General features: G+C 41.2%; 1 protein-coding gene and 1 pseudogene across 1 annotated transcript; both read left to right on the plus strand.

Moving 5' to 3' along the window:
- Positions 1 to 5,244: 5,244 nt before the first annotated feature.
- On the plus strand, positions 5,245 to 34,982 carry Ankrd26 (ankyrin repeat domain containing 26). The gene is made up of 9 exons (XM_076938830.1): positions 5,245 to 5,365; positions 14,441 to 14,600; positions 18,009 to 18,067; positions 18,493 to 18,592; positions 20,966 to 21,174; positions 26,332 to 26,542; positions 26,918 to 27,030; positions 31,336 to 31,465; positions 33,943 to 34,982. Exons 2-9 carry the CDS (start codon positions 14,466 to 14,468, stop codon positions 34,159 to 34,161), a joined length of 1,176 nt encoding a protein of 391 aa, XP_076794945.1. The 5' UTR covers positions 5,245 to 5,365; positions 14,441 to 14,465; the 3' UTR covers positions 34,162 to 34,982.
- A 32,541-nt stretch (positions 34,983 to 67,523) lies between these two features.
- LOC117714159 (putative RNA polymerase II subunit B1 CTD phosphatase Rpap2) lies at positions 67,524 to 70,167 on the plus strand (annotated as a pseudogene).
- Positions 70,168 to 72,089: the final 1,922 nt, after the last annotated feature.

Consider the following 72,089-nt stretch of genomic DNA (forward strand, 5'->3'; position numbering starts at 1 on the left):
TCAGAGCTAAAGAGTTTGTTTCTCTCCCGTAGCATTGTCCATGGTGGAGAGTTCAGGACAGCTGGACAGCCTTACTGTGGCTTCCCACAACTGGCTTCATCCTGGCCCATTCTGTCTTGCTGACTGCCTCCGTTCTGTTACTAACTAGTCAAGCGTAGAATACATAGAAAAGATTTTATGCTTTAGTGTCTTTTTCCCAGCTAGCCAGGTTCAAACTCCATAAACTCTGATGCCTGCTCATCCTGGAGCTTTCCAAGAAGCCAGGAACCAGCCCTTGTCTGACTGATAATGGTCTTATAGCCAGAGGGACAGGCAGCCATACTGATTGGCCTCCTCCTTCCCAAGGCCAGTTCTTTATGGTACTGTCATCGGCTGTGTGGCCTCTCTGGTTCCTGTTACCAGGCCTGGGACTGGCAATCTGTGATCAGATACTTTCTTAACAGATGCTCAGAGGTGACTACAGAGTGACTCCACGAGGGAGGTGGGAGGCTGTATCTGGCAGGGTCTGGCTCCTAGGAGCAGAGGTGGTGTGACGTCACCTGGAGTGACATCAGAGTGGGATGGAGATGGAGGGAGATGAGAACACAGGTCTCAGGAGTCCTGGGAGTGGGGATGTTGGGAGTTCTTCAGAGAATAAGGTCAGCAGAAAGGGGAGTAGGTGACTGGGAGGGAAGGAGGAGGAGATCTTGCCTGGAGCATTCTCGGGCTCCTATGCTGGTTCGAGGTCTCTCAAAGTAGTATTTTCACACAGTAAGGAGAATATCCAAACACACCTGAGTTGCAAGAAAATGACCTTAATCTAGTCTTATGGAGATGATAGAGACCTTTAAAGAGGAAATGAATAAATCTCTTGAAGAGATACAGGAAAACACAATCAAACAAAGAGAGGCCCTTAAAGAGATAATGAATAAATATAAAAGAATGCAGGAAAATAATATTATCCTAGATTGCTGAGTTCATGGGAAATGGTGTTTTTATTGTAAGCAAAAGTCTTATGAGATTCTTAAAAAAACATCAGATAAAGGAATAAATGTCATACACACTTGGGCCTTTGTGTGGTTTATTGCTATTTTAACATTATTAACTTAAACTATCTCTATATAAGAACAACATTGTTCCCATGAAGGACACTTTCGAAGACAATGTTGCTAATTGTGCTAGCGTTCAGCTGGTACGAGCTCTCTCCTTTCCCTGATATGGTACTTTAATTTCTCCCTGCTACTATTGTAGCCACAAGCGGGGGCTATTTACAGCAGAATTGTACATTTGAAATAACTTAAAACCACATTTTAATTTATTTCTTGTGCTTGTACTTGCTCCAGAGCACCTGTGTTGTCAGAGGACAACTTAATGGGTTCAGTTCTCTCCTACTGTGTAGAGGTCTGTGAGCTTGGTGGGAATACCTTATTCACAGAGCCACCTCACTGTGTCCTGGTGTTCTTTACTGAGGTACTTCCAGGAGGCAGTGTGCTGAGTGAAGCAGCAGGAGGCTGTGAGTGTTAGCGTTTTCTCTTTATTTCACAGTATGTTACTCAGGGGTGCCCTTTTGCTGCTTAGGCTGTTTCTATTTTTCTCACAGGCCGCTTTAACCCAACCCGTTAGTCTGTTTGCTCCTGAGGGTTACTCACAGAGTACTGGATCCATCAACTCTCTTCATCAGGATTTGCTGACAAGATCCTGAGCGGCCTTAAATTCTGTAACATCCAGTGGTAAAGAATTCATGTCTCTGATTCCATCCACCAAGCTCCCGCCACCTTGTCACCAATATCTCTCAAAGCTTCAGGAAACTGGTGATTGCAACTACGACTTGCTCTCCATTCCTGTGTTTTGGTTGAATTTTCCCAGGAGAGCCCAGAGGGTTCAAACCACCAGCAGGTGCTGCCCTCAGGCATTGGTTGTGGGGAGAGATGGAACCAAAGCTGAGCTTGGACTGTGGTACACTGACAATCTCTGTCTTCTCTTAACTTTCACTCTCGTTCTTCATTAAGGAGATTTGCTTTCTTAACTCAAGCCTTTTCTATGCTGACGGATTTTACAGTAGCCTTTTAGTTCTTTGATGAAATGTTAGGTTGAAAACACTTGATTGAGCACACACTTGCTTCTGATGGTTCTAGAATATGCCATTTGTATTCACAAGTTAATTGCTTCTTCATAGACAGACACATACATGGAACAGACTAGAAAATACAGAAGTACCCACATACATTTACAAATTTGTAACTCAAGGCAGAGGAAATTTTCAATTAAGTAGGGAAAAAAAGAATTTCGAGAAAAGTTACCTTTATATTTTTACAAAATAGTAAGTTCCATGTGAAATTTTTCATAATACAAAATGAGAAATGTGTCAGTAGAGAAAAATTAGTTTTTCTAAAAATGATTTATTTTTGAAGCACACATATGTCTCTCTGTATGTAACACATGTATTCAGTGCCTGTGGAGGCCAGATGTGGGTGTCAGGTCCCTAGAGCTGGACTTACATGTGGCTGTAAGCTTCCTGCTGTGGATTCTGAGAACTGAATTCACATTTTTTACAAGAGTGTCTATCATTGTGAACTACTGAGCCATCACCGTTCCAGACCCAGAGAGGTCCAATTCTTACCTGTTACACTTTTATTGTCAAATACTGTCTGAGAACAACCTCAAAAAAATCTAGATTTTTTTTTGGTTGCTATTATTGTTATTTAGATATGGGGATTGAACCCATGGCCTGGTGCTTGCTAACCACACATTCCCCCCTGAGCTCCACAACCAGCCTCAGTGAAGTCATTGTGAAGGTTAATTTATTGAAAACCAATCCTTCCTATGTAGCAGAAACCACATAGATAAGAGAAGGCCAACTCTCACAATATTCACAATATGTGTCAGATAAACAATAAGTCTTCCCTTTATAGGCAATTATTTATATCAATAAGGAAATGTGAGGCTCTGTTAATTCATCTGTGTCAGGAGTTAGCCTTGGGCTACAGTCCTCCTAAGGAGTAGTATGTGTCCCACAGGAGGAGTATGTGTCTATTTTTCCTGAAACAGTTCGGATCCAAACATGGTGGGCAGTCACCACATCACTGCAGCCCACTGAGCTGTGTATGTTGGAAACACCTCAGTGGTGGCATGGTCTGCTTACACTGTGCAAACACAAAGAGAAGAACAAGATACAGATGACATAAATTTACTTCCAAAACACCCAAAGAGTATTTGTATTAACAGTGACATAGTAGGGACGTTTAACCCCTTAGAAGCTCAAGCATTCTGAAAAAAAAAAATTTTTGAGGTAATTTGTCAAAGTTTCTCTGTATATCTTGATGGTTTAAAGAAGTGGAAGAAGATATAGCCCTCTCTTCTTCCATGCTCTCATAGAAAATATTTGAGAAAAACTCAAATTTGTTCAAAACAAAAATCATATTTTTCAAAATCTTTTTTTCAACAAGGATTTTTAACATGGTGAAGCAAAATGAAACCTGAAAACAGGCTCCATTGTAAAAAAAAAAAAAAGTATTTATATTTTATAATAAATGGAAATCTTGTTGCTGTTGAAAATTATCAAAGTGATTTATATTTAGAAGCAAGGCTATAGGAAAAGGAAGAAAAGGAAGGGGAGAAAATGAGGAGGAAAAGGAAAAAAGGAAGGTCAGAGACCCCATGTAAAGGCCAGTTTACAAAGAAAGCTACCTAAGGGCATTGCCCAGCTGCAATGTTAACTGAATGCTCAAATATTCTAGATTATGTGTATGAAAGGGAACTGAGTCTAACAATCATGACAACTAAGCCACAAACATGCCCAAGATGAGTCCATGGAGGCCCCAAAGAAGCAGCACAGGTGTGAGTGTGCGGAGGTGTGCGGGAGGTTGGAACATCCTGGTATATTGTTATTTTCTCTGGCAGAAGCAAGCCCTTAGGTAAGAGCTGAAACTCATTTCAACTCGAATCAACTTGCATTTGGTATTTTCTGGCTCCTGTTCTGCCCCTAGCTGGGGAAATTAGCATTCTTAGGAAGCAAATGTACCTCATTTCTACATCAGGCCACACCCTCAGATGACAAGGAAACTGAGCTGTGTGGGTGAGTAACAAGGCTGAAGGGGATGCTTGTTTGTTTTTCAACTAGGCTGTCTATTAAAATGACCTCGGAAGAGTTTTAAACAATTACAAATATAGGTTATCCCTAAGTGTCTGATTCAAAGGACTCATATGGCCTGGGTGTGGATATCTGAGTGTTTCCTAAAGATTCTGATAACTCTTAATAAGGAAGAGTGTACCGTGAGTCCCAGGATCTCAGAATCTTGGGCGAGTTCTATCAGCATCGGAGTATGATTATATACTATGCCTGCAATGCCTTCTATTTAATAATATTAGGTTCTTTCTTAGCTTCCATTAATTGGTAAGTTAAAAGAAACACTAATTGTTATATGTAATTGTTCACAGAATCCTGTCACATTTGCTACAACTGTCAATGAGTCATTTCACTCACAAGGTCTTTAGAAAATTGCTCTTTTAGTAAGTACAGGTTGTCTCTTAAAGACTCCCTGTCTCCCTTTTCTTACATACATCCTCAGGTCAACAAACACAAAGGGCAAGTGGTTAGTCAGAGTAACACACATACATACACAGTAACACAACTTATAGAATATATAGACATAGATATTCTATACATGTATATACATATATATCCTATATATATATGTATATTCATATACATATAGTGAGTGTAAGAGGAGAGAGAGAGAGAGAGAGAGAGAGAGAGAGAGAGAGAGAGAGAGAGAGAAAATGGGGATTTACTAGAATGATTTATCAGGTGATGCCAGGCTAATCCAACAATAGCTGGCTATGAACAAAGTCCAAGAATAAAATAGTTGTTCAGTCCATGAGACTGGATGTCTCAGACGGTCTTCAGTATACACTGGAATCCCAAGGAAGTAGGCTCTAAAAGGGCAAAGCTTCCTTCTCCCATGTCCTTATATAGGTTTCCGACAGGAGGTGTGGCTCTGCTTAGAGGTGGGTTTTCCCAACCCAAACAAACTGAATTAAAGGTCTGTCTTGCTTATATTCCTACTTCAAGTCCCAGGTTAAAGGTGTGTCTTCCCAGGTCAAGATCCTTACTTCAAGAGTCTGAATTAAAAGTGGATCTTCTTACTTTAAATTAACAAAAAAAATCTCTCACAGGTGTGTTCTCCATTTTTAGGTTTTAGTTAATTCCAGATACAGTCAAGTTGACAACCAAGAATAGCCATCACAGCAAGCCAACTTTTCTCTGAGAGGAGAGTAGTAGCAGATTCTAAACAGTTATTTTTTTTCCGTTGGAGTTGTGTCTGTTGCATCGGTAGAAGATGGTGTCATCGGCTGGCATCTGTAAACACTGGAAACAATACCTTTAGTAAGAATACAAGTAGAAGCCATTTTACTAGCTTCGTTTCAAAAATTAGTGTCAACTAATTCTTCAGTTACTTAGCAGGCTGGGAAAATTGGATGTAAATGAAGTAATAAGTTCTGGAGGGCAGATGCCGAAGGCTTTGTGATTCCTTCTGTTCCATGCTGGGACCCGAGTTTTGGTAAAGCATAATATTAAGGAAAAAAATAATTCCACATGCCAATAGTTGGTTTATACCTAATCATTTGAAAAGATGCACATAGCAAAGACCCAATGAGTGTGGGCTCAACCTGGCACACAGGTGGACTGAGTTTCCTCCATGATTTGATTTTTGGTATTTTAAAAGCATTTTCTTTTATGTTGTTCTCATTCTCATTAGAATGCCTGGAAACCTAATGAAGCTGCTTGTGGTTTTTTACTTGCGGAGTCATTCTTCTTGCAAACAAAATCATATACTTCTATTCAGCATTGTCCCTTAACAATGCAAGTGACTACTTAGTGGCTTTCATTATGTTTAAATTAATATATAAAGAGCTATGTTGGATTTTTGATGTTCCATTTTATTTCTAGTAAGTATTATATACCTTAACTAAAATAAAAGATAACCAATGGTGATGAGCATAGAAACAGAATAAATGTTAGTTTGAAATAGTGCATGTGTACTGGGGTCATGGGATATCATCTATGTGCAAATACAATTCTGTATTAAGCTTTTACACAGCTGAACTATAAGCCTTCCATCTTCTGTAGGAGAAAATGCATGGGCCATTTAGTGAGAGGCACCCACAGTGTTCTCCATTACATTTTCTTTAATTCAGGACTCATTTTCTTTTCTTATAAAGATTTTTGTAAATTTTATTTACAATCCACCCATTGGCCCCCATGCCAGGCTCCTCTCCCACAATTCCCCATCCCATTTCTCCTCCCCGCTGTTCCTGAGAGAATTCTCCCTGCCCCCACCAGGCCTCCTCCTCCCTGGGGCTTCAAGTCTCCTGAGGATTTGCTGCATCTTCTCCCACTGAGGCCAGACCAGGCAGCTCTGCTATATATGTGTGGAGTGCCTTGGACCAGCTCGTGTACGCTGCCTGGTTGGTGACTCTGTGTCTGGGAGCTCCCAGGGAACCACGTTAGTTGAGTTAGTCTTCCTATAAGGTTGCCCTCCTCTTCTGCTTCTTCCATCCTTTCCCTAATTCAACCATAGGGGTCCCTGACTTCAGTCCAGTGGTTGGGTGTCAGTATCTGCATCTGTCTCAGTCAGCTGCTGGTTGGGCCTCTGAGAGGACAGCCATGCTAGGTGCCTGTCTGTAAGCACATCTTAGCATTAGTAATAGTGACAGGCTTTGGTGCCTCCCCATGGGTCCCCAGTTGGGCATGTCACTGGGCCACCTTTCCCTCAGTCTCTTCTCCATTTTTGTCCCTGCAGTTCTTTAAGACAGGAACACTTCAGAGTCAGACATTTTGACTGTGGGATGATAACCCTGTCCCTCCTTTTGAGGCTGTGTCTATCTCCTGGAGTGGACTCTTTGAGTTTCCTCCCCCCACTGTTGGGTATGTTATCTAAGGTCACTCCCATTAAGTCCTAAGAGTCTCTAACCTCCCAGGTCTCTAGTACTTTCTAGAGGGTCTCCCTACCTCCCACTTTCTGAGGCTGCATATTTCCATTCATTCTGCTGGCCCTCTGAGCTTCTCTCCTGACCCATCCCTTACCAGATCCTGTTCCCCCTTTCCCCTTCCCCTCCTCCCCTCTGTAGCCCATATCACCCCCTGTCTGCCTCCCATGATTATTTTTTTTCTCTTCTAAGTGAGATTGAAACATCCTCACTTGGTCTTCCTGCTTGTCAAACTTCTCAAGTTCTGTGGGTTGTATCCTAGGTATGGTATTCAGTACTTTTTGGCTAATATCCACTTATTATTGAGTACGTACCATGTGTGTCCTTTGAGTCTGGGTTACCTTACTTAGGATGATATTTTCTAGTTCCATCCATTTGCCTGCAGGATTCATGATGTCTTTGTTTTTAATGGCTGAAGAGTACATTTTTTTTGTATCCATTCTGTGGGACATTCAGGTTGTTTCCAGCTTCAGGCTATCAAAAATAAGGCTGCTATGAACATCATGAAGCACTGTGCCCTCTGGTGTGTTGGAGTATTCTGGGTATACGCCCGAGAATAGTATAGCTGTGTCCTCAGGTAGTACTATGTCCAATTTGCTGAGGAACTGCTAGATTGATTTCCACAGTGGTTGCACGTTTGCAATCCCACCAGGAATGGAGGAGTGTTCCTTTCTCCACATCCTCGCCAGCATGTGCTCTCACCTGAGGTTTTGGTCTTCGCCATTCTGACTGGTGTATTATTCTTAGATTTGGTCTCTTTATTGTGTCCTGGATTTCTTGGATGTTTTGGGATGTTTGAGATGTTTTTGTTCTTTGTATTTTCTTTGACAGCTGTGTCAATATCTTCTATGGTATCTTCTGCACCTGAGATTCTCTCTTCTGTCTCTTATATTCTGTTAGTGATGCTTGCATCTATAGCTCCTGACCTCTTTCCTAGGTTTTCCATTTCCAGGGTTGCCTCTATCTGTGATTTATTTATTGTTTCGGTTTCCGTTTTTAGGTCTTGGACTCCTTTGTTCAATTGTTTCCCCTGTTTGATTGTGTTTTACTATATTTCTTTGGGGGAATTTTTTTGTTTTTTTCTTTAAGGGCTTTTATCTGTTTAACTGTGTTTTCCTGTATTTCCTTAAATGAGTTATTTATATCCTCCTTAAAGGTCTCTATTATTTTCATGAGATGGAACTTTAAGTCAGCATCATCCTTTTCATGTGTGTTTGGATATCCAGGGCTTGCTGTGGTGGGAGAGCTGGTCTCTGATGTTGTCAAAGTACAACTGGCTTTGTAGGTTATGATCTTGTACTTGCCTCTCACCATCTGGTTATCTCTGGGGTTAGCTGGACTGAGTGTCTCTGGTGCTTGCCTCCCTGGGTTGCAGCACATCTCCTGGAAGTTCCTTGGCCCTGGCTACAGCAGATATCCTGGGAGACCTGTAGTCTGTGGGCTGTTGAGAGGGGCAGACAGGAAGATCTGCCCAGGTGGAGGTACAGACAAGAAGGGAGGTAGGATTTGTGTGGAGGGGAGGGATACTATGTCCACTGGGCTGCTGGTGGGCAGCTGCTGCAGTTATTTGGGTGGGTGTCTTACCTGCTGTCCTGGCTGCAGCAGATCTCTTAGGAAACCTGTAGACTTGCAGTGTTGAGAGAGAAGGGCAGTCAAGCAGATATGTACTGGTGTAGGTGCAGACTAGAAGGCAATTCATGTCCTATTTTCTCTTACTGACCCAGTATGGACAGAAATGTCTGCCATTGTTTTCTGGGTACCTTCTAGCATCAGTAGAAGGGAATCTTTTTAGAACCTGGAGGAAGCACCCACATTTTTGGAAAGTATTCTGTGCCATATCCCCACAACTCTACTTCCTTAAATGTGAATGTTTGCCAATCCCTGCTCTGCTGAATAGGAACTGAATACACATTTAAAATCATTGTTTCACTGTAGGACTAGGAACACCAAGATTGGTTTTGTTTTTCAAATTCATCAAATAGACAATCATGGCCTCTTTCTGCTGGAGTCAGGTTCCTTTGTCAAAACTAGCCCTGGAGTAAAGATAGAGGAACCTGCTTAGGAGATGGGAAGATAGCAGGTCACTCACAGGATGAAAAGACTGAAATTCTTTAGCACTGTGGTTGACTTTGGGGGCAGTGAATGGCAACTATATCTCTTACCAGACACAGGAGAGAAGAAAAGGCTCGTGGGGCTAATGCACGTTTGAACAGAGTTTGAGGAAGTCTGGGGTTCCAGGTGGCCCCAGGCAGGAAATCTCACAAGGTGACAGCATGTGTAAAACCTGGTGTGGGGAGGAGGAAGAGACTGTAGATCCTTCCTCTATATTGCTATGTATGTCAAAGATTATTAGTTCAGTTCAGGAATATCGAATCCTTGGAGTTATAAACTGTCTTATTTTTTTCTATTGCTATAGTGAAACACCATGCCCAAGACAACTTATAGAAGGAAGGGTTTATTTGGGGTCATGGTCACAGAGGATTAGGACTCCATCACTGTCATAATAGGGAGAATGGAGACAGGCAGGCAGGTAGTGGAAGGGTAGCTGAGAGCTTACCTCTGATCCATAAGCATGAAGTAGAGAAAGCTAACTAGGAATGGTATGGGCTTTGAAATCACAAAGCCCACCCATAGTAACAGACTTCCTTCCACAAGGCCACGCCTCTTAATGCTTCCTAAATAACTCTACCAACTGGAGAGCAAATAGTCAAACAGGAGTCTCTGGAGGCCATTCTCATTTAAACACCATATAGACTGATTTTTTTTCACTAGAGAGCTTTACACTTTTACTTGAAACACAGGAACTTAGACAGATGATGGTAGATTTTCTTTACAAAATAAAGAAGCAAATACACATGAAGTTGATATGTAGGATAGGTACAGTAGTTAATTATTTTAGAAAAATTAAATATTATTCTAGAGTGATAGCAATCGCCCAATACAGAAATACTAAATTGATAGAAGAGAAGTGACTTTATGTAGTGAAAATCATTATGATACAGTACAAAATAGCAACAGAGATCACCAGCTAGGAAGAGAAGCAATTTTTTTGGTCTGAGCTAAGTAAGATTTGTGTAATACAAGTATACATAGTCTCTTGATCTGCTATCTAATGTATATTTATTTACAATCTGGCATCATCTAGTCATGTGATATTGGCTGCAGGGCTTTTATATGGGTATTGCATGTTTTATCAGCACAGACTTTCAACTTAATTTTCATTGATAGTGAAATATTTCACCATTTTTGTGCTGTTTTTCATCTGTTCTTGTCCATTTTACAATGCTATAGGAAGTATGCGTAGCTTTTAAACACATTTTTCTACTAAATTACTCTTTGCTTTATGTTGCCTTATTTGAAGAACACGGGGGTGATGTCTTAGTTAGGATTTTACTGCTGTAAACAGACACTATGACCAAGCCAACTCTTAGGACAACATTTAATTGGCGCTAGCATACAAGTTCAGAGGTTCAGTCCAGTATCATCAAGGCAGGAACATGGCAACATTCAGGCAGTCATGTTACAAGAGAAGCTGAGGATTCTACATCTTCACCTGAATGCTTCTAGGAGAAGGCTGACTTCCAGACAGCTAGGATGAGGGTCTTAAAGCCCACACCCACAATGACACACTTTCTCTGACAAGACCACACCTCCAAATAGTGCCAGTCCCTGGGCCAAGCATATACAGCATATACATATACATCACAGAAGAGTTCACCTCCAAATGACTTAATACTTCTCAGATGAGGGTTGAGAGACTCATTGATCTATGCATTTAATGATAAATCATCAAGAGAGAGTTTAACACTATGACAATTTAGCAGTGTAATAATAGTGATAGGTTCTCCCCAGAAGCTGTGACTTGTCTAGACTTCAGTTCTTGGCCTGATAATGGTGCTGAGGTATGGGTTTCATCTTGTGATGTGGTCTTTCAATTCAATCAAAAAGAGGTTGGCTACTCCCGTGATATTTTTATCACTGTAAGCACTCATACCTACTTACTTACTGAGCCATGGTTACCTAACATGGCCAGTGGATGGATTAAGCCAGGTTTGGATTGGATAAGCCACAGTAAGACTGAGACTGTGAGAGTTTTATTGATGGGAATCAGACCTTTTATATCCTTATCAGAAACAGAATATAGTGGTGATTGCCAGAATCAATACAATTGTAGTTGCCAGGATACAATGACATTTGTCAGCTATCTTGAAAGCTATATTATAGATTAATGTCTAAGACCAATTGTTCTGCCAAGCTTCCATGCTTCTTTGACTTCTAAGGGAACACACAGAAAAACACAGAGCAATCTGAACCCTTAACTGCCTGAGGGAGTGCCTTGGTTTCTCAGAAACTGAAAGGCACATAGCACTCAGAAGCCCTGACTCTAGCCTGAAAAACCTATGACATATACCTTTCACAGCAGCTAGGTCAGGTCAACTTCATGGTTCCCTACACACCTCTATTGCACCAGGGGCCACTTGTCAGGACAGTTGTTATTATGGCTTGTTTGGAGGACACTGTGAATGGTATATTTTTTCTGATTTTCTCCTTAATAAGTTTGTTTTTTGTGTGTATAAGTGTTACTAATTGTATATTCTGATACTTTCCTCAAGATATTTATTGGATCCAGTGTGTTTTAAAAATTAGGGCTAAGTATAGAATCATGTACTTTGGAAGCAGGGATAGTTTACTTTCTTCCTTTCTGAGTTCTAACCCTTTGTGGTTTTCTCTCATCGCATGGTCCCAGCTAGAGCTTGAGGACTGTATTTAATAAGAGTACAGAGAATGTGCATGCTTGTCTAGTCCCAGATTAAGAGAAAATGGGCTCAAATTTCTCATCAGCATAGTTCTTGATATAGATTTATATAGTTTTATTGTGTTGTGATATGAAGGAATATCATTTCTATAAGTTTCTAGATTTTTATTTACTTTGAATGAAGTCTTCATCAAAAAACTAAATATTTAAGGAACTTAAAGAAAGAATGTGTTTGATCTAGGTTAGTTGGCACCTGCTTTTATCCCAGCACTCATGAGGCAGAGAAGTAGGTGGATCTCTGTAAGTTCAAGGCAAGCCTGGTTTACGTAGTGAGTTATAGGCCAATCAAGACTACAAAGTGAGATCCTGTCTCAAAAACATTAATATAAATAACTAAATAAATAAATTTCCATTTACTTACTCACTTTACACCCCCATCCCAGCCTGCCTACCCTCACAACCTCCCCCTCCATTCCACTTCCCCTTCTCCTCTGAGAATGGGAGGTTTTTCCTGGGTACCAACTCATCCTGGGACATCAAATCACTGCAAGACTAAGTGCACCTCCTACCATAGAGGCCAGACAATACAGCCAGCCCAGTTACAGGAACAGGATCTATAGGCGGAGAGCAGAGTTAGGGAACGCTCACCCCCTCCCCACCAGCCCTGCTTCAGTTATTGGGGGACTCATATGAAGATCAAGCTGAACATTTGCTACATTATGTATGGAACCCTTAGGCCCAGCCCATGGATACTCTTTGGTTGGTGATTCAGTCTTTGGGAGTTCCCAAGGCTCCTATCCCCTCCAAGACCCTCAATCCTTCACCCAACTCTTCCACAGACTTCTTGAGCTCTGTTAAATTCTTGGATGTGGGTTTCTGCATCTGTTTCCATCATCTGCTGGGTAGAGGCTCTCTGACAACAGTTAGGCTAGACTCTTGTCTGAAAGCATAACAGAGTCTTATTAATGGTTCCAGGGATTGGTTGTTCCCTTGGGATGGGTATCAAGTTGGGCTGGTCATTGGTTGGCCATCTCCTCAGTCTCTGTTCCATCTTTGTACCCGAACTTCTTGTAGAGAGGATAAATTTTGGGTCAAAGGTTTTGTGGGTGGGTTGTGTCCTTATTCCTCCACTTCTGGATCCCCATCCATCACTGCTGGGATGCTGGGCTACAGCCACTCTCAAAAACACCCTGGAGCCTCCCCCATCCCATGTCTCTGGCACATCTTAGGGATGTCTCTCCACTGTCAGCTGCCAATTTCAATTTACTCTCCCACCCCTCTCTCCCCAGCTCTCCCCACATCTGATCCCTCATGTTCCTTTCCCATCGGCTCTCCCATTCAGTTTTCTCCATCCACCTCTGATGACTATTTTATTTCCCCTTCTGAGTGAGATTTAAACATCTTTTCTTTGGCCTTCCTTGTTATTTAGTTTCTGTGGGTCTGTAGAGTGTAGCCTGCATATGCTGTACTTTATGGTTAATATCCACTTATAAGTGAGAACATACTATGCATGTCCTTTTGGGTCTGGGTTACCTCACTCAGGATAATATTTTCTAGTTCTACCCATTTCCTGTAAATTTCATGATGTCCTTGTTTTAAATAGCTGAGTAGTATTCCATTGTGTAAATGAATCACATTTTTTCATTCATTCTTTAGTTGAGGTTGTTTATAGTTCCTGGCTATTACAAATAAAGCTGCTATGGACATAATAGAGCAAGCATCTTTGTGGGATGGTAGAGCATCTTTTGGGTATATGTCCAGGAGTGTTATAGCTGGGCCTCAAGGTTTATAAAAATGTTTATAAAATATATAATAATCCACAAAGTAAGTTAAAAATATTATTTAAAAAGGAGTTTAAAATGTGATAGCATCCAGGCACGAACAACGCCACTGTAGTCTCAGCACTTGAAAAGCGGAGGCAGAATCATCATCACAAGTTACAGGGCAGTAAGAGCTAAAGATGGAAATCCTGTCTAAAACAATGTATAAAACTCTGTCTCAAAGGGGTGTAAAGTGAATGAATAAATAAATAAATAAATAAATAAATAAATAAATAGATGGAGAAAAATAAAAATAAATAGAAATGAAATTTTAAATCATAAAATATTGAGTGGTAAGAGATAGACTTGGCAGCCTACTTTTAGTGTTAGTAATATATAAATACACGGCATTTGAAAGATATCTCAGGGTGGTCAACGGGACCACCTTTTGTGAGGATAAAATTTCATTTCTAGAATTTATAAACTAGTTTATAGTTTTATACACTAGTCTGCAAACATATAAACAGTAACTTTTTTTGAGACAAGATTTCTTTACATATTCCTGGCTAGCCTAGAACTCACTATGTAGACCAGGCTGGCCTTGAACTCACAGAGATCTTCTTGCCTCTGCCTCCTGAGTGGGATTAAAGGCATGTGACACAATGACCAGCTAACAATAACTTTTTCAAAATAATTTAATTTTAAATTATCTGGTCAATTGAGGAAACATTTAGAAAAAAAACTTTCAAGTTGCCACTCTCCTGGGAAAACCATAATATTAAGTAGAATAAGAGAGAAGAGATACTCCGTTATTTCCAGAATGCTTACACTGTGACCTTTTGAGTATAAGTCCTTTGGAAAAGCTCAAAGTGAGAAATGAGGAACAACATTTTACTGAGTAGTAATTAACATATAAATAACCAGATAATTTCAATAAAAGCATCATTAACTGCAGATTTGCCTCACAAGAGGAGAAGACTATGATAAATGAGCAGTTGCCTCATGGGAACATGGAAAGCATGAGACCTAAGAGACAGAGATGCCTTCCGAAGCTTGACGTGACACACACTGGAATCTGGCCATGGATAGAAACGGAAGCAAAAACTTGGAATGAGGTAAATCAACCTTTGGTAAAATCTTATATTTCTAACTTTATTTGATCAAGATAACATCCCTTGATTTGACACATAGTTGTGTTTTGCATAAAGACAGGGATTTAGCTTGAGAATGTAGTGTTGGGCAATTTTACTTATGGAACATTGCAGTCCTGTGCTCACACAAACTCCACAGCGCTGTGTCTAGCAGGTTTGTGGTTCATGGTGGCCCAGAACATTGTTGATGTGTGACTTTTATTTAGACTTAAAACAAAATGTCATCTCATGCTAAAAGTAAACAATGACATGTATGAATAAGTTTTTGACTTTCCTTTGTTGTAAATCTTGGTGTATAGTGGCTGCTCAGCACGTATTTTGTGACAATGGCATGGAAGGTGAACCAAAGGCAACCTCTAGGATAAAAGTTGATTTCGGCACTTTTATGCTACAGTGTAGGCTTACTGAGCTCTGAAATCACAGTGATGTTAGTTAAATGTTTTATAATGAGATGTTAATTCCCAATACTATCTCTGCCTGCATTAAAGAACTTCTTTGTTGTTGATAAACCACACTGTCATTCAAGCAATCAGAATCTGAGTGATACATTAGAGATAGCACTCTAACAGGCTACGGACTTTCAACAAGGTTTTGTTCTTATAGGTTGTGCTCTTGGTTTCATATTTCCACCTCACAGACCCCTTATTAGTCCCTCAACTTGCTTTGTTCTTTGGAAGTCACCAATCTACACCCTGTGAGTTTAATTTCCATGCAAAGAGTTACACAATCTTCAACCCTTTAACCTGCTATACTTAGTTAACATAATACTTTGGAGATTCTTCATTTCTTTTATGTTGCTGTGCAACATCTCTCATGTGGTCAGGCATGGTGGCCCACATCTGTAATCCCAGCACAGAGTCAAAAGAAGAAAAATAGGCTTAAGTTCAAAGCCAGCCTGGTATACATTGTGAATTCCTGGCTACCTAATGACATCCTGTCTCAACACACAGACACACATGCAGAGACACACACAAACACACAGACACACACAGGCACACACAGACATACAGGCAGACACAGACACACACACACACACAGAGACAGACACATACCCACATAGACACACACACACACATAAACACACAGACACGTAGACACATCAGTACTGTGAGGCTGCACCACATACCTGTTCCTTGGCTGATCACTGTGCTGTGAGTGTTGCTCCACTTGCTGTGTGTACCCCTTCTTGTTTCCTTCCAACCAGGTTTCGCTCTCTTAGCCAACTGAGCTCATGGTGCTTTCTCTCTGCCTTTCCTTGTACTCTTCTTTCTGGCTTGTTCCTATTTTCCCATCTGGCTTCATTCACTCAGGAGCGTCCCACCATTTTCTCTTCCATGAAGCCTTCTCTAATTAAACTGAGTTTCCAAAGTCCATCTAGAACTTATCTGTTCAGAACGGCTTATCTTTCACCTTTGCATAAATATTACCTAAGGATAAATTTGGAGAAATATCAAATGATATATGTCACCCTTTCTTAAATAAATTTAAAACATATTTGCTTAAGTTATAGGATAAAAAAAAATCTATATCATACCAATACTTTTTCCTGAGGACAAAGATGTTCTGAAGTTTTTATTTTCATATTCTGAGAATTATTTTATATTCTGAGAAATTTAATATAAAATCAAATGCAGGAGACATTGTTTAATTGAGTGCTCCTATTGGCCTTAAAATGGAAAAATATATACCTGCCTTCCTTCCTTACTTATGTAACCCAAACTGGAGATTATAGATATAACTGGTAGGAAGGACCCTGTAGTAGTTTGTCTATACACTCATCCATATCACCTTGACCTGCTCCTGGGGTGTGGCAAAGCAGCTCCACGTGACCATTGCTGGGACAGACTAATTGAGGAACCTGATTCCACAGGAGTCCATCCATGGCTTTAGCCTGACTCGCAGACCATGTCACTTCCACATCTCTTCTTCTGGTAGGTGCCATTTGTCCTTCATGTACAATCACAGCCGGCAAGTACTCCGAAGAGCTCAGAAGAGGTGGGCCACTCTAAGTAGGCAGGAGTACTACTGTCTAGTTGCTGTGTGGATTTTTCTGTGGAGGTGTAACTAGATGCCTATTCACACCAGATACAGCAATGATGACATACAAAAGAAGAATGTTGTCCAAGATGGGCAGTCATAATCAACATTGGGGTTTGGGGATCACTAGAGGAGCAAAAGGGACTGAGGCATTGAAGATCCTATCCCAGAACAGTGACAGCTCATATGTTCCCTGCACAGCACAGGGGACTGAGGCATCACGGAAGATCCCACCCCTATCACAATGACAACTCAAATGTGCCCTGCACAATATGTAGGAAGCTCCATGGAAGAATCTCCTCTTCCTGGAGGGACCCCATGGGTCCTATAAATTTTAATGAGTATTCAGAGCATAGTAACTTCCATGAGCTTCTGGAGTCTTGTGATCCCCACTCTCTTCCAGGAAGTAATGTTTTCATCCAGAGAAAACAACTACACAGCATGGTATGGTTGGTCAAATTTCAAGAAGTATTAAGGATGCACTGGGGCCTTGTTCCTTCTATGATTCCACTTTGACTAACGTGAGAAAGGATTTATCAGAAGAGATATCCCCCACATATTAGAATATCAATGTAGTCTTGACACTATTGCTAGCAGCAGATGTTATATACAGCTTATAATATGCCACTCGTATATGCCCCAACAATATCCCTGATGATACGTTGTGGCATTGTCTATCAGTATCTCCACGTCACAGATGAAGAAACCAAGACAAAGGATTAACTTGCTCTGAATCCCACATCTCATCAGGGTCAAGTTGAGATGGAGACTCAGGCATTCTGGCATCTATGTAGACACTGTCCCTTAAAATGATCCCATGAGGCATTTGAATGATAATGGGCCCTATAAGTTCTTACATTTGAATGCTCAACTATTAAAGAACGTACTATTTGAGAAGGATTAGGGTGGGAGGTCTTGTTGAAGGAAGTGTGCCACTGGGAGTGGGCTTTGCAGTTCCAAAAGTTCATTCTAGGCCCAGTCTCCCATGTCTGCCACCATGTTACCTGCTGTACTGATAACGGACCCAGCCTCCGAAACTGTAAGAAAGTCCCCCAACTAAATGATTTCCTTTATAAGAGTTGCTTTGCCTCTTCACAGGAATAGAACATTGACTAAGATGACATCTAAGGCGTCATGTTAATTTTATCATCACTACCATGGCTTCTCAAATCATAGTGTCAGTGAGGTGGTGTTTGGAAGTCAAAAATACAAATATGCAGAGGAGGGGTCCATTTGTGCTTCTATAACATTTAAGAAGAGAACACAAGCAGGAGTCGGACAAACTCAAACTGGAGTCTAATTGTTCTAACTAACTTTCCCCTGTTCTTGTTCTAGCTGAGAGAATCACTAACGATACTAAAAGCTGCCAAGAAGATGCGCTGTAGGATTCAGAGGTATAACAACATGCAACTTGCCAAGACAGCTAGCGTGTTTATGAAGCAGACAGGCAGAGTAGTGAGCATTGCATCCCTGTGAGCGGGGATGCACATGTGTAAGGCCAGGGTGACATTTCTGTTTCCAGTCACTTCACGTGATTACACGGTTGCAGGGGCAGGGAACTAACTCGGTGGTAGAATGTATGTTTGCCTATGTAAGGCCCTCGTTTCATCCCCATGCACCACAAAAATAAAAGGAGAAAGTAGTTATTCATACAGTCCCTAAATGTCACAACTAATCACATAACACATCTAGAAAAATGATAAATCTATCAAGTAGCTTGTTTTTCAAAGAATTTGCTAAATTACTTTTAAGATGTTTATTTAGAAATTGTGGTATTTAAAAACTTCACCCGTGAGAATAATTCCTTTAAAATATTTAGGATTGAACTTGAAAATTCCAACTTAGTCGTCACAATTGAAAAACAAGCAAGAGAAATGGAAGCGCTTCGTGAAAAGCTGTTAAATGCAAGAATCAATGTGGTAAGTTTAATAGGTTTCTCATTAATGCCATTAATATGGAAGAGATGTTGTTCTTTCTCTAGTAGTATTCCATAGGAGTATATTATCCAGGATGAAAAGGCTCATTGATAAAAATGTTTGTTTTAATCATGTTGCTACTATTTATTGGTAGAGGTGAAGCTGGATTTACAGAAATTGACCAAATTAATAAAAGAAATGACTTTGGTAGAATTTTTAATGAGAAACAGTGATGATCCTATTTTACATAGCTGTCCATTGACGGAAACATGTGATGTGCACCACAGTTTGGTTGTTGTCAGCAGTGCTGCTTTGGATGTTGTGAATATGTCTGGGCCTCTGATAAAAGTTTTAAATAACTCTTACATTCAGTGGTGGTTAGATGAAGAATTCTGACTTTATCTTCTTGCCTGTCTCTTACAGTTAACTTCTGTAGCAAGGGCAGGGCGGGAACTGAAGTCAGGAGACTGAAGCAGGAGCTCGTCACTAGCTCCCTGTGGGTTGCTCAACCATGTTTTTTACTTTCTCAGTGAGTGACTAGGACTGAGGAAAGCGAAGGTGAAATAATGTTTTTCTCCCCAAGTTGGCAGCAACAGAAAGCAAAGCAAGCACAGAAGCTAACTATAAGAGACTGGCAAGAAGATAAAGTCAGAATTTTTCATAAAAAGCCCACATGCCTGGGAAAGCCGTACCCTCAGTTGTATGGGCCCACCTATGCCAGCCAGCAGTCAAGAAAATGTTCCACATATATGCCCCCAAGCAATCTGACTGTGAAATTCCTCATTTGAGATTTCCTCTTCCCAGATGTGTCAAGGTGGCAACTAAAGCTAACTGTGACAGCTTTGGGGGTAAATAACTTAAATTTCTACTTCTCATCAAGAATAAATACTAAGTGTTAAAGAAGTGTGTGTGTGTGTGTGTGTGTGTGTGTGTGTGTGTGTGTGTGTGTGTGCCCGCGCGCGCGCGAGCCAGAGAATTACCCTGAGCTAACCACCCCTTCAGGTTTTACAAAGAACAGTTGTGTCTGGAAAAAAAAAAAAAAAAAAAAAAAAAGACATGGCTTCTTGGTTGTCTTGGACCTTGCAGAATAGCCAAGGAGTCCTACCATTGGCTGTCATCAGTGTCTGAGCTTACCCACCATGTGACAGTCCATGCCCCTGAGAGTGGATGTCCACTAGGATGGCCATGCCATTGCTGCAGAATGAAAGCTGTGTGTCTGTACACCCACCGAGCAGCATCCGGGCATCCATGCTCTCCTTCCTAGAAGCTGACCCCTGTTGCATTGTTAGCCCCACGTTGGACCAATGAAGTAGTTGCTCTTTTTACTCAGTGAGGCCAGGCTGTTTAAGCCTCTTTCTTCAGCTCAGCTTGCACTTTGATTTGCTCTCAGCATTGTGCTGTAAAATCCCCTCTTCTGCAGGCTTCCCCAGCCTCCGAGCCCTAACTGCCAACCTCCTGAAGCATCAGCACGTGTCGATAACACCCCGTGAAGCCCCTACCTTCCAACTGTTTTATTCCCAAAGCATACTTTATTTAGCTTATTTTTTAACTTTAAAAAATGATCTTTATAGTTTCTCACCTGAGTATACTGCATGCTCGCCATTCTCACCGTCTCCTCTCTCCCACCGCTCTTCACTCCTCTCCCTCCTCATAAATCTCCTTCTCACACTTTTGTCTATTCATTTGTTTTGTGAGCCAGTGAACTAAACCAGGGTCATCTGTGTGGGTTCAAGACTAAACACAGCGATGCTCCCTCTCTAGAAACTTCTTACTTAGCTCCTTTTGAGTTACAGGGATTAAACTGTCTGAATTGATTTTATTTGGGGGCTTATGAAATTACACAAGGCCATTTATGGCTGAGGATTCGATTCGACTCGGTTTACCTAGATTGTGCCAAAGTCGGCTTTCAAAACACAGCACTCCACACCCACAGAAACCACACTCTCTCACACATACACGCACAGGTGTGTGCACACATGTGTACAGACACACACATACATGCTCACACACATGTACATGCACACAACATGCACACACATACATGTAAAGAATGAATCACAAATACTTATTAGCCATATTTAGTACAGTTGATCCTGAAGAACAATATTTACTAGCATGCAGAGAAACAGTGTGACATTTTTATGTACATGCATTTTTATCCATTGTTGCTAATTCTTCAAACCCCAGTGCCCTTGGGGGGGCTTACTTCCCTTTCCTAAGTCACCTTACTTCCCCAGAGTTTCCCTTTTCAAACGTGTATTCCATTTCTGTCACACTCCCAGTTGCTGAGGTGTGGGTGGAAACTGGAATTTTTCAGGTTCACATACGTTACTTAAATTCTGATTTGCAAAAGTCCACCTTTGTCATTTGTTTTAGGTGGAAGCAGCACCGGAGGGAGAACCGGGGGAGAAGAGGGAGGACGTTGCTGCCTCGTGGAGTCGGGCGGAACTGATGAAGCTCACATCTGAGCTCGCAAAAATGAGAATGCAAGAAGATTCTTATAAAATGGAAGGGCAAAAATACAAGGAACTCTATCTCAAAGAACTAAGAAGTAATAATGCTTTACTCTCACGTCTTCAAAATAGGTGAGAGAGACGTGAGAGAGCGAGAGGGGGAAGGGGGGGCTGAGGGAGGGGGAGGGGAGGGAGGGAGAAGGTGCTGAAACTAAATTAAACTCAATGCCAGGCACTAAAGATACTTCTCAGTGAACTGTGTTCCTGGATCTGTAGATTATGAGAGCTAAGTGCACATTCTAATTCTGGGAAGTTACACTAATGCACTTCCTTTGAAATGTTAATTCGGGGCACTTCTTACCCCTCTATTTTTCACTGTATGTCTATTTCCACCTCAGTATTCTCACCTAATTGATTCAATCTATTGATTTTTTAGGTGTTTATGAAACTCTTTAGTTAGCATAGTTGCTATTATAACTCAATTATTTGTGACTTCATAAAATAAATATAAATAAATATAAAGCTTAACTATTTTTGGAAGAGTATAACCTTAACCCAAGCAGCTGTCAAGTGCACCCGGGGCACATTCTACTCTGAACTTCCTGTGGTCTTCATTGTCACCACTAGAGGGTGCAGCAGAGTCACTGCCCTTCAGCATTTCTCTCTCCTTACATTTTTGAGCTGAAGAAAAGCACAAGTCTCAGCTGGTTTCAGCAATTCCTTGTTCAGTTGGGTAAGAGTGTGTGGAAAACAGAAAGGTCAGCTCCACCTCGCTGGCTTGGGAACAATGTTCTGAGCTAACTGCTCGGCCGCTTGCTTCAGTTTCTTTTTCTGTCTCCATCTTGGCCTCCCTGACTCAGAACTCCTCAGGGACAAAGGCTCTTTCTTTCACTTCGGTACAGTGAATGTACAGACGGCAGAAGCAAATGCTCATGGGTGTCTTTGAGGGATTTCTAGAAAAACATTTTCATTAAGCCGTTGAGAATTCCATTCATATATACAATGTATTTTGATCGTATTCAACTTCTACCCCTAACTGCCCACCTTCACCTGGCCTCCATAATTCTAGTCCTTTTTTCGTTTTTTAAATTTTACCCTACTGAGTACAATTTTTGATGCCCATAGACTCATAGGTTTGGGGCCATCCACTGTAGGATTGGTTCATCTTCCAGGGATGTTTAAGGGACAGCCTTAAAGAAAACTGGTCCCCCTCAGAGGCCATAACTGTCAATAGCTCATGTGGTGTGGGGGCTTGAGACCCTCTCCCCTATTCATGCTGGACTGACGACTGGCTTGGTCCTGTGCATGTCACTGTGAGTTCAGGATGACAGCAATCCTGTCGTGCCTAGAAGAAAGTTTTCCTTAGTCTCCTTTGACCTTTGGCTCTTGTGTCATGTGTTCTGTAATGTTTTCTGAGCCTTGTGGGGAGGGATTGATAAAAGGAGTCCCATTTGTGGCTTAGCACTCCATTGGCTTGTCTTTTCTACTACGTTGGCCAGTTGTGAATTCCTACATTAACCACTGTCTACCGAACATAGAAATTTCTCCAGTGAGGTCTCAGAGTTGCACCAATCTTTACTAATTTAGAGGGCAATTTGATACCATGTTCATTTAGCAAAATAATAGTAGGAGTTTTACTCCTTGGGGCACTATGAGCCCTCCAACCATTGGCTCTTGACCAGATTTGTAATACTTCATCTGCGTTTCCTCTTGTGAAGTATACCTATATCCAATCAGAAAGTGGTTGGTTACCCTCCACGCTGGTCATTACTGTAGCTTGCAGGATTCAGAGCTGGGTAAGGCAGTTGATGGATTTTCTTCCCCATCAACCTGTGTAGGTACTATAAAAGCTAGCCAGGGGGAGGAAGCTTCCTGGGCAGTACCTACTTGATTTCTCAGTGCTAGTGTGAGCCAAAGCTGCAGTGTGTGGGGCAACTGCTGATGTTAATTTTATAACATGCCACATTGCTGAAAGTGTTCATTAGCTTGAGAAGTTTCCTGGGGGATTCTTTAGGGTCTGTCATGTGTAGAATCATGTCATCTGCAAACAGCAATACCTTGACAGCTTCCTTTCCTGTGTTTGTGAACCTCCTATTTCCTTCTCATGTCCTGCTGCTCCAGCTAAGATTTCAAGTGCTACTGGACAGGAGAGACAAAAGCAGACACGCACAGCCTTGTCTCTTATTCTGATCTCGGTGGGAGTGCTTCATACTTTTCCCTACTCACTAGGATTGTGGCTCCTGGTTTGCCATGCTTAGCCTTTATTTATTTATTTATTTATTTATTTATTTATTTATTTATTTATTTGCATATGTTTTCTCCATTCATAGCCTCTCAAGGATTTTTATCATAAAGGGATGATAGATTTTGTGAAAGAACTTCAATAAGAAAATCATGTAGTTTCTGTCGGATATATTTATGTGGTAAATTGAATGTTATTGATTTACATACGCAAAATGTGCTCTCTGAGCCACCTTTGCAGCCCAAGACTGGTAATTTTGGGAAGAAATGAATCATCTTGGTTTTTCATGTTATTTGTGGTTTTGCCCTGGGATCTGCCCATTTGGGGTTAGAGCACTAGCAAAGATTTCTCTTTTTTTTTTTCTTCTCTTTTCTTTTCTCTTCTCTTCCTTCCTTTCTTCCTTTGTTCCTTTCTTTCTTTTTCGTTATTCTTTTAATTCAGGCTGCCTCTCCTCTTTCAGTGGATTTGTTTGCAGTGTTCAGTAGAACCTAGGTTGTGTTTGTTTACTAGATTGATGGTTGAGTATTCTCTGCAGCCACAGTCACTATCTGGTAGTTAGTCCCCTCTGCAGGAGACTACAGAAGAAGATACTTGTTATGTCTTGATTGGTTTAGGGAGTCAAGAAACATAGGTAGTCCAGTGTATGTTAATATGTTATAATTAATTAAAAGGAAGAAGAAAGAAAAGGTGGGCAATCACACTGACACTAGTGATTGGTCTCATGCTAAGTTAGCTGGGAAGTAGAGGAGAGAATGCACGTAGGAATGAGAGTAATCAAGGCAAAGGGGAAAGTGGGCTGAATATATAGTTAACTGTAGACTACACTGAGGGCAGTAAAGGGTAAATATGTGCACCCTCTCTATATAATATGATGCAGTAATAAAGTAAAAGTACAATAAGTTAAAATGGAAAATAGTATAATAATGACATTATAAACCAGGCCAGCCTCTAAGCTTTGGGAAATGTAATAGTAAGAAGAAAAGGTATGGAAAAAGAGAAAAGAAGGGAAAATGAAAAAGAATACACACACACACACACACACACACACACACACAAGCATATGCATGCTCAGAGATAGGGAGGCAGGAACAGGAGAGGACAATGTTTGCTTGCTACAGTCTACTGTACCATCCTGGTAAGAAGGGGAGGGAGGAGAGCTGGGTGGAGACATGAGAAAAAGGGAGCAGACGCTTGAATATAGTTTTCCTCTCCTTGGTGGACCTGCTGCTGCATCTGTCAGGTCCTAGACTGGGCTTTATCTGATGTTGACTTTTCCAGTCCTGTTTTCTTGTGGGATCCCAGTTCTTCTTGTATGTGGAATTTTCTTGATTGCCCTGTGGACTGTGGATAGCTGAGACAGACTCCACTCAGCCACCAGTGCTGCATGCCCACAGGCCTGGGGCGTATATGGTACTCAAAGCACTGTGGAGAGCTTATGTTAATCCTTCTGGGGTGCCGATGGTGGCCCTGACAGCAGCTGCTGGGAGTTCTCTTGTGGAATTCCTACTCACACATCTGTTTAGGTTTCCTGGTAGGAATCTGGACTCTTTGGCCACAGTTGTAGTAGCAAGTGTAGTCCAGTGGGAGGGAAACTTCAGGGCTTAGGGGTAGAAGGGTTTGTTGGGGGGCTGATCAAGTCAGTTGCCAAGCTGGAGAAGTAACTTATAGGGTGATAGGAAACGCCCTTTCACTGTGTTTTCCAAAATCATTATCAGACAATTGTTCCAGTGTAAGTTCTTGTCTTCCATCTTACCCAGAAAATTTCAGAATATTGTTTCTTTTAATCACTTAAGTGTTTTGATAAATACAAGCATAATACAAGCATAAGTCAGCATTCTCTAAAGGAACAAAACTGTGATATATATATATATATATATACATATATGTATATATATATATATATATATATATATATATACACAATCACATATTGCACGCAAAGGGTATGTACACACATACACACACACACACACACACACACACACACACACACACAAGAGATTTATTAGATTGGCCTACAAGCTGCAGTCTGCATAGTTTAATAATGGCGGTCTCATATTGGAGAGGCTAACAATCAGGTGTCTGCTCAGTCCATGAGACTGGATGTCTTAGCAGTCTGAGTTTGGCACTTGAGGATTTCTGGAGAGCTGCTGGTCTTTAGTCTGTGTTGGAAGCCTGAAGAAATTTGTTCTAATATTGGTGAAGAAGATTCTAATATTGCTGCAACATATTAGATGAATTTGTCTGCAAGAGTGAGGGGAAATAGGCAAAAAGAGAAGTTTTTGTCTTCCATGTCCTACAGTCTGGGCTGCACCAGAAGGTTCCACCTACATTTAGAATGGGCTTTCTGCTTTAAGTGCTTTGATCAAGAAAGACCCCACTGGCCTAGGACTCAGAGAGATCCTCCTGCCTCTGCCTTCCAAGTGTTGGGATTAAAGGCATGCACCACCACTTCTGGCTCAGGTATTCTTAACCTTTTACTGATAGTATGCATTTAGTAGTATGGCATGATATTTGAATATGTTCATATGCAATGGAATTATTATAATTATCAAGTATGCCTTTATCTTACAGAGTTACCCTTTATAAAGTGTAAATCTTTATAGGTGCATTAAAAAAAATCAAAGTAGGTTCCTTCCATAGGCCATAGCTTTACTTGTTAAGCCACATGTCATTAATCTGTCCTACACTGTTCGGTTGGCTTACTAGTTGGTTCAAAGTTTCCATTGTTGTCTTTTGAGACAAGGTCCACTCTGTAGATGAGACTAGGCTGGAACTCACAGTCTGGCCTTAATGCCATAATCCTCCTGCCTCAGCTTCCTAAGTGCTAGGATTATGAAAATATGCTTCCACATCTCACTGTGTGTCTCGACACTGATCCTAAGCCTATAATTGTGTGGAGTCTGTGTCCTGTCAGCTTCAGAGTTAATGCAACATTTTACTCTGATGCTGCCATTCTCTGAGATGCAGGTCATGTAGGAACCCTGCAGTCATTTGGGGGAGCATGAGACATACTCCACGGTAACATTTTTTTTCCATCTGTGCAGGACTTGCAAGTGTCCAGAGCAGTCATATTCAAATCATGAGGCAGAGATTCGGTGGAAGACCTCTTCAAGGGTGTCTCTTGTAGGGCCCCACCCTGAGTGCCCTCAAGTGCCAGATCTAACAAGTAGCACCACGGAGCCACAAGGAAATGTGCTCCAGCCCTCCCAATGCCCAGAAGCCAGCTGTGAATTCATGGAAAATCCTAGGAGCTGGGTGAGTTGTGTACTCTCATACTTCCTTTGGGATTTAATTTTCTGACATCACTCGGTGCTTCATTTCGGTGAACTCTTGAGTTATTTAGTTGACTTACGCTTTGGTAGGAGAAGGTCACAGTAACGCACATAAGGAAAAGAGAAAATTTATAATTAAAAAAAAACCATTACCCTTGAGCTCTCATTTTCAATAAGTACTGCCCGTCACTTGTGTTACTACTTACAATAGGTGGGGATTAGCCTTGCTAAACTCTGCACCCACAATGAGTGTTACAAAACGGGCACGAGTGGGGTACAGGAGTCCTGAAGCATTTTAAGAAAGATGTACAAATCTTTTTACTTAAAAAAGTAACCTTCTACTAACTTCTTTCTGAAGTCTCAAGATAAGGAGAAGGTGCGTCTTGAGATGATGAGCTCAGTGCATTCTCTGCTCTGCACGCTGCATCGGGAAACCAGGCGGACTAAAGAGCTACAGAAAGAGCTGGGCAAGTAAGACTTCATTCAACCATTATGTGACTTCAGTATAATTGCACGGAACCCTGAATGCAAACTCACTCTGAAAGTTCAGTATTGTAGTATGAACTTTAGACACTCAAATTGCATCCTGAACAATTTTGGTTGTCAAAATATTACGTTTACTCTTTAATCGTTTAAAAAAAACCAAAACAGTGAGAATAATACCAACGGCACTGTTCTCCACCTGCCTTGAATTTTTATTTCCACAGATTTGGCCATCCATTTTTTTGATCGTATCCTAGTAATAACTTGATTTAAAATAAAAGCGGGCCAGGTTTGTTTTCACATGAATTTTCATTATTGATAGCTAGTACAAAAAGAGAAACACATACTACAATTATATCACACAAAGTGATTGTTGTTATTTTATTAATTTTTCATGGTTTCAGAATTTCATATGTATAAATTATGTATTTTGATCAAATCCATCTCCCTACCTTCTCCTCCAGTTTCTCCTCTGTGCCTTCTATACCACTTTTCCTCCAAACATTATGTGCTTTTTATTAAAAAAAAAAAAAAAAAAAAAAAAAAAAAAAAAAAAAAAAAAAGATGCATCAAGTCTTTGTTTCTGCCTGTATGGGAATGTGGGAATGGTTATAGGACCATTTATTGGACTATGGCTAGTCCTCCAAGGACCACCTCCCTAAAGATTTTCCCTCCCCCAGCCAATTAATTGCCAATAGCTCCTCATCTCAGGGTAGAAGTTTCTGAGCTCCTATGCTGGATAGTTTTACGTCAACTTGACACAAGCTAAAGTCATCTAAGAGGAGGAGACCTCAATTAAGAAAGCACCTCCGTAAGATCGGGATGTAGGCAAGCTTGTAGGACATTTTCTTCATGGTTGATGGGGGAGGGCTACCTTGGGATGGTGGTCCTAGGCTCTATTAAAAAAAAAAAAGCAGGCTGAGCAAAGTCAGTAAGCAGCACCCTCCATGGCCTTTACATCAGCTCCTGCCTCCAGGTTCCTGCCCTGTTTGAGTACCTGTCCTGACTTCTTTCAGTGATGGTTTACTTCAGGGAAGTGTAAGCCCAAAAAACCCTTTCCACCCCAACTCGCTTTTGGTCATGGTGTTTCAGCACAGCAACTGAAGCACTAACTAGGCAGCTACTTCTCCCACTCTTGCTGGGATTCCTACTGGTTTGATCCTGTGCAGATCTTGTGCACATAGTAAGGCTGCTTTGAGTTCATGTGTGCAGCAGTCCTATTGTGTCCAGAAATAGTTTTGCTTCACACAGATGTCCACTACTTATTGCTCTTGCCATCTTCCTTCCCCCTCTTTGTCAATGGTCCCCAGGCCTTGGGAAAGGGATGGTGTGGTGATATAGGTCCCAGTTGTAGCTAAGCGCTCCCAGTCTTTATTCTCTGCATCTTGGCCAGTGTAAGTCACCGTGTGAATCACCATCTACTGCAAAAAGAAGCTTCTCTGATGAGGGCTGAGAGATGTGTTAGCCTGTGGGTGTGAAGCTAAGAACATGAATTGTAGAACTATGTCCAGTTATCATATTAATATTACTTAGTTTTCTCCTAGGGCCTGTGGCCTAGCCAGCCATAGATTTGGGCCCAGTTAACAGTACCAGGGATGAGTTTGGTTTTACAGTGTAGGACTTAAATCCAATCAGAAAGGGCCTGTTTCCTCCCACAACATTCATGGTGCTGCTTTACCAGTGGACATTCACCAGTCGTTACTGTAGCTCTCAGGAGTCACAGCCCTGTAAGACTGCTGATTGCTTCTGGTAGCAAGCATACTTTCCGCACCATGAACGATAGCTAATAGGTGAGAAGTTGGCAGGAAAATTGGGAGCAGCTTGATTTCTCCATGTTCTATGAAACAAGTAAATGGTATCTTTAGCGGCAGGTCTTATTATCCAGGTCTGGAGGGAAACTAAGGACACAGCGGCAACAACATGAAGTGTTTGTGGGGAGAATATGGCAGTCCACTGATCAACACTTAAGAAATCGGTAACCTTCACCTGGCATTGGGTTTTTATTAGATAGCCTGGGGTATCTGGAAAAGGGAATGTTCTGTAGTATAGTGTAACTCTACGTAAATGCCTTTATATAGCATTTGCATATATTTTATGAAGCTTCTATGTAGGTTTTCTTTTGTCATTTTCGAGAGTCTACAGTTTATCATCCCTCACACCCCCCACTCCATTTAACCCTTCCTATTCCATCACTGCTCTTCTCTGCTCCACACTGCCTGTGTTTCCCGTCCTTTCCCTGACACTCACATCCCTACACTCACAGCCCTCAACACGTTTCTTCCTTCTGTGGGCACTCCACATTTAAACACATGTATCTACCCAGTCAGAGCATCCAGGTATGAGTGAGAACATTCAACACTGAGCTTTCTGGGTCTGGGTCACTTCATTCAGAATTATTATTTCCAATCCCATCCATTTTCCTAAATGTTCATTTTTCTTTATAGTGGAATCAAATTCCATTGTGTATAGGTAGCACACTTTTATTATCCAAGTGACCAGGTGATGGGTATCCAGGCCCTTCCCATATCCTAGCTATTGTGTATAGAGCAGAATGCAGATGGGTGATAGCGTGTCTCTGTTCTAGGATACAGGCTCACTTGGGTCTATGTATACCTGGGTCATAAGGTAATTCTATTTCTAATGTTTGGATCTAACATCCATCTTGATTCCATTAGTGATGTACATGTTTGCAGTCCCACCAGCAGAGAAGGAGTGATTCCTTCCTCACATCCACTTCAGAGTTTATTACCTTTTTTTTTCCTTTTAAAAAACATTAGCCATTCTGACTTGAGTAAGATGAAATCTCGTAGTAGTTTTTATATGTATTTCTCTAATAGCTAAGGATACTTGACATGTTAGATATAGCTCTTAGCCATTTGTATTTCTTTGAAATTTCTGTGTTAGTTCTGTCTTAGTCGCTGTTCCATGGCTGTGAGGAGACACCATGACCAAGGCATCACTTATGAAGGGAAGCATTTCACTGGGGCTTCTTCATTGTTTTAGAGGCCTGATCCATTATTATCATGTTGCTGGAGCATTAGTTAAGAGCTATATATTGATCAGAAGGTAGAGAAAAGGAGAAAGGGAGAGAGGGAAGTAGAGACAGGCAGAGAAACAGACTGGATCTGACATGGGCTTTGCAGACTCCCACATGGCTGCTGTTGTATTTATTCACTTGAGTTTATTTGCTGCATGTAACCAATATTCTCCTTCCTCTTAACTTCCTGTGCATGGTTTCTATTTCATGTGTTTGGTCAATATTGTGTAAGTAAAGACGTGGATTTTTTAAAAAATGGCCATGGTTCTTCACTTATTCTTTGTCTGTGGACTTCCTCCTAAACCTTTTTTTTTTCTGTCTTACTTTCCCTCTCTATAGAGATTTCAGACTTTTTCTATTTGTTTTCAGCTATGAATGTTCTTGATGCCTGTGTTTTGTGCTGGCACTGTGTATAGAATGTGGCTTATAAACCCAGCTTCTAATCTCCCTGGTGTGTTCTCCTGTGTACTGTCTTCTTTTTATAGACTGTATTCTATTGTTTCCAAGGCATATTTTGAAAACATTGTATAGAATTATTCTTATCTTCTTTGCCTTGGCCACCGACTTCTAGATTATAGCTAATATTTAATATTAAGTTAAAGTATATGTTAACATACTGAAATTGATACTAATCATAGAATTTCATATATAGTTATAGTATTAACCATTTGTCTGTCATGCATATCAATTTTTCTGGCCAGTCTTATATCAACTTGATATAAGCTAGGAGGATGGAACCTCAATTGAAAAACTGCCTCTGTAAGATCCAGTTGCAGCAGATAAAGACTGTAGGGTAGTTTCTTAATTACTGATTGATGGGGGAGGACCCAGCTCATTGTGGGTGGGCCATCCATGGGCTGGTAATCCTGGGTTCTATAAGAAAGCAGGCTGAGCAAGCCAGGAGGAGCAAGCCAGTAAGAGAACCTGTTTATGGTTTCTGCATCAGCTTCTGCCTCCAGATTCCTGCCCTGTTTGAGTTCCCGTCTTGGCTTCCCTGATGGACTGTGATTCAGGATACACATGCAAAATTAACCCTTCCTTCCAGAGTTGCTTTTGTTCATAGTGTTTCATCACATCAATAGTAACCCTAAGACACCAGTTGCCTACGATTATAATGTAATCCTAGCGGTTTCAAATAACGTTTCTTTGAGACAGGATTGTGATTTACAGATGTTTCCTACATATGATAGTGTATATTAATATTTTAAAAAGCCCACCAACAACAACAAAAAACCCTCTCTTTGCTTTTTTTGCAGAATGAAGAAGATCTTTAACATGCCCCCGCAGGAAGGGCATGGGCATGAAGGCAGAGGACATAGTTTTCGTGAGGTTTCAAAAGTCAGTCAAGCTGAGATGGGCGTTCCAGTTGCCATGCTAAGACTTGAGGTGATCAAGTTGTGGGATCAAAATCACTTAACCTAGGGAAAAATAAATGTTTGAAAACTTCGAATAGCCCATGAAAATTTTATAGTATTACATACTATTCAATGTATAGTATGTATGATGTATAGTATCACATACATGACATCAGGGAAATGCAGGGTTCATTTTCTCATCTTAAAACTGGCTTCTGGGTAGATGTAAGCAGAACACACCATGACAGTGCTCAGATTTGCAAGTAGAAAATCATTGAGTCATAGTCAACATGCCATGAAATGTAGCTGCACAAATTACAGACTCTAGTAGCTGTTAGTACATGCATAATTAAACTAGCCTCACCTTCTCCCTTTTCCATATTCCCCAATTTGAGGGGAAATCCTGGACACATTGGCATCACTGTAAGAATTTATAGTAGAAGGGTGCTATGCATAACCTTCCACATAGCTGTAGTGTGTTTTGTGGCTTTGTGTTCAATCAGCACCCTCCTGCCATGTCCCAGGATATTCTTTAAGGAACACCAACTTCTGTTGTGAAAGTGGCTCTCTTACTGAGTTTTTTTTTTTTTTTTTCAAACCAATCTTTTCACTTTTTCTTTTTAGATCACTCAATTTAGTGGCTTCAGAGATTTATTTCCTTTCTGAATCTGTGGTTTGGGGAAACTTTGGAGACACACTGTCTCCCATGCCTCTCAGCTGAGGTTGGGACAGCTTGATGCCTGGGGTTCTGGGTGATCTCTAGTTACTGTGGGTGTTGCTGCTACCCTGGGCTACCACTTTGGCTGGGGAGACAGCTGGAACTCCTGTACTGGAACACCTGGGCTGGAATGTCACTTGAGGTGGCAGTTGGAACCCTTCCCCCACCCCACACTGGAACACCTAGCTACTGGCCTAGCTCTCTGTAGCTTAGTGGCCTCACAGGGTGGGGTGGTGTCCCAGGGAAGCATTCTGAAATAGTTTTCTAACTTAATGTTGGAAATCACATTAATCCCTTTATCAGACTCTGTCACCCTTCTCTGTGGAATGACCATGAGGGATGATGGCCTGTCCAAAGCCAGCATGCTCTGTTCTGTCTGCACCTGCTTTTACATTTCCCACTCAAAAATGTCAGTACCTGCCACTGTTCAGTTGTCAGACTTCGTGCTAACTTGAAACACCAGCTCTTATCAGCATTATTAGGTCAGAGGTCCTCTGGATGTGGTTACTAGAGTATTGCCCTTTGAAACAATTTCTCTGTGTGGAGACTTCAAAGCTCAGATGAGGAGCTGTCATGACCCAGACACTACATTCTCCTAACCTTTAACACATACTTATTTGAAATTGTTTTGGTTATGATTAATCCAAGTGAATGAGCAATATTTTGTTGTTTCTTCATTTCTTTTATGAGATTTTATTAGTCTCGGGATTTTATTGGGATTTATGACACCATAAGAATCCACTTTTGTAAATATCTCTGAGATAAAACTTCTCATCTTGGAAGGCCTGGGACATAGTACCCAAGCAATGCCTCTAAGGCTTTTGTAACTTTATGGTTACAAAACTTTATGGGAACTACAGTACCAGTTTACATGTTTCTGATGCCTTAGCACGTAGTCATAGTCAAGGCTGGTCCACACCACATGTTTTCAGCAGCAACCTGGATTTGATGCCATCTCAGAAGATGACAGTTTTAGATTGTTGTGGGGATGTTACTTATGTGGTGGTTACAGATGGGAAGTAAGGATTTAGAGCCAGTGTATCCTCCTGCCAGCATGTGCTGGCTCCTTTATGCTTCATCTCTCCTTGGTTATCACTTCTCACATTGCTCCCACTCCTGGCTGTCCCTAGCCAAGCCCCTGCTCTTCCAGACTTCATGATGATTTCCCATTGACCTTGAAACCCTCACCACCTCTCGTTTGTCTAGGCCTAGGCACTATCACTCTCATACCTCGGTCTTATAAGTTACACTGTTCTAGGTCTAGGGATTATCACACTTGTACCACGGTCTTAAGTTACACTGTTCACTATTAAAAATTTCAAACACCTTTTATAAGATTTTTGTCATATTACATGACTGCTAACACAAGTGTAAATCAGAACTGAGGTTGTGGCTAAGAGGGAGAGAGCTTCCCAACATGTGCCAGGACCTGCTTCCTAACCACAGCACTTGACATGCAAGTGAGGGGTGGCACCCACTGAGGCCAGAATAGGGCTTTGTATCCCCTGGAATCAGACTTACAGGAATTATGAGCTGCCTGACCAAGTACTGGGAACCAAATGGTCCTCTAGGACAGCAGAAAGTGCTCTTAACCGCTGAGCCATCTCTCCAGTCCCTATGAATATAAACACTGTAGGAGTTGCTACTGATTTCAAATATTCAAAACTACAGAATTCTTTTTTGACACATTTAAATAGTTTTCTGAGTTACTGATGGAAAATGTGTATTCAACACAGCACAGAGCCACTTGATTCAGATTTTAGATAACACATCATTTTCATTTGTCTCAGGGAGAAGCAGCAACTGCAGAACGCTTCGTGTGCATTCATGAGGCTCCAGGTGTCTCATTCCTAGCTCAGATGGAACTTGAAATAAAAAGTATTGAATCTGCCATCGCTGAAGTGAATACCCAGGAATGCTTGGTTAGAAGAGAGCTGGAAGTCGTTAAGCAGCTCTACCGAGGAGAGTTAGAACGCATAGACAGCGTGTCATTGGAGCGGAACGGGTAAATTGGGGGAGCCACAGCAAGAGAAGCTTGGGCCTCCCACAAAGGCACAGTCGCAGAGAACCCAGCTCATGATACTTGTAGGCTGCAAAAGAAACTGGACGGTGTAATTATGGAAACTTTGTTGATAAATGAGCTTTCTCTAAAAATGTTAGTCCAAGATGGTTTGTCTCCCTCCATTTTTCATTACATATGCCAATTCCTACTTTAATATTCTTACACAGCTGATTCAATCAATTTGAACTTTGTTTATGGAAGTCTCTAGGTAACAGTTTGTATTATTATAAGTTGTATAATTATACGTTAATTTTCAGAGTTCCCATAAGTATAAACATCAAAAGTTTAACTGTTGGGAAGAGTATAACCTAAACCCAAGCCCTGGAGTGCTCCTGACACTCACTACTCTGGGCACATTCTGGCATTGGCAATTTAACATTCCTGTGATATTTGTTGTTAACACTAGAGGGAGCCTGCAGAGAGACTGCCATTTGCAGTCTCTCTCCCAGGATGCACTGTTGGACTACAGGGAAGGACCAACAAAGGAACTGAAGTACCAGAACTTCCAGGGTAGTTAGAATAATTCCTTGTTCATTGTGGTCAACAGAAAAAGCAGTCCACCTCGATGACTTGGTAAGGATGTGCTAACCTAGAACTTGTCACTACATTGGGCCTCAAGTTCCTGTTGCTGTTCAGAGTGATTCCTGAGATCCAGACACTTCCAGCCTACAAGTGGATGAACAGATAAAGAGAACCGATACTGATAATTTTCCTTGGAGAGTTTTAAACCTTAGTTAGTTTAATAAATACAAATATTGTTGGACATTTTCCTGTTTAGTTCTATGTATTGTATGCATAAGTGATGCTTTAATAATTTATACCTAATGAAATACCTACTATAAGCAGATTAACACACTTTCACCTTAGAAAGTTATGTTGTAAGTACAGGTATTTCTTTTATATTATTATGTTAGTCCTTGGATAACTTCATACATGCATGTTACTACATTCTGGCTACCCCATCTCTCTTATATCCCTCTTGCCCCATCAAGCTTCTCTCTTCCCTACTTGCCTCTTTCTGGGTTTTGCAATGAGGCCCCATGGACTCTCCTAGACCAATTCCCGGATGTTGCTGGTCCTATCCTTCTGCAGACCCAGTGCAAGCATCTGCAGTTGTTGAAAGTCCATGGCTACAATGGCTGTCTTCAAGATAGTCAAAACTATTCTCAACAAGAAAAGAACATCTGGGGGAATCACCATCCCTGAACTCAACCTGTATAACAACAATAATGATAATTTTTAAAAAACTGTATGGTATTGGTACAGAGACAAGCAAGAAGATCAATGGAATAGATCCAATAGATTGAAGATCCAGAAATGACCCACACACCTATAGTCACTTGATCTTTGACAAAGAAGCTAAAACCATCCAGGGGTTGGGGGGAAAGACAGCATTTTCAACAAATGGCGCTGGTTCAACTGGAGGTCAGCATGTAGATGAATGCAAATCTATCTATTCTTATCTCCTTGTACAAAGCTCAAGTCCAAGTGGATCAAAGACCTTCACATAAAACCAGATACACTGAAACTAATAGAAGAGAAAGTGGTGAAGAGCCTTGAACACATGGGCACAGGGGAAATTTTCTGAACAAAACACCAATGGCTTATACTCTAAGATCAACAATTGACAAATGGTACCTCATAAAATTACAAAGCTTCTGTAAGGCAAAGGACACTGTCAATAGGACAAAATGGCAACCAACAGATTGGGAAAAGATCTTTACCAATCTTCCATCTGATAGAGGACTAATATCCAATATATACAAAGAACTCAAGAAGTTAGACCTCAGAGAATCAAATAACCCTATTTTAAAAATGGGGAACAATGCTAAACAGAGAATTCTCGACTAAGGAATGGCTGAGAGGTAACTAAAGAAATATTCAACATCCTTACTCATCAGGGAAATGCAAATAAAAAGGACCCTGAGATTCTACCTCACACCAGTCAGAATGGCTAAGATCAAAACTCAGATGACAGCAGATGCTGGCAAGGATGTGGAGAAAGAGGAACACTCCTCCATTGCTTGTGGGTTTGTAAGCAGGTACAACCATTCTGGAAATCAGTCTGGTGGTTCTTCAGAAAATTGGACATAGTAGTACACTCCTGGGCATATACTCAGAAGATGCTCCAACATATAACCAGGACACATGCTCCACTATGTTCATAGCAGCCTTACTGGTTTTTGTTTGTTTGTTTGTTTGTTTGTTTGTTTGTTTGTTTGTTTTTGGGGTTTTTTTTGAGACAGGATTTCTCTGTGTAGCTCTGGCTGTCCTGGAACTCACTCTGTAGACCAAGCTGGCCTCAAACTCAGAAATCTGCCTGCCTTTGCCTCCCAAGTGCTGGGATGAAAGATGAGCGCCATATAGCAGCCTTGTTTATAATAGCCAGAAGCTGGAAAGGATCCAGATGTCCTTCAATAGATGAATGGATACAGAAAATGTGGTACACTTACATAATAGAGTATTACTCAGCTATTAAAAACAATGACTTCATGAAATTCACAGGCAAATTGATGGAGCTAGAAATAGAAAGTATCACCCAGAGTGAGGTAACCCAGTCACAAAAGAACACACACAATATGCACTCACTAATAAGTAGATATTAGCCCAAACGCTCAGGATACCCAAGATACAATTTACAGACCACATGAAGCTCAAGAAGAAGGAAGACAATGTGGATGCAGAAGGGGGAACAAAATATTCACAGGAGGAAATATGGAGACAAAGTGTGGAGCAGAGACTAAAGCAAAGGTCATCCGGAAACTGCCCCACCTGGGGATCCATCCCATATACAGTCACCAAACCCAGACACTACTGTAGATGCCAAGAAGTGCTTGCTGACAGGAGGCTGATATATCTGTCTCCTGAGAGGCTCCACCAGAGCCTGACAAATACAGAGATGGATGCTCTCAGCCAACTATTGTACTGAGCATGAGGTCCCCAATGGAGGAGTTATTGAAAGGACTGAAGGAGCTGAAGGGGTTTGCAACCTCATAGGAAGAACAACATTATCAACTAACCAGACCCCCCAGAGCTCCCAGGGACTAAACCACCAACCAAAGAGTACACATGGAGGGACCCATGGCTCCAGCTGCATATGTAGTAGCAGATGGCCTTGTTGGGCATCAATGGGAGGAGAGGCCTTTGGTCCTGTGAAGGCTCAATGTCCCAGTATAGGGTAATGCCAAGGTGGGGAGGTGAGAGTGGGTGGGTGGGTTGGGGAACACCCTCATAGAAGCAGGGGCTGGGCGAATGGGATAAGGGGTTTCTGGTGTGTGTGGGGGGGGGGGAGACCAGGAAAAGGCATAACATTTGAAATGTAAATAAAGAAAATATCCAAGAAAAAAGAAAAAACATGATTTCATTCTCAGTAATTACGTATAGAGTTTGGGTATTGACTCTGTCATGCATCTATTCTAATACAGTCAAGAAATGTGGACATGCCCGTGTTGTATAGGTGTTTTAGACTCTCTTGTGTAGGATCATTGTTAACTTTACAGATATCAGCTGACCAAGGCAGAGAAATATTGCTACAGTTCAGCTGTGTTTCATTCAAAACTCAGAGCTTCTCGCTAATCCATATGCTCTATCACCCAGCATTTAAGTTCAAGCTTATTCTTGTTCACTGCTCACATTTTAGATTTGCCATAAATTTTCATTGTCTTGCCATTGTTCTTGTGTCCTAGGCGTGATCCTTTCTAAATTTCATTTTTGTTTTGCTCTTGAGAGAATCTGGGAGAAATTTTTTCTGAGGAGTATATTCTGGACTTGCATTCATCATTATTTTTACATTGTTTGTACAGGGGAATTTTATTTTCCATATGAGAGCATGTTAGTGACTGCTGGGAAGTGAAGAGGTTCTTCTAGGAATGGCGGCTCAGTGAGGATACATGAATAAATGTTTGCAGCCTGTGTAATTTTTATCAGTAAACTGTAGCTGTGTCAGGGTCCAGCCTCGACACAGGATCGGAGTTCTCACCTGGAAGCAGGGATATCTGCAAGGTGCATAATAAATAGACACAGACTACTTTTTTGAGTACAAGCTGACAGGCAACTTTTCAAGACAGTTTCTCTTCTCTCTCATTCTCCTCTTTTTTCTCACTTGTTCACTCCCAGCTTGAGGCTGCACACACTCCACATTCTCCTGTGTGCTTTTTTATTCAACTCCCACACTTCTACACAACTCTGTGTGTTCCCCTTTCACTCTCACATATACTCTTTACACACATCTCACATACACCTCACTCACACCACATGCTCTCTCCTTTACTCACGCACACACTCTCCATACACACCTCACATTCTCTCTCTTCACTCACTCTTCACATGATCTTCTCGTGCTCTCTCGCTTTTCTCTTTCCCTAGTCTTTTATTGATACTCCAAAAGCAGATAGAAAAAAATGCTTAATCATTGCCAAATCAAATTCCAAAGAATAACCACATCGTATACAAAATTAAGAATTACAATTGTTCCCCAAAGTTTCAAGCATCCCGATTCCCAGGCCTGTAGACAAAATAATAATAATTGCAAACTTACTATTATTTAAACTTTAACTTTTAACTTATAATACTTTAGAGCTCAGAGCTCTGAGGTCAACTACTTGCATTTTCCTGTGAAGCTCTAATGATAAATGACATGGGCAAAGTTGCCAGGCAGTGGCCAGAAAAAAAATCAAATGAACCCTTAACTCAGTAGTTCCACGAGCTTTCTACTTCTGTGCATTGCACACAATGACTCTCCTAAGAGTCCCATTGTTCTGACTTAGTTTTACTAGTATAAGAGTTTACATGTTCTATACTTGCTTATCCAGGAACCACTCTTAAATGTTGTGCAAAACTTCTCATAACTTCAATAGTTTTTTTTTTTTCCTTTCTCAGGGTCCCAATGTTGGTTCTATTTTATTTTCTAATAATTTCTTCAAACTTTCTTTGTAAGTCAAGCATTAGTCTGGAACTCCCATTGTGCACTTATTGCATTGTTTCCAAGATGATAACACACAGCACGCACCTGGGCCATTAGGACTGTGCTGTGATGTGCCCTGTGCCTCAATTTTTAATTGTTTAAGAATCAAGGAACATCTAGTTTCACAAAATTTACCAGAGCAGAAGGAGAAAGAAGTAAGAAAGTCAGACATAATAGGATAATTATGCACATCAAGGCCAACTGAAAGACAGTCAGGCACAAATGAAATCTATACAGCCGTTGTCCCCGGCTAAGGTTAGGAGAAATGGGAACAACTGTTTTCTTACAAAGAGCTGCCACGGGCTACTGAGATGTCTCCATCCCCAGCCTACTGCGGGCAGTCCCTTATTTCAGATGGTCAGTCCCCTGGAGGGATGTGTCTCATGCTTCTCAGGGTCTCAGACACCATCTTCTTTACAAGAAGCTTCCACAGGCTTCTGAGATGTCTCCATCCTGGCCTACTGCAGGCAGTCCCTGTCATTGTATGCTGTCCCCAGCAGTTTTGATCTTAAGAGACTTATTCATGTCACCAAGTCAACAATTTGAATCCAGGCACCATTCTATTCCTACTCTCAGTATTCTCCTCCATGACTCCTCAGGCTTTATTCATCTACTGGGTAATACATTTTTGGCAAGAATTTTGTTTTTCCTCTTTGCTGTGAACTTTGAGCTATTTTATATAGCCTCAGGCTCAGATTTATTTCCATCAATCTTTTCAGTGTCTTTATTTTGACTGTCTTATTTCCCCAGGTTTGTGTTAATATGTCACCTGTTCAGGGATGGAAAGGAAGCACAGTGCTTGACAGTAAAAGTTATCATGGAAGAGGAACCAGTAGGAAACTTCATTATGGTTTCAACAGGCATGAGTGTCGATGTGATGCCTCGGTGGCTCCACAATGCATACAGTAGAGCTGAAAGCGCTGGTGGGTGCCGAGACTCAAGCATACCCAGGTCTCTCCCCATACAAAGGCTTTCAGTGTGGAGTGAATGCTGCTTTGATCTGTTGTGGTGACTACTGAGAGGGCTAGGCTGATTTCATGAAGGTAATCAAATTGACAGTTAAAGAGACTAGGCCTAAATCTCTGTTTCTAAGAACTGGGCAATCCCAAGCAAGTCTAGGCCTCAGAAGCTTCCCCACCACCTGGCCTGAGGCAAGGACAATGAGTCAGCAGCAGTTTCCAGACCTCCCCAACAAGTTTCCAGCCCCCCACACGCTGGAAATGGAATGTCTGTAAAGATGGACCCAACAAATTAACATAGAGGTCCCCTACCCCGGGATTACCTAACATGCTTTAAATCAGGCCGGTGAGCTCACTTTGTTGTCTCTCTATCCTGGTAATGGGAGACCCCAGAATGCTGGACATCTGCAGAAAAACATACTCAGCAGAATAAAACACACTATTTAGTTACAGGGTATTATTCTTCAGGGAATCATGGGCTGTTACACTATTACAAAAATGTAGTTGTCACTTTATTTTCAATCCTAATGAGAGAAAAAAAGTATACACGTATTCTACCAGGAACTACTATGTTTTATAATATTCACATGAGGATAGACGGTTTCATCTTTCTATCATAATTTTTTTGAATACCATAGAGCAAAGGAGTATTCTTGAGTGGCATGTGACATTTCTGAATATACAACTTTAATCTCTGAGTGTGACTGAAATAAGCAAAATTCAAACATGCTGGCAGTGACTCAAGCCATGTGTGTCAAGGACATTACAATTCGTGCTTCTCTTTTGTTTAATATTTAAATTTAAATACCATCTGTTTGAAAATTGTTTATATAAGTTTAGAGCTGTTGTTAGACAATAAAATGTAGCATTTTTCTAAACATCCTTTTTGAAAAAAGTAATCACATAGTTGGGCACATTTGTTCAGTATAAATTATTGGTACCTAGACAAACACTTTGGTTTCATTTTTGTTGTTGTTTTGTTTTGTTTGTTTTGTTTCAGTTCTGGAGCATGAACACTGAGTATTTTACGTAATGGGCAAAGCAATCCATACCTGAGGCTTGTATCTAGTTCTAAAAGTTGTAGGTAAAGTTAAATGTATGTGTTTTATGACAGAACAGTTCTGAAGATCTCTATCACTTAGTGGCACACCCTTTAGTGTGTGGTATGGATCAATGATGATTGAAATGAATCTCAACAAACAAGCAACTAAGCTGACTACAAATGAATAAACTTTAAGTGGAATTGGAATTGAGGTGTCCTCACTTGGGTCCTTTGGCTTGTAAACCTTCTTGAATTACTTCACTCAGGATGATATTTTCTAATTCCCTTCATCATTTGATTTCGACACTCCTGATGCCCTTGTTCTTAATAGCTGAGTAGTATTCCGTTGTGCAAATGAATGACATTTTCTGTATCCATTCTTACATTGTGGGACCTCTGGGTTGTTTCCAGCTTCTAGTCATCACAAATAAGGCCACTATGAAATAGTGGAACACATGCCCATGTGGCATGGTGGGGCATCTTTTGGATATATGTCAAGAGTGGTATAGCTGGATCATCAGGTAGATCTATTTTCAATTTTCTGAGGAACCTCCAGATTGATTTCCAGAAGGGTTGTACCAGTTTGCAATCCCACTAGCAATGGAGGAGTGTTTTTTTCTCAACATCCTTGTCAGCATATGTTGTCCCCTGAGTTTCTGATCTTAGCCATTCTGATTGGTGTAAGGTAGAATCTCAGGGTCATTTTAATTTGCATTTCCCTGATCACTAAGGACTCTGAACATTTCTTTAAGTGCTTCTTGGGCATTCAATATTTCTCCGTCATGAATTATCTGTTTAAGTGAGATCCTTGATCCACTTGGACTTGAGCTATGAGCAAGGTGAAAAATATGGATCTATTTTCATTTTTCTACATACCAACTGCAAGTTAGACCAGCACCATTTATTGAAGATGCTTTCTTTTTGTCCATTTTATATTTTTGGCTTCTTTCGTTGTCAAAAACCAAGTGTCCATAAGTGTGTGATTTAATTCTGGATCTTCAATTCTATTCCATTGATCAACCTGTCTGTCTTTGTAACAATACCGTGCTGATACACTATTGCTCTGTAGTATAGCTTGAGGCTAGGGATTGTGATTCCCTCAGAAGTTCTTTTTATTGTTAAAAATTATTTCTGCTATTCTAGGGTTTTTTGTTTTTCCAGATGAATTTGAGAATTGTTCTTTGCGTATCTTTGAAGAATTGTGTTAGGGTTTTGATGGAGGTTGCATTGAATCTGTAGATTGCTTTTGGTAAGATGCCCATTTTTAGTATGTTAATTCTACCAATCCATGAGCATAGGAGATCTCTCCATCATCTGAGGTCTTCTTTCATTTCTTTCTTGAGAAACTTGAAGTTCTTGTCATACAGAGCTTTCACTTGTCTGGTTAGAGTTGCCCTAAGATATTTTGTATTATTTGTGACTATTGTGAAGGGTTTTTTCCCTAATTCCTTTCTTGCCTGTTTATCATTTGTATAAAGGAAATCTACTAATTTGTTTAAGTTCATTTTATAGCCAGCTACTCTGGTCAAGTTGTTTATCAGCTATAGAAGTTCTCTGGTAGAATTTTTGGGGTTGCTTATGTATACTACCATATCATCTGCAAATAGTGATACCTTGACTTCTTCTTTGTCAATTTGCATCTCCTTGATCTCCTTTTGTTGTCTTCTTGCTCTAGCTAGCACCTCAAATACTAGATTGAATAGATATAGGGAGAGTGGACAGCCTTGTCTTGTCCCTGATTTTAGTGGGATTGTTTCAAGTATTTCCCCATTTAATTTGATATTGGTTGTTGGTTCACTGTATATTGTTTTTATTATGTTTAGGTGTGAACTCCTGATCTCTAAGACTTTTAATATGAAGGGGTGTTATATTTTGTCAAATGTTTTTTCAGCATCTAATGAGATGACCATATAATTTTGTTCTTTTATTTTCTTTATATACTGGATTATACTAATGGATTGTTTTATATTGAACTAACCTTGCATCCCCAGGATGAGGCCTATTTGATTATGGTGGATGATGGTTTTGATGTGTTCTTGGATTCGGTCTGTGAGAATTTTATTGAGTATTTTTGCATCAATATTCATAAGAAAATTTTGTCTGAAGTTCTCTTTCTTTGTTGAGTCTTTGTGTGATTTTGGTGTCGGCATAACTGTGGCTTCACAGAACAAATTGGGTAGTGTTCCTTCTGTTTGTATTTTGTGGAATAATTTGAAGAGTATTGATATTAGCTCTTTTTTTGAAGGTCTGATAGAATTCTGTGCTAAACCTATCTGCTCCTGGGCTTTTCTTGGTTGGGAGACTTTTAATGACCGCTTCTACTTCTTTAGAGGTTATGGGACTGTTTCTACGTCTTTAGAGGTTATGGGATGGTTTATCTGATACTTATTTAACATATGTCTAGAAAATTGTCCATTTCATCCACATTTTCCAGTTTTGTTGAGTATAGGCTTTTGTAGTAGGATCTGATGATTTTTTGAATTTCCTCAGTTTCTTCTGTTGTCTGTTCTGTTGTCCCTTTTCATTTCTGGTTTTGTTGATTTGGATATTGTCTCTGTGCCCTCTGGTTAGTCTGGCTAAGAGTTAATCTATCTTGTTGAATTTTTCAAAGAACCAGTTCCTGATTTTGTTGATCCTTTGTGTAGTTTTTTTTGTTTGTTTCTACATTGTTGATTTCAGCCCTGAGTTTTAATATTTCCTGCTGTCTACTCCTCTTGAGTGTATTTGCTTTTTTTGTTCTAGAGGTTTCAGATGTGCTGTTAAGCTGCTAGTGTATGCTATCTCCAGTTTCTTTTTGTAGGCACTCAGAGCTATGCATTTTCCTCTTAGCACTGCTTTCATGGAGTTCCATAAGTTTTGCTATGTTGTGCTTTCATTTTCATTTAATTCTAGAAAGTCTTTAATTTCTTATTTTACTTCTTCCTTAACCAAGTTATCATTGAGTAGAGTGTTGTTCAGCTTTCTTGTGTATGTGGGCTTTCTGTTGTTTCTGTTGTTATTGACAACCAGCCTTAATCCTTGGTGATCTGATAGGATGCATGGGATTATTTCAATCTTCTTGTATCTGTTGAGGCCTGTTTTGTGACCAATTATAAGGTCAGTTTTGGAGAAGGTACCATGAGGTGCTGAGAAGAAGGTATATTCTTTTGTTTTAGGATGAAATGTTCTATAGATATCTGTTAAATCCATTTGGTCCATAACTTCTGTTAGTTTGACTGTGTCTCTGTTTAGTTTCTGTTTCCATAATCTGTCCATTGATGAGAGAGTGGTGTTGAAGTCTCTCACTACTATTGTATGAGATACAATATGTTCTTTGAGCTTTAGTAAACTTTTTTTTATGAATGTCAGTGCTCTTGTATTTGGAGTATAGTTGTTAAGAATTGAGAGTTCCTCTTGGTAGATTTTTCCTTTGATGAGTATGCAATGCTCTTCCTTATCTTTTTAAATAACTTTTGGTTGAAAGTTGATTTTATTCAAATTGGAATGGCTACTTCAGCTTGTTTTTTTGGGACCATTTGCTTGGAAAATTGTTTTCCAGTCCTTTATTCTGAGGTAGTGTCTGTCTTTGTCACTAAGGTGCGTTTCCTGTATGCAGCAAAATGCTAGATCCTGTTTATATTTCCTGTCTGTTAGTCTATGCCTTTTTATTGGGGGAATTGAGTCCATTGATGTTAAGAGATATTAAGGAATCGTGATTGTTGTTTCTTGTTTTCTTGTTAGAGGTGGAATTATGTTTGTGTGGCTATTTTCTTTTGGGTTTGTTGAAAAAGATTACTTTCTTGCATTTTCTAGGCTGTAGTTACCCTTCTTATGTTGGAGTTTTCCATCTATTATTCTTTGTAAGACTGGATTTGTGGAAAGATACTGTGCAAATTTGGTCTTGACATGGAATATCTTAGTTTTTCCATCTATGGTAAATGAGAGTTTTGCTGGGTACAGTAGCCTGGGCTGTGTTTTCTTAGGGTTTGTATTACATCTGTCCAGGATCTGCTGGCTTTTATAGTCTCTGGTAAGAAGTCTGGTGTAATTCTCATAGGTCTGCCTTTATATGCTACTTAACCTGTTTTTCTTACTTCTTTTAATATTCTGTCCTCTTTGCTTTGTGCATTTGGTGTTTTGACTATTATGTGACTGGAGAAATTTTTTGGTCCAATTTATTTGGAGTTCTGTAAGCTTCTGTTATGTTTTTGGGCATCTCTTTCTTTAGGTTAGGAACTTTTCTTCTATAATTTTGTTAAAAATATTTAGTGGCCCTTTAAGTTGGGAATCTTTACTTTCTTCTACACCTATTATCCTTAGGCTTGGTCTCCTCATTGTCTCCTGGATTTCCTGGATGTTTTGGGTTAGAAGCTCTTTGCATTTTGCATTTTCTTTGACCATTGTGTCTATGTTTTCCATGGTATCTTCTGCACCTGAGATTCTCTCTTCTATCTCTTGTATTCTGTTGGTGATGCTTGCATCTATGACTCCTGATCTTTTTCCTAGGTTTTATATCTTTAGGGTTGTCTCCCTTTGAGATTTCTTTATTTTTTTCTACTTCTAGTTTTAGATCCTGAATGGTTTTGTTTAATTTTTTCACCTGTTTGGTTCTGTTTTTGTGTAATTCTTTAAGGGACTTTTGTGTTTTCTCTTTAAGGGCTTCTACTTGTTTACCTGTGTTCTCCTGCATTTCTTTAAGGGAGTTATTTATGTCCTTCTTAAAGTCCTCTATCATCATTATGAGATGTGATTTTTAAATCAGAGTCTTGCTTTTCTGGTGTGTTGGGGTATCCAGGGCTTGCTGTACTGGGAGGATTGGATTCTGATGCCAAGTAGCCTCGGTTTCTGTTGATTAAGTTCTTGCCCTTTCCTCTTTCCATCTGGTTATCTCTGGTGTTAACTGGTCTTGTTGTTTTTAACTGTGGCTTGTTACTCCTGCAAGCCTGTGTGTTAGCACTCCTGGGAGACCTTCTCTCTGGGAGGAATTTGGGAGTGGAGATCTGTGGCACAGGATCAGTTCCTGGCGCAGATGGAAACCAGGAGGATCCTGTCCCAGGCTGCTCCTTGGTTCCTGTGTTCTGATGGCTCTGGCAGGTCCCTAGGAGCAGAAGTGGTGGTCTTCCCTGTTCTCACAGGTGTGTCAGCACTCCTGGGAGACCAGCTCTCTCCTAGTGGTATTTGAGTATGGAGAGCTGTGGCACAGGGTCAGCTCCATTTCCAGCAAATGGTTCTTGTATCAACAATCATGTTTCCAAAGTGTGGATGTCTTTTTCTCAGCCATGTTCTCTGTCCTGTTGTTTCACATTAGATTCCTGGTTATTTCTTGCTATATTTGTCATTTATGTATCAGAAGTACAATTTTAGGCCAGGAATTGTTTAACTCCAGCCATATACTTTCTGCTTTGCTTCCTTAAACCATTAATGTTTCTGCACAAATTTTAGAATATTTTCTCATTTTGTAGAGTATACTATTAATAATATATTGATCCTGATGTTGCATTTTCACAATATTAAATCCAGGCTCATTCAAACTGTTTAGTGTGTTTCTTTAATTTCCTTTTGTTTTCAATATTTTCTTCATAGAGATCTTTCACTTCCTTGGTTAGGTTTTGTTGTTGTTTGTTTGTTTGTTTTGTTTTTTAAACTAGGAATTTAAATTTTCTTCAAGCTGTAGTGAATGGGAGAACCTTCTCATTTTCATGACGAATGTGTTTGCTGTTGGTATAGAAAAATGTACTTAGCTTTTTAAGATGATCTGTCTTCTTCTCTGACAGGTTTGTCAGTTCTGAAATTTTCTGCAGTCATGTATAGGGACTTTTAAATATAAAACCATGCATGGAAGTAATTTGGCTTCCTTATTTGTATCTATTTTTTTCTTATTGCTCTAAGAGTTCAAGCTCTAAGTAGATAAGATAGCAGAGAGTGGACATTCTTGTCTCATTGCAGATTTTAAAGGACATACTCTCAGTTTTGCCATGTTTGATATAATGTTGGCTTTAGGTCTACCATATAAAGCCTTTATTACATTCAACTATTTTCTGTCAATTCATAATTTGTTAGAATATTTATCATTTATAACATGTTGAACTTTGTCAAATGCCTTCTGTGCACCTATTTAAACGATCTGCTATTTCTGTCCATAAGCATATTCATATCATGTGGTTTTGGTTTGCACTTAGTGAACCAATCTTAATTCCCTGGAAAGGACCTAAGTTGGTTGTAAAGTAAGTGTACATGTTTAAATTGTTTATATCTTCCCAATCATTAAATAGTATTTTATTTGTATTTACTCATGATTTGTGTATGAGAGAGACAGAGAGAGAGGCAAAGAGAGAGAGAGAGAGTCCTAGAAGAAATAACTGGAGCCTTTGCAGAGCCTTGAAACCCACACGTTTACAGATAATGAAGATACGAGGGTATCCAGTCAAGATCTGGTGCTGTGTCAGGCATCAAGAAATTTTCAAGCAGTGCTGGTACCTATGAGTATATATGAGGTGGCAATGTGGATGGAGTGGTGAGACTTAGGGCTTTAAGTTGAATAGCAATCAGGGCCTGATATCTGGCATTGTATGTGGGTTGTCACATGAGGGAGTTGTCTGAGAGACCTTACACTTGTAAGTTTAGGAGGAAGAGCAACAATGCTAAGTCAAGCTATCATAGCCTAGGGAATAACAATTTATTTTAGGTGTCAGTGTTGCAGGGACCATGTTGAAGAGAACCTGGTTCCTAGCACAGTGTGTGTGGGTAGTGTCCAGTAGGGAAAGATAACAATGTATGGAAGCTAGAAGAGAGATGTCCAGCAGATTTCAGGGTATAACAGTGTGTATGTGGCGGCAGAGATAAGGGAGAGGTATCCAGGAAGACTAGCAGTCTTTGTGGAGTGTGTGTGTGTTTGTGCGTACATGCATGCATGCATGCATGCACAAGCACATGCATATATAATACATAATGTGCACCTGGGATGTGGCAGAGGTCTACCACCACTAGCTAATGCCTAAGAGTGAATGTCGCTAGGGATGAAGGTGCAACAGGACCCAATACCAAGTAGTGTATTTGAATTTGCAGAGTCCAGGGAGGGTGAGCACAGCAGGGCCCACCAAAAACATGTGGTTTTAGCATCAGCAGAAAGGGATTTCTTGCCATTTCTGATATCTAATAGTATATGTGGGTTGAGAGGTCTACATGCCTGATACCTAGATGTGTGTACATTGCATTGGCCCCTGTGTGTCCAACGGGGCACAATGCTTAGTGGTCTATATGGGGTGGCAAAAAAGGTGAACACACATATCTAGAAGGCTTTAATAACTAGCATTGTATGTGAAATAGTAGCCTGGGGGTGTTGTCAATTAAAGCTTGATATCTCTCAGTTTTCATGGGAGGATGGCAGGTAGGAGTCCAGCGTGGCTTAAATAATATCAGTGTAGTTTGGGTGGCAATGGTGAGGAACTAACACCAAACACAATATGTGTGGTCCAGGAAAAGGAGGTAGGTCTGTAGGTTCTGGCACATAGCTGTGTATATAGGGCTCCAGATGATTGTCCAAGAGGACCTCGTACTTATACCCAGGAGTTCATGCTTGCTGGACAGCATGGAGGGGGTTGTCCAGCAGGAAATGAATTCTAACAGGAGTGGTGGTGGTGATGGAGTCTGCTAGAGGGACTAACACCCAGCTGGGTCTGTGTTGGGGTAGCATTTTTGTGCACAGTATGAAGGTTATCTTTGTGCTTCCTCATCTACCTAAGGCATTCTCTGATTGGCTTTACTAAAGAGCTGCAGTACTATATATGGGCAAGATAGGGAAGGTGGGACTTCTGGACAGAAATAGGAACTGTGGGAAGAATTCAGATATGGGAAGGTGGGCAGCCAGACATGGAGGAAATTGGATGTACTGAGTGAGAGGTAATGGAACAGGTGGTAAATGTGACTAGAATAAATGGATTACTTAGGTTATACACACTTGTTGTGAGGTGGCAAGCCAAGGCCTAAGCTACAATAAATAAATACAAGTCTCTGTGTCATTATTAAGGAGCTGGGAGATCGGGAAAAGTCCTACCATAGTTCAGTGAAGTAGTTCAGTAAATAACGGTGAGTACAGGCTGGGATTTGGAATGTCACACACTGCATATGGAATTTCCTCAAAGGGGAGGTTGTTATCTAACAAGACCTGGTATCTAGCAGTGCCTGAAGAATGTGTAAAAGGACAGAGGACCTGGTACTTAGACGTTTATGTGATGATGAGGTGAGTCACACTACTTAATAGCCAGCAATTTATGTGGGATGCAGTGGGTGTCCAGCTGACCCTGATACATTTCACACTTAACCACACTAAATACTGCATATGCTGCTCTGCAGCAGGCTCTCCTGGATACCCTCATACTGCAACTCTTTCACTGCACTGGTAGAAGTTAGTGTCTGTGTGTTGGAAGCCTGAAATCTAAAGGTTGGTATGTGGTGCTCATATGGAGGTCTCCATCAGAGTTTGATAAATCACCAGGCTGCTGGGTGCCCAATAGTTATGTGTGTAAAACGCCCTGATTTCTAGCATATTATGTGCGATGGAGGGGGTTTGAATGCATAGCACTATATATGCAGATGCAGGATGGCAGGACCCATCAGGGTCAGATCATGTAGACTGCATGCAAGGCTGGAGTTTTGCCACTAATGATTGGGAAGTGAGAAAGGGGTTTTGTGAGGGGCAGGAAAAGGAAGTTTGCTGTTTTCCTTAGAGAAGGTGTTTTGGAAAATGTGGAGTCTGTTGTCTCTTTTTGCAACCGCCATGTTTCTGGAGTGGGATCAGGGGCTTTTCTTCTGCAATCCCTGGATTCCTGAATCTCTGAGCTCAGTTTAGGGAATCAGATTTTAGGGAGGTTCTTTTATAAATGATAAATTCTTCTGTTCTCATTGTGTAAGACCAAGACTCATATTGGAGTATTTGTTTGAATTAGGGAAGCACAATCCTGCTGGAAGTGGCTGACCAATGCTATGCATGTGGTTTTAGGAGAGGATGCTGGGTTGTTGTGTGGTGGTGATGCTGAATGACATTTTCTGGATAAACAACAACCTGTCACCCCAGTAGGGCATTGAGAAGTGATCGAAGACAATATTCCACCTAATTGTAGCTTGGCGAATCAATAAGTTTATTGGGGCATCATACAGAAGCGTGGAGAGGTTACCTGGATGAGCATGGTGGGTTCTGCAAGTGCGTTACCCAGAATCCCACTGCAGGACCACAGAAGAGTCCCCTCTCCCACAGCAGTTATGTAGTGCTCATGTGACCTTAGAGTAAGTTCCATGAGCTCCTAGAGTTTAATGAGTCTTTACTCCTGTGCCTCCTCTTCCTCCTCCTCCTCCTCCTCCTGCAGGACGAAATGTTTCAATCTGGAGGACAGAAATGTTGCCATCAGACCACAGCCTCAGTAGATTTAGCCACAACCTGAAGGTGGGATGGCTCAGTGAGTCCAAGGAGATCCGGGTTATGCAATCTTGGGAATATGCAATGCAAGCATTTGCAGGTGGCTATTTGAGATGCTATCCCGGAGCAACAAGGGCATCTTTTCCGACTTACTTTTTAGTCTTAGGATGATACAAAGGTATAGATGTTGAAGGATCTAACATTTCTCAAGTATTCTAGGTGAAGCTGGAAATGTCACTCCAAGTAATCATCCCCATGTTTCCAGAAGAAAAAAGTCAAGGCATGTAAATATTAAGAAATCATGTTCTATGGGCTAGGAGATGGCTCAGTGTGTAAGGGCATTTGTGCAGGCTTTAGGAACCTGAGTTTAAATGCCTGACACTCATGCCAAAAGCTAAATGTGGCCATGCATGTCTTATATATCCAGCACCGGGAGCAACAGAGATTTCTGGGGTTTTCTTTCTGCCAGTTTATCTATAGGCTCCATACAGACCTGTCTCAAAGGAAAAGGTGGGGGAAATATATAACAAAATGGCTGATGTTCTCACATGCATACATGAGCACACACACCTGCAAGTGCTGCTCTGAACCACTACTCTATTTGGAGATGATGTAACTGAACAACAGGGCCTGTTGTGTTAGTGAGTACAAAAGCAAAATAACAGAGATGGGACATAGAGAGTGAAGACTCATGGTGTATGACAGGTAAGGAGCGCATGCACATCCTTTGGAAGGCAATGTCTTCCCTGAACAGAGAAAGCATGGGTATTTTATCTATTGGTCTGGTCTTAAGCATGCTCAGTGAAGGAGGGCTTGAATGTGCTCAGCTTAAGGTCATCAGAGCTCCAGAGATGTAAGTTGTGGGGCAGATATTGAGATAGCTCAGCAGGTGAAAGCACCCACCATGAAGACTGGCAACCTGATTAGGCCCCAGATCCAAACAACGGATGAAGGACACTGATGCCTCAAGCTGTCTGTCTAACTAGCCACTTGAGCGTGCGCGCATGCACACACACACACACACACACACACACACAAACACACGTGCATGCACACACACAATGACAAATGTTAAAAGTAAATTTTCTCTTCCTGGAAGTTAGTGGTGGGGATAGGCTGTGATCAGCCCCTGTGGTTTGGCTGAAGGAGGTCTGAAAAGGACAAGGAAGGCAGCATATTCACATTTTAGCCCATCAAAGTGTGATTTGGTTATGGAAGAAAGCTTAAACCTTCCTCACTGATGAGCAACAGGGACAGTAACCACACTCTCTGGTAGCTTGACAACATAATAGCCATAGAAGTCTAGGAGTCGGTAAACCAACTGACGTAATTCAAGAATTTCTGCTTGCATGGTCAAACCCAGGCTGTCCCTAAGTGCTACTTTGCTGACAGGTAACCCCATCCCTCCCCACCCTCCCACCCCCCATGGACAGGCACCTCCCTTAGGTTCCTTGGGTGTCACACTGGCAATCTGCTGACTTTAGTGGGAGGTGATCACCAGCTGTGAGACAGCAGTTGGAGCCATGGGTGCTTTGGTAGATTCTATGGGCCGGTTTCTGTGACAGAATCCTGTAACTTTCTAGCTCGCCTAGTTATTTACGTCATTAAAAAGTGAGATGGGTGATTGATTCACCAGTGAACATCTAAAATGTGTGAGGTCCTGAAGGAATACTGAGAACCCAGTGAGGTTATTAAGTTTTCAGCATAACCACAAGATGGCGCCAACTTTCCGTTTTTAAACATTTCGCCACTTCGGGTTTTTTTTGTTTTGTTTTGTTTTTATTTAATTTTAATTTTGTTTTTGTTTTTCATTTTCCACAAGTTTATAATCTGTTGGGTGATTTGATTAGTCTTCCCTGGAATATAGACGTGTAGGTTACAGCAATTTATTTCACAAATAAATCAGAGTGTCACATTCAAACCCAGAGTTAAGCAATTTTTGAGGCTTTCTCCCGCCATACAAGTCATCAGGTTAATTTTATTCGTACAGAAAGGAGGATCCATTTGACGGCAGTTCTCAGACAGCCAGTGAGCAAAGGCAGTGGCTCCTGCCGTCGTAGTCTTCCTCCGATTTTTCAAGCGTTTGTGAGTTCAGATTCCAAGAACTAGTTGTTTCTAATTACTCTTGTATTTCTTTTTCTTCACTATTCCATGAACGGAATTCGGATTTCTGAGTGTATCTACAAAGGGAAAATTGGCCGACCGTTCTCTGATCACACTGCAATGTAGGTTTTAAAGAGACTTGAGATGGTCAAATCCTGCTGTGTGCAAGTCTCAGCCTCAAGGCTCAAACCCCTGCTGAGTTTGGGTTGTGGCCTGGAATCAGAGAGATGGCTCTGGATTAAATATGTCTGCTATTTTCCCCCTTGTGTTAATTTACAAGCATTAGAACATCTGCTCAAATGACTAGGAGTGAAGATGATTTTTTTTTCACTCATCTGCAAAGGTCCACGCGTATCCTGGCATCTGGCAGAGTGGGACTCTGGGCTTGATACCATTATGGCTTGATGATCTTTCCCTGTGTCCCTCCTGTTCTTCTCCCACTGCCTTGGCTTTGTGTTCAAGCACTCAGTAGATCTTCCAGGACTTCAAAGCTGTCTCTTCCAGGCCAGCAAATGACTGAAGAAGTTCTAGTCTCTGAGGAGACCAATTACCATCTCCAAGGGAACCAGCAAATACTCAGATGCACACCCATGAGCCCAGCTCCTGGGCCAGGAGGATATGAGGTTGGTTGGTCCATGCCTGTGTGGTTTGGTCCACCCTTGGAGTGGTGACAGAGTTCACCAAGCACATAGGGTTGGAGTAAGGAGTACTCTCCAAGTTAAAATGGGGTGGGGTGGGCATGCTTTGAAAACTGGGGTGTCAAGGAGTCTACCCCAGTAACATGTTTCCTCTAACAAGTCCACACAACACAGCCATACTTACTGACCTCTGTCAAGTAGCACCCCTTACTAATGACCCAACATAACCCTGACTTGACCCCAAGGCAAAACCAGGGAAAAACAATCCCTGATACAGAATCCCACCAATCTCTGATCACATCACACACAGACACCACCACCACCACCAATCCCAATCCCAATCTCTTAACAGGAAAACCCACCAATCCCAATCCCAAACCCAATCCCAATCCCAGAACTCACCCAAGCTCAGGAAACAAAATTCCACCAATTCTCACCTTAGAAATCTCCACCATTGAAAGCTCCACACACTGCCCCTACCCCACCCCCGACCCCAGAAGATCCTATATAAACCCTGCTTTCTTCTCTGTTCCCTGCTGCTTCTCCCAGGAGCAGAGGAGCCAGGCTCCTGCACTGTTCTCTCCTAGGAAACCTCTTGTATGAGGTTTGTTGTTCACTGTGACTTTGTAGTATTCCTTGGCTGTAACACGTTACTCAGAGCAGAGTTTTCACTGAGGAAACCTTACCCCTGCCAGAACAAAACTGCTAACACTCTGAGGAAAGCATTGCCTCCTGGAGAAGAACTGTTACACTTGCACTGGGGAAACTTTCCCTTGCAGCAGCTGGAACAGAGCTGGAACACTTCTGTAGAAGCCTTCTCTTCAGAGCTCCAACACTTAGAATTCCAGCATCTAAAGTCAAGAACAGGGATGCACACTCATGATTCTTCTTGCTTGCGGCTCATTCTCAGCAAGTTGTATTTGCTCTTACAGAGAGAAGAGCCTGCCCGTGAATGGGTACCCTAATCAGAGTGATCTCGCCCATCTCCATCAACAGTTGATACAATCCTCTATAGAGATTCCCACAACCTGTTGTAGATAATTCATCAGCAAGACGCTCTTCCCAGGTTGTTCTAGATTGTGTCAAGTTGAGAGTTAAGGCGACTAACATACCAGAATATTTGTTTATAGGAGGTCAACTGATTATTAACCTTATTTTATCTGCACCTTTAATTTCCCTAGATCATGTAGCATACAGCAGGACTCATTCCAGAAATAAAGATGCAAACATTATGAAGGGACCATCATTTTGCTTAATGCAGATTCAGTTGTGGCCTTCAGTTAAGAAGCTGATAATTCAAAAATCGCTTTTATTAAATTCACAGTTGTGGCATTTGGATCTAAAACATAAGCAATTTATGTACCTTAAGTGGAAACACTGGACTTCCACTTAGACCTTCTTAATGTGTAGGCACAAACGTACACCACACTGGTCCTATTTTCATTTCTGTTGCTCTGAAAAAATACACTCACAAAAACAACATAGGGGAGAGAGTTTATCTGATTTACAATTCCAAGTGACAGTCTATTACCAGGAGAAGTCAGAGCAGAAACTTGAAGCAGCTGGTCACATCCACAGTGAAGAGAAGAGAGAAATGCATTCATGGGTGCTGACTTGGGCTCAGCCCCCTGTCTACATACATGTACACAGGTCAGGATGTTCTGTCTAGGGACTGATGCTACCCACAATGGGTAAACTTTTCCAAATAAATTAATGCAATTAAGACAGTCTCCCACAGGCTAACCTGATCTAAGAAAATCTGTCATTGAGACTCTTTTTCTGGGTGATTCTAGATTGTATCAAGTTGACAATTAGAAGTGACTGCCACACCATCCAACTCTGAATCAAAGATAAACCCAATTGCTCACAGTATGGGAAAACCAGGATAAGTATGATAAAGCACCTGCAGGACAGAAGATGTTTCCATTAGCTTGGGTTTAACACACATGTGCTTCTTTCTTACTAATGACCCTGACTTGAAGATTTCTTTCTTTGGCTAGCTGAGGATGACTTAGCCAAGTGAAAGGAAATAGCTATTGACAACTGGTACCTTTCAAATTTTACTCTTTTCTTCTAGCCAATAGCAACAAGGACAGAGTGAGAAAAACACATGTGAAGGCTGGGGCTTTGCCCAGGAAATGAGCTGCAACAAAGGATTTGCTCTCAGACACTATCATGCGAATGATTTAATTGGGAGTAGAATTTGGATAAGGAAATCAAGCAGCTTTTTCTGAGAGAACAGAGGGTGCCTTTGAGCATTCCTCAAGCTCACCAGAAACTATATTCCTGTTATCACATTACATCAAAAGGATGGAACTGTTCGACTGTTGCTTGTTTTGAAAACATTGATATGTGGACCCTGTGAGAAGGGCCCACAGTGAAGGCACTTGCCACAGAACCTGATGGAGAGAGCTGATGGCCATAAGGTGTCTTCTGACCTCTACATATGCTATGAACTATGCACGAACACTAAAGAAAGAAATGTAATAAGCATATTTGAATGTGGATGAAATAAGTCAACAACTGGGCAGAAAACTTGCAAAGATTATTGAAGACATACAAAATTATAGACAATATAGACAATGCTTGCTGTTTACCAGCAGAGCAACTATGTACTCCATTAGTTTTTACACATTATTATTAGAAAAATTTTTGGCAAGGGCCTAAATAATGTTTCCCTTTAACTATGTCCCCACCAGGTTGTAAAACAAGCCATTGTTTCCTATTCAGTCTGTCATAATTCTATTTCAGAAGTATGAGATTCATTTCAAATGGCATTGATAAAGAAGGAAATAAACTATTTCAGGGTCAGCGGTCTGAAAAATTCATAACAGCTTGTCCCCTCCTTGACTTTTGAGTTGCACTGCAGGAGATGGTTCACACGTCATTTCCATCAGTGCTGATGAAAGACACAGTTGTGCCTGTACAGGGAGGGGTATTCGGGGCTTGTTAGTGAATAACAAACATACAGTAAGACGGCTTTGTGGAGAAAGTCAGCTTCAGACGAAGCCAGAAGCAAGGGAAGAAAGTACTGTGTCTGCTGATGTGGGACTGTGTTCATATGATGCCGTCAGTTATCTGGTTCACTGATAGAAAGGTCACAACGTGGAAAAGCAACCCAATAGAAAGAGGGAGGTGAGGGCAGGAGGGAGAAGTGTAAAGTGTTGATAGATCACTATAGCGTTGGTATGGCAGTGCTGTGTGGCACGTGTAACTGGTTGGTACCGCCACTGGTGACAGTTACTTGAAAATCATGCATACCTACTAAGAGCCTCCTAGGCTCACTGAATTTTACTCTAGAAGTCTGTTTCTTCAATAAATGATTTCAAACAACAAAAACCCCTCTTAATAGCTTCATCAGAGCAATTGATTCTTGGCTCAACATTTCTCTGGCTTTAGGTTTTTATTGACTAGCTGTCTGGTTTTCCTATTAACATTTCTTTTATGATTTCCATAGCAGTTTAACACCTGGCCTGCAGTCCGTTGTGGAGGAGGAAGACTTGGTCATTATCTCACCCATCTCTGCATCTTTTAAGACTGGGCCTTGATGGTGTTTCTGCTCACGTCCTAGAGGGCGGGTTTCTCTGAGTGACTGGACAGTCTTGCAGGCTTCCTCCTGAAGCTGGTTGCAACCTTTACTCTGTTGGGCCAACATTTTGTGGGAGGAATGATATGGAATTCCCGGATCTGTTTGGGTTGCCTCTGGACGTCTGGCATTCCAGTATAATCCCACACTTTCTACTTCAGCTCCCTGTTGCTACATATTGTATTTTGCATATCCCCAAAGCCAGTCTACCTGCCAGTGATGTGTCTGGTGCAAAACTTCCTCAAGAGAGGACACAGTCCACAGAAATTAAAGAAAACGCACCTTTGGGTGGATTTTAGTGTCACAAAGCAGAATTCTTTTGTTTTCTCCTCTGTTTTTTTTTTTTTTCTTCTTTTTAAAAAATTATCTGTAGTCTTTTTTTTTACAGTTCAGTTGTTATCACCCTCCTGCTCTGTTCTCCAACAGTTTCTTATCCCATTCTTCCTCCTCCATTTCCAAAAGATGTCCCCACCTCACCACCCCACCCTGCCAAGCCTCCCCACTCCTTGAGGCCTCAAGTCTCTTGAGGGTTAGGTGCATCTTCTCTCACTGAGGCCAGACCAGGCAATCCTCTGTGTATCTATTTCAGGGGCCTTGTACCAGCAAGCATATGCTGCCTTGTTGGTTACTCAGTGTCTGAGAGAACTCGGGGGTCCAAGTTAGTTGAGACTGCTGGTCTTCCTATGGGGTTACCCTCCTCCTCAACTTCATCCAGCATTTCCCTAACTCAACCACAGGGACCCCGACTTCAGTTTATTGGTCAGGTGTACATATCTGCATCTGTCTCAATCAGCAGCTTATTGGCCCTCTCCAGGGGGGTGGGGTGTGAGCCAGGCTAGGCTCCTGTCTGTAAGCAAACCATAGCATCAGTAGTAGTGTCAGGCCTCAAAGCCTCCTCTTGAGATGGGTCCTAATTTGGGCCAGCCACTGGACCTCCTTTCCATCAGTCTCTTCTCTATTTTTGTCCCTGCAGTTCTTTAAGACAGAAACAACTGACTGTGGGATGGCAACCCTATCCCTCCACTTGATGTCCCATCTTTCTGCTGGAAGTGGACTCTGCAAGTTCCCTCTCTCCAGGGTTGGGCATTTCATCTAAGGTCTCTTCCTTTGAGTCCCTGAGTCTCTCACCTCCCAGGTCTCTGGCATATTATACAGGGTCCCCCCACCTCCCATCTCCCAAGGTTGCCTGTTTCCATTCATTCTGCTGGCCCTCAGGGCTTCTCTCCTGCATCCCCCCCAATACCTAATCATGTTCCCCTTTTGTTCTTCCCTTCCTTTCTCCCACCCGACCCCCTCCCTCCCTCTACCCCTCCCATGATTGTTTTCTTCTCCCTCCCAAGAGAAACAAAAGCATCCTTACTGGGACCTTCGGCTTGTTAACCTTCTTGAGTACTGTGGATTATATTCTGAGTATTCTGTATTTCTTTGCCTAATATCTACTTACTAGTGAGTACATACCATGCATGTCCTTTTGGGTCTGAGTTACCTCACTCAGGCTGATATTTTCTAGTTCCATCTGTTTGTCTGCAAAACTCATGATGTTCTCATTTTTCATAGCTGAATAGTATTCCATTGTGTAAATGAACCACATTTTCTGTATCTATTCTTCCATTTTGGGACATCTGGGTTGTTTCCAGCTTCTGGCTCTCACAAATAAGGCTGCTATGAACATAGTAGAGCATGTGCTCTTGTGGCATGGTCGGGCAGCTTTTGGGTGTGTGCCCAAAAGTGGTATAGCTAGGTCTTCAGGTAGATCTATTTCCAATTTGCTGAGGAACCTCCAGATTGATTTCCAGAGTGGTTGTACCAGTTTGCACTCCCACCAGCAATGGAAGAGTGTTCCTCTTTCTCCACATTCTAGTCAACATGTGCAGTCAACTGAGTTTTTTATTTTTGCCATTCTGATTGGTGTAAGTTGGAATCTCAGGGATGTTGTGATTTGCATTTCCCTGATCACTAAGGACTTTGAACATTTCTTTAAGTGCTTCTTGGCCACTCAAGATTCCTCTGCTGTGAATTCTCGGTTTAATTCTATACCCCATTTTTTGAATGGGTTTTTTTTTTGGTTTTTGGAGGTTAGCTTCTTGAGTTCTTTATATATTTTGGATATTAGCCTTCTATCGGATGTGGGGTTAGTGAAGACTGTTTCCCAATCTGTAGGTTGCCAATTTGTCCTATTGACTATATCATTTGCCTCACAGAAGCTTTCCTGTTTCATGAAGTCCCACTTATCAATTCTTGATCTTAAAGCCATTGTAGTTCTGTTTAGGAAATTTCCCCCCATGCCAATGAGTTCTAGGTTCTATACTACTTTCTCTTCTATTATGGTTTCATGTTGAGGTTTTTGATCCACTTGTACTTGGGCTTTGTGCAAGGTGACAAATATGGATCTATTTTCACTTTTCTACTTATTGACTGCCAGTTAGGCCAGCACCATTTATTGAAGATGGTTTCTTTTGTCCATTATACAGTTTTGGCTTCTTTCTTTGTCAAAGATCAAGTGTCCATAAGTGTGTGTCTTTATTTCTGGGTCTTCAATTCTATTTCATTGACCAACCTGTCTGTCTCTGTACCAATACCATGCAATTTTTATCACTATTGCTCTGTAGTATATCTTGATGGTGAATGCCCCAGAAGTTCTTTTATTGCTAAGAATTGCTCTCATTATCTCTTGGGGTCTTTGTTTTTCCAAAAGAAGTTGAGAATTGCTCTTCCCCATGTCTTTGAAGAATTGCGTTGGGATTTTGATGGAGGTTGCACTGAATATGTAGATTGCTTTTGGTAGGATGGCCATTTTTACTATGTTAATTCTACCAATCCATGAGCATGGGACATCTTTTCATTTTCTGAGGTCTTCTTCAATTTCTTTCCTAAGAGACTTGATGTTCTTATCATACAAATCTTTCAATTGTTTAGTTAGAGTTGCCCCAAGATATTTTTTTTATCTTATGTGTGACTATTATGAAGGGTTTTCCCCCTAATTCCTTTCTTGCCTGTTTATCATTTGTATAAAGTAAATCTACTAATTTGTTTAAGCTCATTTTATAGCCAGCTATTCTGCTTAAGTTGTTTATCAGCTGTAGAAGTTCTCTGGTAGAATTTTTGGATTGCTTATGTATACTGTCATATCTTCTGCCAATGGTGATACCTTGACTTCTTTGCCAATTTGTATCCCCTAATCTCCTGTTGTTGTCTTATTGCTCTAGCTAGAACTTCAAGTACTTTATTGAATAGCCTGAGGAGTATTGGTGTTAGGTCTTCTTTGAAGGTCTTGTAGAATTCTGCACTAAAGCCATCTGGCCCTGGGCTTTTTATGGTTGGGAGGTTTTTAATGACTTCTTCTATTTCCTTAGGGGATAAGGACTTATTTAGAACATTTACCTGCCCTTGATTTGGCTTTGGTACATGGTATCTGTCTAGAAAATTATCCATTTTGTCTAGATTTTTGAGTTTTGTTCATATAGGCTTTTGTAGTAGGATCTGATATTTTTTTAATTTCCTCAGTTTCTGTTGTTATGTCTCCCTTTTCATTTTCATTTCTGATTTTGTTAATTTGGACACTGTCTCTGTGCTCTTTAGTTAGTCTAGATATTCATCTAGCCTGTTGATTTTCTCTTCTGCCCTGATTTTGACTATTTCCTGAATTTATTGATATTGAGAGACATTAAAGACATATGATTGTTAGTTTCTGTTATGTTTTGTTATTGTAGGTGGCATTATGTACATGTGATGCTCTCCTTTTGCTTTTGTTGTGAGATGATTAATATCTTTTTTCTTTAGTGCACTCCTTGTGTTGGCGTTTTTCTTCTAGAATCCTCTGTAGGGCTGGATTGGTAAATAGATATTGTTTAAATTTGGTTTTGTCATGGAATATTTTGGTTTCTCCACCTATGGTGATTGAGAATTTTGCCGGGTATTTAGTCTGCGCTGGCATTTGTGTTCTTTTAGGGACTGTATGACCTCTGTCCAGGATCTTCTAGCTTTGAGGTCTCTGTTACAAAGTCTGGTGTAATTCTGATAGGTCTGCCTTTATATGTTACTTGACCTTTTTCCCTACAGCTTTTAATAGTCTTTCTTTGTTCTGTGCATTGAGTGTTTTAATTATTATGTTATAGGAGGATTTTCTTTTCTGGTCCAATCTATTTGGTGTTCTATAGGCTTCTTGTTTCTTTCTTTAGGTTGGGGAAGTTTTCTTCTATGATTTTGTTGAAGATGTTTTGGGTCCTCTGAGGAATTTGGAATTTTTGCTCTCATCTATTCCTATTATTCTTAGACTTGGTCTTTTCATTGTGTCCTGGATTTCCTGGATGTTTTAGGTTAGGAGTTTTTTATATTTTGAATTTTCTTTGACTGTTGCGTCAGTATCTTCTAAGGTATCTTCTAAACCTGAGATTCTCTCTTGTATCTCTTATATTCTGTTGTTATCTCTTATATTCTGTAGTTCCTGACCTCTTTCCTAGGTTTTCTATTCCCCCCTCCATTTTTGTTTTCTTTATTGTTTCTCTTCCATTTTTAGGTCTTGGGCTGCTTTGTTCAATTTCTTCACCTGTTTTATTGTGTCTTCTTGTATTTCTTTAAGGGATTTATATGTTTCCTTTTTAAAGAACTCTATTATCTTCATGAGCTAAAATTTTAGGTCAACATCTTGGATTTCAGGGGTGTTGGGGTATCCAGGGCTTGTTCTGGAGGAAGAACTGGGTTCTGATAATGCCAATGTATATTGACTTCTGTTCCTTATGGTCTTGCACTTGACTCTTGCCAACTGGTTAGCTCAGGTGTTATCTGGCCTGGGTGTCTCTGTCTGGAGCTTGCCTCTTATGTCCCTTGGTTGCTGCAGGTCTCCTGGGAGGCCTGTTGCCCTGGCTGCAGCAGATCTCTTGGGAGGCCTTCAGACTGTGGGGTCTATTTCCCTAGTTGCAGCAGATCTCTTGGGAGGTCTTCAGACTCTCAGGTCTTCAGAGGACCAGGCAAGCTGATAATCTTCTCCTCTGTTTTCTTTAAAGAAAGATAAAAGTTCTCTATAAAACAAGTTTAATGATGCCATATGAATGTATCTTCCAGCACTGTCCTGCACACCCAAGGTCTGAAGCGCTTGAGTGTATGCCTAAGGAAGACTTATCACAATACAATAACGAGCTGCAGGCTGCTTTGAAGGACATGTTCTCTGGTATATCAGCTAGCTTTTATTATTTTCTACTTCCTAAAAATATGCCTAAAGTGAGTTCTTTAATACAATAAATCATCTTAAAGCAATTCAATATATAACTTATCATCCAAAATTCAGTTTTGTAAACAAAATTAAGACTGACCCCAACTGACTTCAGAAATGAGAACTATGGAGGCTATCTCTAGGATGGCTGTCCTGGGGCTAGCTCTGTAGATCAGGCTGGCCTCGAGCTTACCGGTAGACTCTGCCTGCCTCTGTCTCCCAAATGCTGGAATTAAAGGCCTGCACCATCACTGCCCTCTCTGGTCCACTCTCTAGGCTAAAACACATTGTTATGATTGTATGAATAAGTTTCACTTGTTGCCAGTTTGCTCATATTACTCTAATGTCAATGTCCTGTTCTTCTACCAATTGGTTCTGTGCACAAAAATGCTCTAGTCCACACACTTCCTTTCAGGAGAGAGAGAGAGAGACCTTGTGCTATCCTGCTCATTATATGGTAATTGCGGTTGCATTCCACTGAGATAAGTATTACCTTCTAACATGCTGGGCATTTGCTTACTTATCTTGGACATTTTCTGTATGGATCTGTCATGCAGAAGCCTGGGAAATACCTGTGAGATGAATGACCAGCACACTTTCAATGCTAGTCATTTAACCTCAGAATTTAGCCCCAGGAAGGTAGTACTACCGAGTCTAAAGAGACATAAATGTTGGGGCCAGAGGGGTGACTTGATGGTTAAGAGCATGTACTGTTCTTCCAGAGGACCTGAGTTTGGTTCCTAGAATTCATGTCTGAAAGCTCACAATTTGCCATAACTCCAGCTCCAGGGATCCAGTGTCTGGCTAATGTTAACATTTGAGCTCATGCGCTTATATACACACACACACACACAATTACAAATAAGAAATGAGAAAAAGGCAGGAAGTGTGGCCACTTCCTCCTGCTCATCCTCTTCCCCTGTTGGATCTATTTGGAATCTCTTATCCTCACTGGGTTGGAGTGGTTGCCAAGGATGTAATCTTGGTGACACTTCTTTAACAGTGCCTGCCTTGCCTGTTAACGATGGTCTGGGCAGACTGGGTGTGCACACAGAGAAAAAGTGAGGCTGCCTGTTGCATGGCCAATTGGTAGCAAGAGGTTCTTTTCTCCTCAGTTGGGTCACATCTGTGCTGACAACACCCTGTTCCCTAACCCCACACAGTACATAATAAGTGCTGAGAAAATCTTATAGTTCTGAAGCTTTTTTCTTTTCAGAGAAACACATGTAATCTTTCGAATTATCTTCTGAAGAGAAAATGGGCTCAGTTATTGTCTACTAGTATTAGAAAAATAGGCCGGGCGGTGGTGGTGCACGCCTTTAATCCCAGCACTTGGGAGGCAGAGGCAGGCGGATTTCTGAGTTCGAGGCCAGCCTGGTCTACAGAGTGAGTTCCAAGACAGCCAGAGCTCCACAGAGAAACCCTGTCTCAAAAAACCAAAATAAATAAATAAATAAATAAATAATAAGTAAAGTTGTTTTAAATCAACAAATGTCAGAAATATCAGCTTCTTTCTGCACAGCAGTGGATAAGAAATCTACTTTTTATCCACAATATTTATACGAACAACCAAGCATATCAACATGACAATTCTGAATGTTGCACTGGAAGTACAACTAAGCTATTATCTGGGTCTCACATGGCCAACAAATGCTTGCAGTTTGGAATATACAACTGCATACTTTGACAAACATCAAGCAACAAACTTTAGCTTAAACTGCTTATCCATCTGAAGGCCCTTCCTGAGAAGGAGAAAAAAGAAGTGTGTGTGTGTGTGTGTGTGTGTGTGTGTGTGTGTGTGTGTAAGAGGGGAAAGAGAGGAACAGAGAAAGAGCAGAGACAGAGAGACAGAGAGAGACAACTGGGTGTTGAAGAAGAACACTGTCTTGATTTGCTTTCTGTTGTTGTGATAAACACTATACAAAAGCAACTCTAGAAGAAAGGGGTTTGTTAGGTGTATCAGTTATGGTCCATCACCCAGGGAAGCCAGGATAGAAAGTAGAGGCAGGAACTAAAGCAGAGACCATGGAGAACTGCTTACTGATGTGGCCCCCATGACTTAACTCAGCCTGTCTTCTTATATGAGCCAAGACCATCTTCCCAGAGGTGGTATCAATCACAGTTGACTGGGCCTTCCCCCATCAGTCACCTCATCTTTCACGCCTCCATCATAAAAGAGCGTTAGAGCATAGGGGTACTCTGAAAACTTGAACAAAACGTTATTTTAAAAACCTTTTAAGAACTCTGGACAATTGGTGCTGTAAATTCCAGCATGCTCTGAAGTTATTAATTGTCTTAGAATAATTAGTAAAAAAAAAAAAAAGTCTTTAAAAAATCTAAAGTGATTTCAGAATCCGTTAATCTCAGAACAATTATAATTGGAGTATTATATTTGTTGAGCTGTGAAAAGAAAATTCCCATACATCTAGAATCTGATATTTACTTTAAGGAGATAGACAGGAAGACAGAACTACACATAACAATGTAGAAGTAGCCACCCTAAGCTATTAGTGAATACTCTTAAACAACTCATAACTTAGACTGAGTGGACTTTTCCTCCAGCACAAGGAAGAGACTTTAAAGCCTTGTACCTTGGTAAGGCAGCACCAGTGAACATCACACCCACTTTGACAAGAATTTCAAAAAATACAAACCACTAAAACAAACAGGTAGCTAGGTATTGATAGACAGCCAAATAACTCTGTGTATATTAAAGAAATTGAAACATCACCAACAGTACTGTTTGAAGTACAATTTTAAGGACAAAATAATGCTAGTTATTCACAGGTATTTTTGAGTCTAAGAGAAGAAAGTCTCTCAGTTCAGCCTATGAGGCCAGAACCACTCTCACACTGAAAACATATATTGCAAGAAACAAAAGGGGCAGACAGACTAACATCCCACATGGATGCAGATGTGGTATCTGAGGCATTATAATGGCAGCTGCAGTCAAGCAAGCTAAAAAATAAAATAAAATAAAAATAACTAAGCACTGGTCACAGCCCCCAGGCTGGATCCTAGAAGTGCTGCTTAAAGCACAAGCATCAACCAGTGTAGGTCACCAAGTATAGAATAATCTCGGCCAAATTTAGAATGCAATTGATATTTTTAAAAATCAGCAATCAGGGAGGAAATGGAGTTTCTACTGATAAGAAGCAATAGCTCTACAGAACTGCACGACAGCAAATGACCAAAGTCCTCCTCCAGAGGGCCAGAGAAGTCAGCACCATGCTAGAAACCCTGCCAGTGCAACAAGATGTGTACATGGGAAATGAAAAGGAGAAACAGAATGGTGGGTCTGCAAAAGATCCTATGAGAAAGCTAGGGTCAGCAGCAGAGGCTTCAATGTTATGGGCTGTTTATAAAAGTCATTTCTGTGCTATTCATACATAATTAGTGATGATTGATTAAAACCAAAGTTAAAAAATATGCTACCATTCAGCCTTATGCCAGAAAACATTAGATACTTAGGTAAGACCAAAGAAAGCATGCTTCAGGTGTATATACTTAAAGTACAAAGTTTACATGAAAGGAGTAGAGACGGGTAAGCCGAGGACAATCTGTGCCTGCAGATTGTGACACTCAATGTTAAGACACATTTTCCCCTGTCACTTTACAAACTCAATGTAACTGTAGCAAAATGACCCTTGGGGTTCCTGTGAACACTCACAACTCAATCTAAAATATCCACGGAGGGGCTAGGGAGACGGGTCTGTGGTTAAGGACGTGTGTTGCTCTTGCAGCAAACAAGCCCCAGCCCCACAGAATCTTCTACGTCTTCTGGCTTTGCCAGCACCTACACTCTTGTGCACGTAACCACCCCCCTACCCCCCGCAAATACATATGATAGAAAATAAATCTTTAAATTATGAAAACTATAGAAAGGGAAAGGGAGCAGAAAACAATTGGAAAACAGAAAAAATTGAACGACCCATTTTAAACATTTCTAACTCATTACAAAGCACGATGCTTAAGACAGTGATGATGTGGAAAGGATGCACAAAGGCCAATAAAGTGGGGAGTGGTGGTATCTGGAAGTAACACTTGGATATTGGCAAGTGGGTCTGGATGATATGCTGAGGCAAATTGTTGGGGAATGTATAATCTACTGAAAGAATTGGAATGACCAGATATCCATATTCCAAAAATGATTTTGCTTCTCAACATATTCTATAAACAAAATTTATCTTAAAAGGAGCCATTAGTTTAAAGTTAAAATCTAAAATCGTAAAATGTTTTTAAAAGCTCTCTGTCGGCACATTATACATAATAATTCATTAAGATGGTTTTGAGCGTGAGCACACTTCCGTTGTCCTCTTGTCCTCCTCCCACTCTTGCTGACCCCCTGCCTCACCCCCAAGTAATCACCCTTCTACTGTAGTGGGTTTGGTCTAATATTGTTTGTATTATGTTAATTTGAGTCGCCAAAATTGCAGGAGAATCAGCACATCTGAATCCAAGATACGTTTTGATTGGTAAGCAGAGTTGCCAACAGTCATTGGCTGGCCAGGGCAGAGAGGCGGGACTTTTAGGATTCTCAGGCAAGGGACTGAGAAAGGAAGAAGGAGGGAGAAGATTTGCCATGCTGGGAGAAGGTGGAGGAAACAAGATGTCTCCCCTGAGAAGATGCGGGTCAGAGAACTTAGCTGCCATGTAAAAGCCAGAGCGGCCCCAAGAAGGTTGCCTGACTGGGTCCGGGCAGCAAAGATAGTAAGTAATGACTTGGGGATATCGGAGAAATGTAGATTAGCCACCTGGAGGTTAAGAAGTGGCATATAAAGAATGGGATTAGTTTGACAACAAAAATAGAAGTAGAAATGTAAAATGAGAAAATTTCTGAAAAGTATATTTGTCAAAGCATATGTAGATATAAGTTAATATTATTTATAATGATTTAGGTAGTTATATTTACTTTCAGGTTATTGCAATAGTACTTGGAAGGTCAGTTTGTTAAAAGAGTAGATATTTGAAGTATATACAATAAATAAACAGTGGAGAATTCTAAGAAGAAGAAGAAGGAGGAGGAGGAGGAGGAGGAGGAGGAGGAGGAGGAGGAGAAGGAAGAAGAAGAAGAAGAAGAAGAAGAAGAAGAAGAAGAAGAAGAAGAAGAAGAAGAAGAAGAAGAAGAAGAAGAAGAAAGAAGAAAGAAGTAGTAGTAGTGGCATATAGAGAACCTTGTGGCTGCTGCCCTGTCCAGCCTCTTGCTTTTGATGGCATTTCCATAACCAACTCCGCTGTCCCTTACTCTGGGCCCAAGTGCCCGGGCTTCCAGCACCCACCGAGACACTACCGGTAGTAAACAGACCAGTGCCTTGAAATGAGGAGGTGCCTCTAAAAGGCAGGCGGAACTGGAAGCCGCTGTGCGGAGGAAGGTGGAGTTTGAAAGGAAAGTTGTGCGCATCCATTGTAGAGCAGCTTAGAGGAGCACATCCCAGAATTCCTGAAGGAGTGTGGGATGTTCATCACACCGGCTCACTACAGCGATGTTGTGGATGAGAGGTCCATCATCAAACTCTGTGGCTATCCTTTATGTCAGAAGAAGCTAGGGGTTATACCGAAACAGAAATATAGAATTTCTACTAAAACCAATAAAGTCTATGATATTACTGAAAGTCTTTCTGCAGCAATTTTTGTTACAGAGCATCTAAATTTTTTGAAACACAGATTCCCAAAACTCCAGTACGGGTTAGAGAAGAAGAGAGACCTCCTGATTTTCAGCTGCTGAAGAAAGGACAAGGTGGCTCTTCTGGAGAAGTTGTACAGTTCTTCAAAGACACCATTACAGCAGCAGATGCTGATGCGCAGTGTGAACCTGCTTCTTCCAGCACTTGGAGCGAGCGCGCCAGTGATGAGGAGGAGCAAGGCTTTGTTTCTTTTCTATCAGGAAACAGACCAAAGGCAGTGGATACAAGACCCCAGCCACACGCAAAAGTCAGCATAATGGAAATGCTCAGAAAGTGAATGCCAAGCAGGGAAAACAGACTGTGTGCGACGGTACTGAGAAGTTGGCTAATTGCAGATTAGATAGCCAGGAGAAAGTGGCCACTCATTGTGGGGAGCGGAATTCAAGATGGCGCCTGGCTGGGTGCCAGACGCCCCTGGCATGTTGGCTCACCATTTCAGGAAGCCTAGGTGGCACGTAGGCTAGGCTTTACTGCGCATGCATTCTGCTTGTTCATCTTTAAGTAAGATCGGGCCATGTGACGTATGTGCTCAGCAACAATCGGGAATGACCGTGTGGCAGGTTCTGATTGGTGAGGACACAGAGATTTAAGGGCTGGGAGCTAGAGCTCAGGGGCTTTTTGTGGTACTTCAAGGTTCCTGAATAAACCATGTTGGAAAGAAGATCCTGTGTCTGTTGTTTTCTGTCTGCTGGTCGGTTCAGGAGGCGACAACTCATAAACTTCCTTTAAAAAAAGAAAATACTCACATTTCTTCACCTGACCCCTTGTGTGGCACATTAACACTTCAACAGTTTCTGAAGATAAAACACAGTGTATCACAAGTTACTCTTGTGGGCATAAGCAAGAAGAGTGCTGAGCACTTCAGGAGCAAACTCGCCAAGTCTAACCCAGGTCAGCCTCTGGTTTGGTGCAGGTGAATCCTGAGGTTTCGAAGACAAACTTACTCCAAGTTCTAACGGACACCCTGACTGAATGGAAGACAGAAGAAACACTGAAGTATTTATATGGCCAGGACCACGATTCTGTGTGCCTGAAAACCCTCTTCAGCCTCTGATCCTCATGAAGAACTTGATGAAGATGATATAAGTTGTGACCCAGGTAGTTGTGGTCCTGCCCTGAGTCGAACGCAGAACACCCTGGATGAGACACTGCCCTTTGGAGGCTTGGACACGGCCATTAAGCCTTTGCCAAATGTAGTGAACATGTAAGGCGGCAGCTGTAGAGACAGCTGACAACCAGGCTAGGAGAGAAAAAAACAGCCGAAAGCCAGAGAGAGAACCAGCTGATGAGCCATGCACATAGATTAAGAAGTGTGACGTTTGCAGTAAAGTGTTAAAGATGGATAAGAGTAGGATAGAGCATAAGAACCCTGACCAGAGAAGGAAAGTCAGTCCAAAATGACCTGCCTGTGAACTCCACACCGGTCTGGACTCCACTCAGCCCGATGAGTGAACGAACTAGACACAAACCACTAACTGATCATCCGTGGGCCCAGAGAACTGGCCCACGCCAGCGGAGCAAGACTTGCTGAGTGCAAAGAGGTGATCCCAAGACGTCGGAGCCCGAGCCTGAGACACGCCAGTCAGGTTGTGTAATGACATGTTAGGAATATTAGCCACAGCAGTTACATTCTTTTGTCTGTGTGTGACAGTGGAAGAGGAGGTCCGCTCCTCAACCGCAAGACTTGTATGTGACCCCGAATGTGGAATTAAACATTAGAAAACCAGTCTGACGGCTGCTCGTTGCATTATTGTCTACCCCAAGGGCACCTCCTGTCAGAACCAACTGGCAGTCTGGGGAATAAGTGCTCACGACACAAGTTATGAGAGCTTGAAAAAAGAATCGGAGATGCTGCACCTGAGGATCAGGGAGTTCTACAGAGGGAGCTGCGATGGAAATGAAGACACTACCAGGATTCAAAAGAGAATGTGTTTCAGTGGGATCTCAGCTTCCCACTGATTGATTCAAGTTCCCAGAACCAGGTTAGAAGACGAATTGCTCTTGAAAAGTTGAGCAAAGTATTGCCTGGACTTTTGGGTCCTCTTCCGATTACAATAGGAGACATTTATACTGAACTTAAAAACCTCGTTCAGACTTTCAGATTATCACATAGAAACATTATACACAAACCTGTGGAATGAACTTTAATCTCTGTGGTCTTGCTGTCACTATTGACACTGATTCTTGGCATTCAGAAGCATTCTCCAAAAAACGTGGCATTTACACTGTCTATAGCCACCCTGCTGACAGAATTGCATTTAAAATGTGAAGATCTTGAAATTTTAACCGTTATATTTAGAACCAGCTGCTGACAAGAATGATATAACTTTGGAAGACAGAACAGAAGATGAATGTTCCTCACCATAGCTGGAGTTGTAGCCAGTGAGGGTCTATGAGTGGCTGATGACTACATGCAGAACTTCCTCAGACACAGAGAAGCCACTACCCTAGCAAGAAGGTAGCTCTTACATCAAATTAATTAAATTAATTAAATTGAAATTAGAATGAATATTGAAGAAAACACAATTACCTTTATTCTTTTTGGTTGATTACAGCCAACACAGCCAAAACATAAGAAAATGGTAATTGTGACCTATTGTAAACTCTATCATACAAATAACAGCAGAGTTAGGTCAATAAATGTGATCTTCGGTGAAAAAAAAAAGAAGTGGCATATATATATGTGTGTGTGTGTATGTATATATGTGTATATATATATATATGTGTGTGTATATGTGTATATATGTGTGTGTATGTATATATGTGTATATATGTGTGTGTATGTATATATGTGTATATATGTGTGTGTATATGTACATATACACACACATATATAAATATACACACATATATACATATATCTTTCATTCAGGAACTCTCATTCAGGAACCCAGAACATTGGGGTGGGGAGCCAGGAATGGCCACTGCTGCTGAGATCAATTTGAGTATTTAATTGGGTACTGCTACATTCTACTGTTCTATTTTTATGTGTGAGTGATCTACTATGTTCAGTCAGGGTTAGTCACAGCAACATGGCTGAGAGGTTATTTACAGGAGTGTGGGTACCTTACCAGAGGCGATACCTCTGAAAAACATGCCTCTCCCCCACCCCCAGTCACCACTATGTGCCTAGGACAGAATGTTGATGGTTCAACCCCAGGCATGTCTTGGGCAGGTAATCCCAGCCTTGGAGAGTTCTAGAGTGCAGTGGACAGCATCCTGCCCCTTCCTCCACCTACTGCATCCCTCCTGCCTGCTCCTCCATGATGTTCCCAGAGTCACAAAGGGAGCTGAAATCGAAGTACTCTTTAGGGGCTAGCACTCAGTTGCCCTCAGTGTTTTGACATTGTGAGTGTTTACAGTAGACATTGCCCACTGTGGGTGGAGCTTCTCTGACCAAAGCTGACAGGATCACTGATCTATGGGGATAATCACAAATATGTACAAGCAAAATTTACAGGGGCATCTTCTCCATGTAGCAAAGGAACAGCTATAGCTTCCCAACTCGGGCTTATGAGCACCACCACCATGGGCTTTTGGAGAGATTTAAAGCTTGTTTTTGAATTCATATCTGAGTGGTAAGCTGAACTACCCCTAGGTGTTGGGGCCATGAGCAAATAAAGAATGGGAAATGTGGACACAGCACACAATCTGATCTGATAACTGAGATGGATGCTCTGAGAATGGGGAAGGCACTAGATACAGGCAGGATACCTGGACAAAGGCACGATTCACACCCAGAGCAGGATGGACTGCTGCATTCAGATCCTTTGGTCTTGGTTTAACCTTTTTTGGTCAACACTTCGTTGATAACCAGTTCTTGGAAATACACATACCACTTGTAACTTCTTCCATGATTAGCAGCCATACATCATCAATAGTTTAGTGGTAATTATGTTTTCACATGGGTAAATGTAGAGAGTTCATAAGTCTCCATGTTATCGGAGCGGCAACACTAGAATCTAAGAAAATAAATTTAATTTAGTGTTGGTTATCCAAAATGAGGTTCTCAATTCTGCCTTAAGGTGGCAGCAATGTTCCACTTTTAAAGCTATAGTGACCTAGGAAGAGGGTTCAGTTTGGTTTCCTTCAGTCTCCAGACCTGCTTTTGAGTTCACACTCCTGGCCTACTAGACTGTGGGAACTCCATTGGCTGAACTGTATCTTCCTTAAGTAGATACTGGCTCTGCTTTGCAGGAACATGCAGCAAAAAGCCAGAACCACACAGCACAGCAAGTCCACCAGGCAATTTGTGTTATTACTGATCACAATGTCAGTTCCTCCTCAAAACACAGCTATG

Source organism: Arvicanthis niloticus, chromosome 8, assembly GCF_011762505.2.
Source record: "Arvicanthis niloticus isolate mArvNil1 chromosome 8, mArvNil1.pat.X, whole genome shotgun sequence".
Classification (NCBI taxonomy): domain Eukaryota; kingdom Metazoa; phylum Chordata; class Mammalia; order Rodentia; family Muridae; genus Arvicanthis; species Arvicanthis niloticus.

Coding starts and splice junctions, on each gene's coding strand:
- Ankrd26 (XM_076938830.1), top strand. CDS start 14,466: ATGATAAATGAGCAGTTGCCTCATGGGAACATGGAAAGCATGAGACCT. Junction 18,593..20,965: donor TAAATGCAAGAATCAATGTG/GTAAGTTTAATA, acceptor CATTTGTTTTAG/GTGGAAGCAGCACCGGAGGG. Junction 21,175..26,331: donor CTCTCACGTCTTCAAAATAG/GTGAGAGAGACG, acceptor CCATCTGTGCAG/GACTTGCAAGTGTCCAGAGC.